Source organism: Alternaria arbusti, assembly GCF_024043155.1.
Source record: "Alternaria arbusti strain BMP 1465 chromosome Unknown scaffold_35, whole genome shotgun sequence".
Classification (NCBI taxonomy): domain Eukaryota; kingdom Fungi; phylum Ascomycota; class Dothideomycetes; order Pleosporales; family Pleosporaceae; genus Alternaria; species Alternaria arbusti.
Window position 1 is genome coordinate 9,643 of NW_026249975.1, and position 66,220 is coordinate 75,862.

At 53.4% G+C, this 66,220-nt stretch overlaps 24 protein-coding genes across 24 annotated transcripts; 11 read left to right on the forward strand and 13 right to left on the reverse strand.

Moving 5' to 3' along the window:
* Positions 1-709: 709 nt before the first annotated feature.
* J4E86_011453 (uncharacterized protein) lies at positions 710-2,647 on the forward strand (the record flags this gene model as incomplete). The annotated part of the gene is made up of 1 exon (XM_051451944.1): positions 710-2,647. The coding sequence occupies one exon, from the start codon at positions 710-712 to the stop codon at positions 2,645-2,647; it is 1,938 nt and encodes a 645-aa protein (XP_051296841.1).
* Positions 2,648-3,658: 1,011 nt separating this feature from the next.
* J4E86_011454 (uncharacterized protein) lies at positions 3,659-4,334 on the forward strand (the record flags this gene model as incomplete). Its single annotated transcript, XM_051451945.1, has 2 exons — positions 3,659-3,881; positions 3,943-4,334. The coding sequence occupies 2 exons, from the start codon at positions 3,659-3,661 to the stop codon at positions 4,332-4,334; spliced, it is 615 nt and encodes a 204-aa protein (XP_051296842.1).
* Positions 4,335-6,748: 2,414 nt separating this feature from the next.
* Positions 6,749-7,738, forward strand: J4E86_011455 (uncharacterized protein; the record flags this gene model as incomplete). Its single annotated transcript, XM_051451946.1, has 1 exon — positions 6,749-7,738. One exon carries the CDS (start codon positions 6,749-6,751, stop codon positions 7,736-7,738), a length of 990 nt encoding a protein of 329 aa, XP_051296843.1.
* A 158-nt stretch (positions 7,739-7,896) lies between these two features.
* On the reverse strand, positions 7,897-10,443 carry J4E86_011456 (uncharacterized protein; the record flags this gene model as incomplete). Its single annotated transcript, XM_051451947.1, has 3 exons — positions 7,897-8,145; positions 8,205-10,159; positions 10,209-10,443. The coding sequence occupies 3 exons, from the start codon at positions 10,441-10,443 to the stop codon at positions 7,897-7,899; spliced, it is 2,439 nt and encodes an 812-aa protein (XP_051296844.1).
* A 661-nt stretch (positions 10,444-11,104) lies between these two features.
* J4E86_011457 (uncharacterized protein) lies at positions 11,105-11,773 on the reverse strand (the record flags this gene model as incomplete). Its single annotated transcript, XM_051451948.1, has 1 exon — positions 11,105-11,773. The coding sequence occupies one exon, from the start codon at positions 11,771-11,773 to the stop codon at positions 11,105-11,107; it is 669 nt and encodes a 222-aa protein (XP_051296845.1).
* Positions 11,774-12,246: 473 nt separating this feature from the next.
* Positions 12,247-13,566, reverse strand: J4E86_011458 (uncharacterized protein; the record flags this gene model as incomplete). Its single annotated transcript, XM_051451949.1, has 1 exon — positions 12,247-13,566. One exon carries the CDS (start codon positions 13,564-13,566, stop codon positions 12,247-12,249), a length of 1,320 nt encoding a protein of 439 aa, XP_051296846.1.
* A 570-nt stretch (positions 13,567-14,136) lies between these two features.
* Positions 14,137-15,558, forward strand: J4E86_011459 (uncharacterized protein; the record flags this gene model as incomplete). Its single annotated transcript, XM_051451950.1, has 5 exons — positions 14,137-14,429; positions 14,495-14,580; positions 14,631-14,795; positions 14,844-14,914; positions 14,968-15,558. The coding sequence occupies 5 exons, from the start codon at positions 14,137-14,139 to the stop codon at positions 15,556-15,558; spliced, it is 1,206 nt and encodes a 401-aa protein (XP_051296847.1).
* A 654-nt stretch (positions 15,559-16,212) lies between these two features.
* J4E86_011460 (uncharacterized protein) lies at positions 16,213-17,630 on the reverse strand (the record flags this gene model as incomplete). The annotated part of the gene is made up of 3 exons (XM_051451951.1): positions 16,213-16,668; positions 16,759-17,356; positions 17,401-17,630. 3 exons carry the CDS (start codon positions 17,628-17,630, stop codon positions 16,213-16,215), a joined length of 1,284 nt encoding a protein of 427 aa, XP_051296848.1.
* A 1,734-nt stretch (positions 17,631-19,364) lies between these two features.
* Positions 19,365-22,098, forward strand: J4E86_011461 (uncharacterized protein; the record flags this gene model as incomplete). The annotated part of the gene is made up of 8 exons (XM_051451952.1): positions 19,365-19,490; positions 19,539-19,961; positions 20,012-20,247; positions 20,294-20,477; positions 20,530-20,802; positions 20,852-21,039; positions 21,091-21,616; positions 21,676-22,098. 8 exons carry the CDS (start codon positions 19,365-19,367, stop codon positions 22,096-22,098), a joined length of 2,379 nt encoding a protein of 792 aa, XP_051296849.1.
* A 461-nt stretch (positions 22,099-22,559) lies between these two features.
* On the forward strand, positions 22,560-23,014 carry J4E86_011462 (uncharacterized protein; the record flags this gene model as incomplete). Its single annotated transcript, XM_051451953.1, has 2 exons — positions 22,560-22,733; positions 22,790-23,014. The coding sequence occupies 2 exons, from the start codon at positions 22,560-22,562 to the stop codon at positions 23,012-23,014; spliced, it is 399 nt and encodes a 132-aa protein (XP_051296850.1).
* A 10-nt stretch (positions 23,015-23,024) lies between these two features.
* On the forward strand, positions 23,025-24,405 carry J4E86_011463 (uncharacterized protein; the record flags this gene model as incomplete). The annotated part of the gene is made up of 2 exons (XM_051451954.1): positions 23,025-23,046; positions 23,120-24,405. 2 exons carry the CDS (start codon positions 23,025-23,027, stop codon positions 24,403-24,405), a joined length of 1,308 nt encoding a protein of 435 aa, XP_051296851.1.
* A 1,146-nt stretch (positions 24,406-25,551) lies between these two features.
* Positions 25,552-26,046, forward strand: J4E86_011464 (uncharacterized protein; the record flags this gene model as incomplete). Its single annotated transcript, XM_051451955.1, has 2 exons — positions 25,552-25,661; positions 25,743-26,046. The coding sequence occupies 2 exons, from the start codon at positions 25,552-25,554 to the stop codon at positions 26,044-26,046; spliced, it is 414 nt and encodes a 137-aa protein (XP_051296852.1).
* A 1,272-nt stretch (positions 26,047-27,318) lies between these two features.
* J4E86_011465 (uncharacterized protein) lies at positions 27,319-27,821 on the reverse strand (the record flags this gene model as incomplete). Its single annotated transcript, XM_051451956.1, has 2 exons — positions 27,319-27,427; positions 27,490-27,821. The coding sequence occupies 2 exons, from the start codon at positions 27,819-27,821 to the stop codon at positions 27,319-27,321; spliced, it is 441 nt and encodes a 146-aa protein (XP_051296853.1).
* Positions 27,822-28,377: 556 nt separating this feature from the next.
* Positions 28,378-29,973, reverse strand: J4E86_011466 (uncharacterized protein; the record flags this gene model as incomplete). The annotated part of the gene is made up of 3 exons (XM_051451957.1): positions 28,378-28,704; positions 28,753-29,870; positions 29,919-29,973. The coding sequence occupies 3 exons, from the start codon at positions 29,971-29,973 to the stop codon at positions 28,378-28,380; spliced, it is 1,500 nt and encodes a 499-aa protein (XP_051296854.1).
* A 393-nt stretch (positions 29,974-30,366) lies between these two features.
* Positions 30,367-30,658, reverse strand: J4E86_011467 (uncharacterized protein; the record flags this gene model as incomplete). The annotated part of the gene is made up of 2 exons (XM_051451958.1): positions 30,367-30,384; positions 30,458-30,658. The coding sequence occupies 2 exons, from the start codon at positions 30,656-30,658 to the stop codon at positions 30,367-30,369; spliced, it is 219 nt and encodes a 72-aa protein (XP_051296855.1).
* Positions 30,659-32,328: 1,670 nt separating this feature from the next.
* Positions 32,329-33,750, forward strand: J4E86_011468 (uncharacterized protein; the record flags this gene model as incomplete). The annotated part of the gene is made up of 1 exon (XM_051451959.1): positions 32,329-33,750. One exon carries the CDS (start codon positions 32,329-32,331, stop codon positions 33,748-33,750), a length of 1,422 nt encoding a protein of 473 aa, XP_051296856.1.
* A 6,017-nt stretch (positions 33,751-39,767) lies between these two features.
* J4E86_011469 (uncharacterized protein) lies at positions 39,768-41,481 on the reverse strand (the record flags this gene model as incomplete). The annotated part of the gene is made up of 2 exons (XM_051451960.1): positions 39,768-40,715; positions 41,023-41,481. 2 exons carry the CDS (start codon positions 41,479-41,481, stop codon positions 39,768-39,770), a joined length of 1,407 nt encoding a protein of 468 aa, XP_051296857.1.
* Positions 41,482-42,205: 724 nt separating this feature from the next.
* On the reverse strand, positions 42,206-42,703 carry J4E86_011470 (uncharacterized protein; the record flags this gene model as incomplete). Its single annotated transcript, XM_051451961.1, has 1 exon — positions 42,206-42,703. One exon carries the CDS (start codon positions 42,701-42,703, stop codon positions 42,206-42,208), a length of 498 nt encoding a protein of 165 aa, XP_051296858.1.
* Positions 42,704-44,205: 1,502 nt separating this feature from the next.
* On the forward strand, positions 44,206-45,876 carry J4E86_011471 (uncharacterized protein; the record flags this gene model as incomplete). The annotated part of the gene is made up of 1 exon (XM_051451962.1): positions 44,206-45,876. The coding sequence occupies one exon, from the start codon at positions 44,206-44,208 to the stop codon at positions 45,874-45,876; it is 1,671 nt and encodes a 556-aa protein (XP_051296859.1).
* A 3,711-nt stretch (positions 45,877-49,587) lies between these two features.
* J4E86_011472 (uncharacterized protein) lies at positions 49,588-53,367 on the reverse strand (the record flags this gene model as incomplete). The annotated part of the gene is made up of 3 exons (XM_051451963.1): positions 49,588-49,685; positions 49,945-51,785; positions 51,836-53,367. The coding sequence occupies 3 exons, from the start codon at positions 53,365-53,367 to the stop codon at positions 49,588-49,590; spliced, it is 3,471 nt and encodes a 1,156-aa protein (XP_051296860.1).
* A 635-nt stretch (positions 53,368-54,002) lies between these two features.
* On the reverse strand, positions 54,003-55,466 carry J4E86_011473 (uncharacterized protein; the record flags this gene model as incomplete). Its single annotated transcript, XM_051451964.1, has 4 exons — positions 54,003-54,250; positions 54,346-55,229; positions 55,281-55,317; positions 55,370-55,466. 4 exons carry the CDS (start codon positions 55,464-55,466, stop codon positions 54,003-54,005), a joined length of 1,266 nt encoding a protein of 421 aa, XP_051296861.1.
* Positions 55,467-56,166: 700 nt separating this feature from the next.
* J4E86_011474 (uncharacterized protein) lies at positions 56,167-57,327 on the reverse strand (the record flags this gene model as incomplete). The annotated part of the gene is made up of 1 exon (XM_051451965.1): positions 56,167-57,327. One exon carries the CDS (start codon positions 57,325-57,327, stop codon positions 56,167-56,169), a length of 1,161 nt encoding a protein of 386 aa, XP_051296862.1.
* Positions 57,328-62,994: 5,667 nt separating this feature from the next.
* J4E86_011475 (uncharacterized protein) lies at positions 62,995-64,285 on the reverse strand (the record flags this gene model as incomplete). The annotated part of the gene is made up of 4 exons (XM_051451966.1): positions 62,995-63,118; positions 63,169-64,003; positions 64,053-64,088; positions 64,138-64,285. 4 exons carry the CDS (start codon positions 64,283-64,285, stop codon positions 62,995-62,997), a joined length of 1,143 nt encoding a protein of 380 aa, XP_051296863.1.
* A 596-nt stretch (positions 64,286-64,881) lies between these two features.
* On the forward strand, positions 64,882-65,580 carry J4E86_011476 (uncharacterized protein; the record flags this gene model as incomplete). Its single annotated transcript, XM_051451967.1, has 1 exon — positions 64,882-65,580. One exon carries the CDS (start codon positions 64,882-64,884, stop codon positions 65,578-65,580), a length of 699 nt encoding a protein of 232 aa, XP_051296864.1.
* Between the last annotated feature and the right edge of the window lie 640 nt (positions 65,581-66,220).

The following is a 66,220-nucleotide window of genomic DNA, read 5'->3' on the forward strand; positions in this document are numbered from 1 at the left end:
TCGGCTATCGCGCCGCTTGCAGTTGTATTCGAGCCGCTGACTGAATTTAAAGCTAGGGCTGTCTTCGAGGACGAATTTGCTGTGCGCGTTGGAGGCGTGAGGATTGCGCTGCACGATGCGCGTGGAGAATGCGAGGTTGTGCTGGAGGATGACGTTGTGGAGCTCTCGCAACTGCACGCGGACCGGAGGGTCCGGCCGCGGCAGACTGGACCACAGCAGGCGAGCGGGCCAGCCACTAGCGACGCCCTTTTCTATACGCCAGTTCGCCGCGGCACCGGGCTTTGCGATGTCCGGCAGCTCGCAGTCGGTCCGCTTCTGATGTTGATTCGCGTGTCTCGAAGAACACCACTTCACGGACTGTGCTTGCGCCACGGCCTGAGTCACAAGCTAGGAGTAATCGCGTCAGAGGTGCCTTGAAGCCACCATGAGAACCGGCGGCGTGGCTGTGCGCCCCCGAAGGTCGCGCGGTTGAAAGGGCGCACTTTCCTTGTGCGCAGCGCTTGACAATACTACCGACAAACGACACCAACGATTGGATTGGTCTGTGGAAGGCGTTCTATGCGCGTCGCGTCCAGACACAATGAATGAGAGGCTGGCGTGACTCATCGTCACTCATTCCTCGCCGCTATCATGGCCCTTGTAGGTAAAGATACAAGAGGCGGTCGGTGATCGCACATTGAGTCGCACGACAACCTTTCGACTCCGAACAATGCCACTCCAATTCTGGAGGTCGCCCGGCCAGGGCTCCAAGGACACCGACCCACTACTCGAAGCAGCATTTCCTCCGCGAATGGAGGAAGATTGCCTGAAGATCGATGACGAGGATAGCGATGATAATAGCGATGGGGACGAGGACGAGGACGAGGACGTGAAAGAGACTCGTGCCGAGCGGTTGCGCCAAAGTGGAGGCTGGCTTGGCTACCTGAAAGACTTTACCATCTTTCTGCCTTACGTCATACCCAAACGAGACGTCAAAGTTCAGATCTGTCTGCTTATCTGCCTCGTTACGGTTGCGATGCAGCGCGTCCTGCAAGTCGCCATTCCATACGTCCTTGGCGTGATTGCAGACAAAGTCACGCACGGATCGATACCTATCCGAGAACTCCTCATCTTCCTTCTCTTGGACCACCTTAACAGCGAGTCGGGATTGATCTGCATTCAAGAGCTGTCCAAGATACCCATCAAGCAGTTCTCGTACAAGCAATTGACCAACGCTGCTTTCAGCCACGTCATGTCGCAGTCGATCGACTTTCACTCTACGCAAGACTCAGCCGAGGTCATGAAGGCCGTTGAGCAGGGCGAAGCGCTGGGCAACGTACTCGAGACGGTGGTCATCGAAATTTTGCCAACCTTGATCGACGTCATCGTTGCTTGTACCATCTTCTACCAGAAGTTCACTCCGGCGGTGGGCATGGTCCTGCTTGGCGCATCAATCGCCTTCCTGGCTGCCGAAGCCTTGTCTTCACGGTTCACAACCGGCCTCCGGAGAAGAGTGACGAAGGCTGAGCGGATCCAGATACGGAAGATGCACCAAGCGATTCAAGGTTGGCAAACTGTGGCGTACTTCAACCAGTTCAAGAGGGAGGCCAGTTTACTCTCAAGTGCTGTAGGCGACCACATGAGGGCAAGGACACGTTTCGAAGTACGAGAAGCGCTGATCAAGGCTGTTGTTGAGCTGCTAGTACCGACTACCTTCTTCGCCCTGGCTTACCTCATCCTCCAGCGCATTGCTGCGGGCACGGCATCCCCAGGAGACTTCGTCTTCTTTCTCACATACTGGGACTCTATCATCTACCCGCTGAAATTCTTGACCGATCATGTCCGGTGGCTGGTGCGTGACTTTGTGGACGCGGAACGAGTTCTTCACCTTCTGCAAACCCAGCCAACAGTCACCGACGCACCCGAAGCCTACCCGCTCGCGGTACAGGATGGCGAAGTCCGATTCGAAGACGTGTCCTTCAAGTACGACTCCAGCCGCTACGCACTTCGGGATGTATCGTTCACGGCGTCGCCGGGTCAGACCATCGCTCTCGTAGGCCAAACCGGGGCCGGCAAATCGTCGATTCTAAAACTCCTTCTCCGCCTACACGACGTCACATCCGGTAGCATTACCATCGCCAAGCAGAACATTCGACACGTCACATTGAGTTCACTTCGCGACGCCGTAAGCGTGGTTCCGCAGGCACCCACGTTCTTCAACACCTCAATCATGGAGAACGTGCGATACGCACGCGACACCGCGACCGACGAAGAGGTCTACGAAGTGTGTCGTGCAGCCGCAATTCACGACACAATCATGCGCTATCCCAAGGCCTACAACACGCACGTCGGCGAGCGCGGTGTCAAGCTGTCGGGTGGCGAGGCGCAAAGACTTGCGATTGCGAGGGCGCTCCTCAAGGACGCACCGATCGTTCTGCTAGATGAGGCGACGAGCGCGGTAGACACAGTCACAGAGAGACATATCAAGACAGCACTCGAGAAGCTCAAAGAGGGGAGGATCGTGATTGTCATTGCGCATCGATTGAGTACGATCGTAGACGCAAGCTCCATCTTGGTGCTGCATGAGGGGAGTATCGTAGAGAGGGGAACGCACGAAGAGTTGTGCAAGAAGAAAGGGCGGTATTACGAGCTGTGGGAACGGTCATAAAACCCCTCATATCGCGCCGTACCAATAAGATAACAGAGAAGGGATTCGTGAAGGTTTCGTAGGGTGTTGCCGAAGTTCGGAAGCATCGGAAGCATCGGAATGTCGCATACGGCATAGCACCACAATGTAGAAAAGCCTCAAAGTGAGCTTCAGATAATTGCGATGGTCGCGATCGGGCGATGTACCTAAGAACAAGGCGCAGTAGAAAGAGCATCCGTCATAAGCCCGTAGTATTCATCGATCTCACCTTCATCAAGACCCGGAGCTGCTCGGCAGACGCGACGCGACGCGACTTAGAGCGCCGAGCATGTTTAACAAGCTAATGCCGGTACAATTCATAACATTCACCATCAACGTACTCGCCGTGTACATACATCACATCGCGCATGTCGGTTCACCGCATCGCTCACCGGAATTCTGCTTCTCGAAGGTTTCGTTGAGTTCTAGTGCAGCGCAGGCGAAAGTATCGAGCGCAAGGCGGTGTCGGAGCGCCCCTCCAATTCCCAACTTCATCGCGACCACATGCGATGGCCAACATGCGCAACAATCGCATGACCGAGAAGATCACAATTTCGATGCTGCGGATCTGCCCCGCAATGTCTGATTTTGGGATCCCAATACCAAGGTCTAGGTCGTAAGCCGGTGCTGATGTCATCAGACCAGTACACCAAGACCGCGCTCGTGGGTGCACCGCCCATTCGATCGCAATACTCTACAGGTCGGGGTGAAGTGTCGGTACAAATCTCCCGCTTCATCAGAACCTTCTGCGATGTTGGATGGTGTGATGGTAAAGTTCAGGTGGTAATCCGGTGCTTACTAGCGGCCAGCACGGTGTAGCCGGCATCAACCGCTGGCATGGCATCGTGAAGATGGCACGACAACCATATAAGCCCTCATGTCGCCCAAATTGATATCGGTACAACTCACGGTTCCTTCGCTTCCATCACTACAGACCTGCAACGAACACTCAAAGCCTCAATTCACTCACTCAAACAACCAACTCAATTCACCATGCGTTTCGCTCTCTCTACCATCGCCGCTGTTGGCACCCTCAGCAGCCTTGTCGCAGCCGACAACATCTACACCTACACCAAGCCCGGATGCTCCGGATGTGCCTTCTTCTTCAAGGACATCGACCACAACATCTGCGCCGTGTCCATCACAGCCAACGCAACTGACATCGCCGATGCGATCGCCAAGGGCGTGACCACGGTCCAGTCCGGCAAGCTCGAAGGTACGTCTACACATGCTTGACCCCATGCGAAAGCCACATCGTACTAACACACTCTTCGTAGTCCAAGAGTGCGGCGAGAAGCGATTCATTGCCTGGGACGAGGGCCCCGAGTCCAACGACGATGGCCTGCTCCAGTGCGGTAACATCGACCAGAAGCTTCGTATCACCGAGACCTCGACTTGCATCACTGGTGGCAACTTCCACGGTTTTAGCTGGACCGAGCCTGGTTCGGACGGCAGCGACTCCAACTCCAAGAGGCAGACTGATGACGCTGATGATGTATGGAAGTGCACTGGTTCCACTGAGCCCTATGGCGTGTACCTTGGCGGAAAGCACTACCAGGTCAAGGACATTGATCAGGCGGACAAGGACGCGTTGATGGACATGGCCTGGAACGACAACACTGATGTTCCTTCTGACTTTGAGAAGTACGCCTTTACTCCTGGCATGTAAATGTGGAATGGGGGAAGCGAGAAGGATCGGGGAAGCAAAGCGCTTCCTCGTTCACTTTCCTTCTTTTGGACGAACAGTCTGGCAAGTCGGGCCATGGAGGCGGAAGGATAATTCCTGGGTGTTATTAGTAGTTGCAGGCCGTCCCTAATACATCATATACCTCACCACCACGTGCTACTCTGTGAGCTCTTCACGACTCTCTATGTCACGTCTCACCCACATCATAACCTTGGCAGGCAGTTGGTCGCGGCCGATAGTTATCATAATCAGACGCAAAGCTGTCCAGAGTCGACCAGTTGACGCTACACCTATCTAACCGCAGCTCGCGCGCATCATTCGTAGAGAGCTATTCTTACATAGAACAGGACAGCAAGCAAAATATAGGCTTTGCGATAAACGTAACCCTTCAAACCTATGTCGCAAGGGGTTTATGAACGTGCACAACTGTAGATGCTCCATTCCAAGTTCGTCGAGACTGGGTAGTTAGCCGCTTGTACTTCGAGTGACGCCACGACCGCGATGGACTTCCAAGAGCGAGCGTTGATCTCGCGAGGCGCGACCGCCATTCAATGGACCAAATCGTCTCGGTCCTGCTAATCGAGCTGGTGTGCGGCGAGGCCTGAGTTGGACCGAATGAGCAAAAAGGAAAGTGATCTTGCAGATACGCGCAAGGCTGGCTCTGCGGCCAGTGGCGCAATCCCTACTTGAACGCTACCAAAGCGTATAGAAGCACCCATCTTCAGACGCCCACTAGCCGACTACGAGATAGTCGGTGGTGTGTATTGCGGGCAGATGCATAGTGCACGTCAACGCCGTGCAGAACATGTCGGAGTTGCGACGGCATGCTTCCTGTCGTGTAGGATTGCGCTTGCTTTTTACCGGTGTATCTGCGAAGATAGCGGCCCGCAGCTACATGCATCCGCTATGCACAGCTAGCTCCGATATTTTGCAGGCGCTGTTGTTCGTGGCGGTGTGGGTTGTTCTCTGCGCGAGAGCGGGAAGGATTGCCCCACCTCTGCACTTGGCAAGACCGAACCGCAGTTCTCTGTCGGGCCACGAACTCCTTCTTACCACTTCATCACTCAAGGATGGACGCTATACTTCTGATGCGCCTCTAGGACTGCCTCTTCTTGTTGCCAGACATCGACATCAGTGCCTCGAGGAACAAGAGGTGGTCCCCGTGCTCCGATTGCATCGTGCATGACAGCTTCGTATATGCGAGCTTTTGGCATCGGGCCGTTGCGCAGTCCGCATATTAAGCTGCAGCCACTTCGTCGACCCATTGTCCCAATTCCGTAAGCCACGTCCGGGCCAAGCGGCGTCTTTGACGTCCTCAACAGCGTCAAGATTTCTGTTATGACGAGTATCAACTCATACGAACGAATTAGCATTGGCGTTATTTGAACGGTATGCGTCATGTCAGGCGCCTGCACAGCACGTATGATAGTTGCGCATGTGAGTTTCAAGTCATTGCTAGAAACCAGTAGATCAGTTCCACAGTGCCCAGTAAGCGACTGGAGAGGACGGGGATTCTGTCGTTACTCATCGAATAACGCGGACGACACGATGTTTTCCTGGCCGCTCGGCTTTCAAGATCAATTCTCGAAATCACCAGCCATCACTGTTTCGCATGGTTGCACAGTTCCGAACAAGGATGAGGAGTGACTATAGATCCACGAAGATGGTGTGAGTCACTACCTACCTGCTCGAGGCTTGATGAAGTTGCGGTCAGCGTTTCAAGCGACACGAAGGTCGAGGGCACAGACACGACCAATCACACTTCAACGCAAAAAGCTTCAGTGCACATCGTTATAGCACGCTGTGGCGTGGCGTGCGATGGCGTGGTGTAGGGGAGTACTCGCGGACGGTTGCCGATGTCGCGATAGCAACATCTTCCATTCTGCGCATCAGTACGAAGCCGACTCAGCAATTCATCATGGGCATAGTAGCAACACTACGGCAATGACTACACCACCACGGCTTACTAGGTCTCGAACTAAGACTTCTTTCGCTGGGCGCACATCGAAGCTGGCTGCCCGCTCCTGTCTTCGAGCAATCAGGACCGCTGCAGCAACTAATGAGCCCGACATGCGGAGTCGCATCAGAGGTTCCTGATTGAGCTGACCGCTTTAGAAAGTCAGAAAAAGTATCGTGAGCTAGCTTTGAAGCGGCAAAAGGGATTGAGAATCGCTGTCGCGTCTGTCAAAGCGAGTGACTAATGGGCATGCGCACTATGCCGAAGGTGAGTGTGCGACGAGCCCTCTAGGTGCCTTCCGGGTATATATAGTACTGCAAGTTAATTCTAAAGTCCTCTTCCACTCGACTCTATCTTCAATCAACTCCTCAGAGACCCCATCCAAAAGGAATACTGTCTTCTTCTCAACTTCATCACTATCCCACGCCAGCCATTGAACATGACGTCCACTACTGGCATTCCACCCCCAGAGGTCCGTGTTCGTATCCTAAACATGAAATCAAGAAGGGCTCTCTACAGCGCCACTCGAGACACAAACGCCTTGAATCACGTCGACAGCACGACGATCTACAGCGATCAGTACTGGTACATCCAGCCTGGGAAGGGCAAACACCAAGGCCGTTATCTGGTCGTGAACGCAGCCAACGGCCGAGCTCTCTACGCCAACAACCGAAACGGCGCAAACGGCGGCAACGGTGAGGTCGGCACAATGGATAACCCAGGTTCCTTCGACGATCACCATTTCGACCTTGCTCAGACACAAGGTACCGGCGTGCGAAACAATCAGTTCCGTCTCCACACCCCTACAGGGCATGCCAATTTCTTCTCTCGCACCGAATACAAGCCCGAATTGGGTTGTCTGTCGGACAAGGAGAAAATTTACGACGACCACTGGTTCACCTTCGAACTGGAGCCGTTGGAATTCGTCAGGATCGAGTACGATGAAGAGCACCCAGAAATCATCACAACGGGTATCAGGCACTTCCCTCCGCAAAAGGCATTGAATCATCTGGAGATTGAGACGACGCAGGAGATGACGATTAGCCAGGAGACGGAACAGCAGTCAACGTTTACTTCCGAGATCGGGGTTTCCGTAACGGCTTCGGCCGAGTTCAGTTGCGGTGTGCCTTTATTTGCGGAGGGCAAGGTGAGCATTAGTACTACGTTGAGTACAAGTTTGGCGTGGGGGACTACGAATATCACGAGGCAGAAGTGGGAAGCAAAGGTGGTGCTCAAGTGTCCGCCCAAGTCTGCTACGCTCTGCACTGCTTCCGTGCTGGAGACAAGGCTCCGTATGCCTTTTGTGTCGTATTGGAAGACAGAGAAAGGTGGGAAGGAGGTCCAACTCAAGGGGGTTTATGAGGGGCAGAGCTGTGCTAGTTTGAGCACCGTGTCTTCGCATCTTCCGTACACGCCCGAGAAGAAGTGATATCCCACTATATGTTGATGGTAGACTAGGAATACTGGAGGAGTTAGTCATCAACAACACACTCATTTCGACATAGCGTTATGCATTTGCTCTCATATCCCACCCACGCACGTGCCCATGCCCATCTCCCCATGCCCATCTCCCCATCCCAGACCCATCTACAACTCATCCCTAACCTGCTCCTCCCCTGCACTCAAATCCGGCATAGCCATAATCTTAACGACCAAACTAGTCCAGCCCGTGAAGTGCTGCGTGCGCTGCCCTTTGCCAGTCTCAGGATTATATTGTTCCCAGGCAAAGCCAGTCTCCTTCCAGCTCTCGTACACAGTATTGACTAGATTCTTGCGGAGTTCGGTGTAGATCTTAGTCGCACGAGTGCGGTGGGGGCCGGGTGTGGATGCGACGTTCTGAAGAGGGAAAGTTAGCATACTTGGAATGCGTGAGAGGGGAGTGACATGGGACTTACGAGAAGTTGCGAGACAGCGAGGTAGTTGATAGGCATCCAGACAGGACCGCGCCAGTAATCTTCCGCGGTGTGGTAGAACTCGTCGCTCTTGCTCAAACTCCTGATGCCGTAAGGGCTCCAGAGCTCTTCTTCGTCCTCGATCAGGTCGAGTATAGCGCCTAGTCTATCGCTGTCCTTGTCTACCAAGCCCGTCAGGAAGGGGAACAGGGAGATGTAGCCTTTGTGGCAAACTAGCGAGTGCTCTTCGTAGTCGTCGATGGTGGCGTCGCAGTAGGTCTTGTCTTTCTTTGACCAGTGGAGATCGTCGATGTTGCGGACAATCGCTTCGTCGTAGCGTGCGAATTCTGCGGCGTCGTCTTGCTCGTCGAGGTAGATTGCGATGCGCTTGATTGCGCGAGTCATCATGCCCATCCAACTGATCAGGTCGACGTGCAGCTCACCAGGGTGTGGTGGCTGAGCGCGAGGGTAGTCGTCGAGACCCGAAGTGAGGATATGTGAAGGCGTGCGTCCGCGCCACCTGTAGCCTTCTTTGGTGGAGAAGGCCTCTCGGTCGTAGCTCTTGATATCGCCAGCCTGGGTCTTGCGGTACCAGAAGTAGTTGCGTTTGAGTAGTGGGTAGAGCGAACGGAGGTATTCCAGGGCGGCTTCGCGGTTCGAGAGTTGCATCGAGTAGGACTTTTCTTGCTGCAGTTTCTCGCTACTAGTGTCAGTCTTCATAGCATCAAGCTTGTCGAGGAACGACGTGATGACCATGAAGAGTGTGGGCGGGTTGGCGTAGTGAGGGTATTGAATCTGGAACTCCTCCGGCACCTTGCTGCGAGCTTCAGGACCGAGAATTTGTTCGCGCCCGATCCAGCCATCGTCGTCCATCAGCTTGAACCAGCTCTTAATAATGTCAAGTGTGAGGTCTGCATCCCAGTCGATGACAGGCAGCAGATGGAAGCCCTCGTCCCAAAGGAAACCACGAGGGAAGAAAGGTCGCGACGGAATGGCAGTGAACAACTCAGACGGTCCTTCTAGCTGCGCTGGGTTCCTAGCTCGCGCTTCAGCCGCCTCCTCCCAGAACCCTTCGCTATCCTCTTCGTAGGCGGGGTCGTAAGATCGGTCGACGCGAGAGTCACCGAAGAAGTAGCCGATGCCACCGATAAGGTTCGAGAAGAGCGACTTGCCAAACTCCTCATAGCGCTCCTTGACAAAAGGTGTCTGGGGCTTGAAGATATCCGTGAAGCGAGTCGAGAAGCTAGAGGTAACCGAATCGATCTGCTCGGTGAGATGCTCGGATGTGATCTTCTCGGGCGCCGATGCAGATGAGAAGATGATGTCGAACTCGAAGGGACCCTCAAAGACCTTCTGAACCAAATGCATGTTGCCCTTGCCCGGCAGATGCTGGATAGTGTAGACCTGCGCAGGGGGTGGTGGGTTGTCCTCGCCGTACTTGGGGACCAGGACGTCGATCTGGCCCTTCATGTGCGCAAACATCATGGCTTTGACCTGCCAGAGCGCATCCTCAGGCACCTGTCCGCTGTGTGCCAGTGTCCGGTCCAGAGGCTTCTCGTCGTAGCTTGGGTGTCCAGTGATGGGATGTTCGCCGGTGCCCTTGGTGACAGTGAGCTCGAACTCGCCCAATTCCTTCGTCTGCCCTTTCAGAACTACATCGCCCTCGATGCCAGGCTCTTCGGGGTCGACATCTTCAATGCCCAAGTTGCCAAATCCAGCGAGCGTGTTGTACCAGACGACAGTCGTGCGTAGGTTTGGGCCAGCGTCTTCTCGTGGCGTGCCTTTGATCCTCGCGCCCCAGCTGCCGCCATGCTCTCCGCCAGGGAATTTGATGAACTCGGTGGTGATGTCAATCTTATTCGCAGGGTCGTGGATCGTTTGTCGGCCGCCGCTGCGCACATCGTATTCGTCCCAGCCGTAGCCATCGAGCTCGTGTTGCTCGCACGTGTGTCGGAAGTCTACACAGTCAGCAATGAGTTCGATTCAAGCATGGCATTGCAGACGTACTGTGCTGCACGCTTTGGTAGTCTTCAACGCGCGTCCACATCAGACCGCCCATCAAGCTTTTAGGTATGCGCGGCCGGACGCCAAAGTAGAGGTTTGGGCGGTAGGGTCCCCATAGCAAGCTCGCATTGGTGGCCTTCTCGATTTCGGCGACCTGCGCACTTACGAAGGGCAACTGAAGTGCGAAAAGGCACGTGAGCCCCCTCCACAGGGTGCCATGCCGAGATTCGCGCGTCATGGTGTTGAGTGAAGCTGAAGCTGGAGCTGGAGCTTTGCGGGGGTTTGGGACACATTTCGCGGAGCACCCGCAACTTCCTCGGCCGTTGATTGGCCGAGGTGGAGGCGCCTTCCGGATTTGCTCGTCTGCAATCGTGAAATAGCGGAAGAGACGAATTGCAGTATCAGTACGCATATGCATCTATGTTCAGATGTGTCACCACGATGCTGGAGGAGGCCAATGAAACAGTGTTATCGTAGTTGTCTCAATTTATCGAGCCTGAGTCCTCCAAGGACCCTGAACTGGTATATCTTGTATCTGCAGCCAGGTTCGACGCATCCTAACTTGTTCTGCCCAGGTTAGACTAAGGAAGCCCGTAGAGTGCAGGAGAGAAGAGAAGGCACCATACCATGAGCCGCGTGATTATGAATGTAGAGCCTTCCATGACGTCCCAGAGCTCACCCAGTCCCCCAAATCCGCTCAAGTGCGTCCTGCTCCGCGAGATAGTGCCTTAGGTGAACGGCAGAAGATATCGTGACCCCAAGAGATACCGCCAAGTAGTGTATAAACCCTCTGCAAATGAGCCATTCCTCCTCGATCTCTCCATATCCGACCCCAACCCCCAGTCTCCGAACATCCTTGCCAACGTTGTGATCCTAAATCTCACTCTCTATCCGCCTCCTCAACTCCTACTAGGACTCAACGGCCTATTAAATCCACCCTGCCGATTCATATACTGCCTAGCCTGCAACTGCTTATCCTTCCTCACCCCAAAGTTCTTATCGTTCCCGGGCACCTTTGTGTTCTTCGTGCTCTTGAACCCGCCGAACCCCATGATCTTCAGCATCTCCCACTCGTCGTCGTCCATGTCCTCTGGCTTCTGGCGCTCATCTTTCATCTCGACGTCGGGACCTGTGTCCTCGTCTTCCTTCTTGATGGGGTCGACAGTGGAGGCGCGGGGACCGGTGGGAGGCGCTCGTGCGATGCGAGCAGGAGGCGCGTTATCGCTGCGAGGTCCTTTGGGCGGTTGCGGCGAGCGGTCGCGGAAGTTGGGGCGCTCGTCTCGTCCACCTCCACCTCCTCTCCTGTCGTCGCGGCCCCGTCCGCGGTCGTGACCTCGTCCTCGTCCTCTTCCTCCCCTGAATCCACCGTCGCGCTCGTCTTTGCGGAAGGGCGATCTCGAACGGTACCGGTTGTCGCGTCGGCCGCCGCGTTCTTGCGGACTGCGCGAGCGGTTGCCGCGGCGCTCGGTGGGTGTGCCGCCTCGGTCGCGATTTTCACGGGGTGCGCGCCGGGTGTCGCGCTCGAAGGGGTCGCTGTAGGTTGCGCGTGGTCGCTCGTTGTCTGCCATGGTGTAGAGGGGGGTGTGGGGGGTGTGGGTGTGGTTGGCGCAAGGGAATTGTTTGGTGAGTTGGGGAAGTTTGGGCGCCAAGGCTGAGGGTTCAGCCCTACCATGGTGCAGGTGCTATGCGCAAGGCTCAATCACGATACGTGGAAGTCGAAGAGCTAGGTTAGTAGGCAGAGTATCACTTCACTGATGTCAAGCAAAGCGCAGTATCGATTGATTTTATCATGTTATTCGTTATCTATGGCTGCCGCATCTTGAGAAGACGCAACACCATCCGTCTGTAAGACCGTCTCCCAATGGAAGGCAAGAGCTTTCTCGCAGTGTGCTCTCATCTCATTGCCTGCGCATCGCGCATCTCGCTCTCCCATCAATGATTGCCGTAACGCCGTCGCCCTACCAGACAGGGTATCTCAAAAGCTCAACTCAAACCTGCGACCAGCGCCGATATCCTCAACCCAACGACCAAGGAAACGCACTCAGATCTCATCCTCCTCCTCGTCAAAGTCATCCTCAGAGCCCATGTCATACAGGATGCGACCACCCTCACCAGCACCCCCACCCTTCTGCGCATCAAAGTAAGGCAGCACAACCTCCTCACGAGCCTGCTTCTGCTTCTCCGTGAGAGCAAGGTTGAAAGTCGAGTTGGGGTTCTCAGCGGCATCTTGGATGAGGCCGGACACGTTACCGGCGTATGCGGGCTGCATATCGAGGAGGATGACGTATTCCTGCTTGAGAGTGCCGTTGGGGATGCCGGGCATGGGGTCGTGGTAGTCTTCTGGGTGAGGCGTGCGGAGGAAGTACGTCTCGCCCTCTGGCTTGCCGGACTTGCGTCGAAACTCTGCCTCCATGACGATGCCGCGGTTGTCGTTGGCGTCGAGGTCTTGGATGATGCCTTCGGCGGCTTCCAGCATGCCCCAGGTGGGCTCGGGCAGGCTGCGCTCAGCGGCGGCTTTGGCGGCGAGGCAGTGCGCGAAGGACTTGCAGGTTATGATGGACGTGGCCATGTACTTGATCAGCTCCAGGGGTTGTGGGGCGTATGGTGACTCTGTGGGGTTGTCGAGCAGGTCTTGGTGGTAGATGCCGACGAGAGTGGAAGCGTACTTGTGGACGACGAGCTGGAACAGCGCGGTCATGTCGACGCCGTAAGTGTAGAGGAGCTCGTGGAGGTTGTCGATGACGACGATACTCTCCTTGGCATCATCCATGGCCTTGCGCAAAGCCTTCAAGATCTCGTCGCTCGTCATGCCGAAGCCCTGAACGGTGCGGATCGGTGCCATGGCCTGGCCAGACTCGAATGTGACAAAGACGACGTTGACGTTGCGAGAGAGGGCGCGGCGGGTGATCTCGCTGATAAAGATGTCGGCACGCTGGTTGAGGTCATCAAGGACGAGCGTGAAGGGCGATCCATTGGTGCGGACGTTGAGCACCCTGCCCATGAGGTGAATGGAATGGCGTTGGTGCTGCATGAGCGTGAAAGGCTTGTTGAAGGCGCGCGGAACAGGGAGTTCACGTCTACGCTTGCGACGGCCAGTGAAGTTGCGGTTGTCTTTCTTGATCCACTGCGCAGAGTCCCTAGCTCGGATCTTGACCGGTCTCGGAGCAGGCTCGTTGATGTCGAAGTCGTCTGGGAGCCAGCGAGCTTCTTCGATCTGTAGCTCTTCCTGGGCGTTCGCCAACCACTTTGCCAGATCAAACTGGACAGTGCCGTCTGAAGGCAGAGTGTAGGTGGTTTGATTGCTGTAGTCCGGAAACTGGTCAGTCCAGTGGTTGGTGAACTGGTCTAGTAGCAGACTCATGGTGTAGGTGGTGTGGCTTTTGAATGTATGGAAAGATGTGCTTTTGGGGAATTGATTGAAGAATTGTGGAAATGGGGTGTAGTAGTTGAGTGTAGGTTGGAGAGAAAGATTTGAGACTGAAGGAGCTGGAGATTCTGCTTCATCTGTGCGGCAGGGGGCTGGGAGTAACGAGAAGAGTTTTAATCGAGGAGGCTGGTTCATGGCCAGCCGATGACGACTGAGTTGACATACCTGAAGTGAAGGTGAAAGGGCGTCTTTTGTGGGTGTGCAGGAGGTAGATTGAGGCTGGATGTCAGAACGACAACAGCGAAGAGATCTCCAGTATCTCTAGGTATATCCTTCTAAGACTCAGATTGCTCTGACTGTAAAATGCGCAATATCCCCAAGTCTTGGCAAAGTCGTGATGGTGTTTCTGGTCGTTCAGTCATTTTCGACCACGCTAAGCCTCACCACTAGCGGCGTTGCGCCCTCCACGCCCCACATACCCGGTCTCCACCGCGCATCCCCATCGCCGCAGCATGAAGACGCGCCAGTCAACATGAGGTGCACACCATCCCTTCTAACCTCGACATGACAAGCAATGCGCCATTACCTGCGTCGTCGAAGCCGCCACGGCCAAAGTCCCCTCATTTCCCGCCCCACAATGCTCCGCGCGTTTGGTTCATCACAAGAGGCGCATCGCCTATTGCCATCGCGTTAGCTCGGCAAGTGCTTGAGCATGGTGATTATGTTGTCGCGGGTGTTATGCCGCTGGAGTTTGAGAAAAGAGAAGGCCAGAGTGAGGATTTTCGGACGTTTTTGGAGGATGTGAAACAGACGGACCGATGGCGCGAGCATTTGAGGGTTGTTGGGTTGGATAGTAGGTGAGTATTTGATACCGGTATTTATCGTGGGGTGTTGCGCATTGCTGACTGGTTTTGTTTTGTAGGGTGGTCGGCCAATGTCAAGCAGCTGTTGCTGAAGCTGTGGAGGCGTTTGGGCGCATCGACGTGTTGTTGTGCGCTGCTAGTGAAGGTTGTGACCTTGCCCTGCTTGACAGTATGAAACTGACAGTTCATGTACAGCTGTGATCGGCTCAGTAGAGGAACTTGCGCAGACCAGCCGCACCAGAAGCCTGGTCGATGAGATCTTCGAGATCAACTTCTTCGCGAATGTCAACATCATCAAAGCCGTACTTCCGATCATGCGCGAACGAAAGAATGGCCACATCATCGTGATAACTGGTATCAGTGAGTCAACATCACTTTATGAAGACGTCCTTATCTGACCCTTCCCAGCTGGCCACCTTGGAACCCCAGGCTTAGGCATGTACTGCTCCTCCCAATGGGCCGTCGAAGGCTACTGCGATGTACTCAAGCACCACCCGCAACCCTCACTACCCCATCATCTAACACCCACCAGTCCCTCGCCTACGAAATCGCCCCCTTCAACGTAAAAATGTCCCTAGTCCAAGCCAACATGGAAGTCAACGTCCTCACCAACCGCATAACCTCCGTGCCCCCCATGTCCGAATACCTGCAAGGCGAGAACCCCGCGCCCCTAGCCCGCGAAATCTTCTCTGGCCTCCTCGACAAACTAGAAAGAATCGACAACCCGTCTGCCCATCCCCCCTTCGACGAAAACACAAATACAACAAAATCCCCCGGAGACGAAAGCGTAATGTCAGACACCAACCCCGACGCCGAACCCACCATGGGCGATTTGTTGAGTTCAGATACGGTGACGAGTTTGTATGCGCCGTTGCCGGTGGGGGTGAAGAGTAATTTGATTGCGGAGACTGTGCATGCGCTTACGGCGATTGGGGGGCATGATAATCCTCCTGCGAGGCATATTGTGGGGACGGAGGGGGTGACGGCTGTGAAGGAGAAACTGAAGACTACGAGTGAGGAGTTGGAGGACTTTATTGAGGTTAGTGGGGCGGTGGATATTGCGCAGAGGGATGGGGAGGCGATGGTGGGGTTGGGGTTGGGGGTGGATCATGGGATGATGTGAGGGGGGTTGTGATGGGGATGCTACATGAAACAGGTCATGGTCGATTGATGCTCCCTCGGTCATCAGTAACTGTTGTGGCATCGCTGGATCGATAGCTGAGCCAGAATCTGAAGTGGTGTCATTCGACTCTACTGATGCTGTTTCATCCGGCATTTGTGATGGAGAGGCTGCGTCGAAAGAGCACATGGGCTCGTCGCTCGTCTCATTGTTCCTCGAAACGACTGAACCTGTTGTCGTTCCGTACACTGCTGAGCGCTGGCGGGGTTTAGAGCGATGGCAGGGCAGCCCGAGATGGAGAGCCTATAGAGCCGCGGCGGCAGCTGCCGAGGTCGCTGCGCCCTGATGACATCATCGACCGTGGACCCAGGGGCTCACACATCGGGCACGCTCTTTCTCGCCTTCACTCTGCGCAACGTCTGTGGTAACGTCCTCCACCCCATATAGCCATGCTCACCCTGCTTCTTTTCTACTCCGTCTATCAATCTGTGCCTTGCGTCCATGTACCACACCCGCCAAACTGCCGGTTAGGTCAGTACACGTCTTCAGCGGCCCCGGATCCGGGTTGCACTTACTCAACAGGACCGCGAGGGTCAAAGGAACCGCGATGACTGCGACAAAGGATCAGCGCGCGTCTTACGAGCAGGTCGTGGCAGTTCACATACCCCACATCAGCCAAAAGTCCTGCGAGACGGTAATATGATGCGGCCACTCATCCTGCAGCTTCATGAACTGGCTACCGAAGATGGAAGCTACCGTGCCTAGCGGCATGAACCATAGCGTCATGACGGCGATTGTCTTCATACTCTGGTTCTCCGACTGCATCAACTTGCTATCGCCCTGCGTGACGATGTTGAACGACAAGCCGATGATGTTCGAGATCCGCGCATTGAGACTTGTCAGCCGTCGCTGCGTCGATTCGAATAGAGTCTGTCGATATTTGAGTGCTTCTTTGGTTTGTCTCTGTAAGGTATTTGGATCAGTGCCCATCAGCGCTGTATGATGGGTATACAGATCGTTTAGTGTGGCTAATGCTGCTTCACAGTTCTCGTGGAGATATATGGCATGCTTGGCCAGGTTGTGAAGCCCAGTGAAGAGGTCCTTCGGCAGTTCCTCTGTCGCTTTTCCAACCCTACTGGCTATCCCTAAGGTTTGCTGACAGTACATTAGCATGACACTTGGTCGAAAAAGGAGCGCACGCACCGTCTCCAAAGGCCCGAACGTATCCGACACAGCCCAGGCTGTCCAGTCCAGGAGCTTGTACATCTCCTCGAACACGAGCTCGAGAAGCATATGCGGATCTTCCAGCAATGCCTCGCACGATGTCGTCTTCGTCAGTGCCCGAATTCGGTCCCGTAGGGTACTGGGTGCGCCGAAACATATCAGCTCTACCGCGGCTTTGGTCGGGGTAGGAGCCAACGTCTTATCGCTGTCGGAACTCGATGTTCGTACAGGCGGAGGCGGGTCGTCTGATTGTTTCCGGATCTTCAACACGATGCCTGTCTTGATCCAGGAAAAGTTCGCCTGGCTTTGAGCTCGCGCCGCCTGTCGACTCTTAGCTTCTTTGCCCTCAGCCTCCACGAAACCTGGGCCCGGGGCGATCTTGTTATCGATCACTGCTAACGTTTTACACAAGAGGTGGAACCAGATCCACGTCGTGCCATCGGCGTCTTCGCGCGCTGCAAAAGATTGAGAAACGTCTCGCAGGCTCTCGTCTACAAACGCGCTCGGAATACCGCATGAATCGAAAAGCTCTACCAGCGCATCTGCTCCCGGTGTTGGTGTGTCGCGAGGCGCAATTCTATGATGATCAGCATCTCGAGTGCCTCTGACGGAAGTACTCACATCACGCGAACCATCCCTTTACTCTCTGACTCGAGATCTGGTACAGATTTCAGGCCAAGTTGCTCAATTCCTTTATCAGCGTCATGAAGCCATTCGCACAGGTCTAGTGTTATGCCAGCGGTCTCTGGCTGCTTCGCCGCAGCTGCCACAGCTCTCATCCGGAACTCGTCAAAGGGTTGGCGATCAGCATTCAGTTGCCGACACAAAGTTGTCTTCTTGCTTGGTATCATTGCAGTCAAATGCGACAGTAAAAGTGCGAATACTATGACTTGCAGAGAGCTCTCAGTACTCCAGCACTTGCCTACGTTGCATGAGCACTTTACTGGTAGCGACAACACCCGGGCGTCTGTCCGATTGCACTGCTCGTTTATCAGCCCCAGTCAATCATGCGGGCAAATCCAGCGCCACTGGTTTCGACGAAACCGTAACCGCGCACCCTGTCAAGCGAGAATCTGCCTAGCATCGCTCTCGTGGTGTGATGTACGAAAGCATGCGGCCACGGGCCAGCGGTTCTGCACTTGGCGTTTTTCAGCTTTGGTCCGAAGCGGTAAACGCAATTTCAAGAGCTGAAGGGAGTGTCCGAGCGAGCCTATCGGCAGAGGCCGTCAGCGCTACGCTATTGGTGGCGCAAGGCTGAGTCTGCCAAGATGGCAGCTGGTAAACAGCCGAGACCCTCGAAATGGTACTGTACGCGAGAATGCGAAAAGCGGTACCTTTCAAGTTCAATTTGACAGTAAGACCCGTTGGTACTCGAGTGCACCAAGGACGATGCATCACACAGATTCCTGCGCCCGGCGAATGTCGCAGCTGCACCTCTCAGGCGCAGGCATGTCTTCGAATAACACAAACTCGTTTCGCGAACGTCTTTCGTGATGCGTAGGCTGTGTATGCTCCTACAGATCTCAACTTCAACTCAAAACTTCAAGTTCTTCACCGTTTGCATGGCGCTCGTTTAAGAGGCGGCAAGCCCCGCATACCGTACATTCGCATGAACAATGCTTCAAGCCACACCAGATGACTAGGATAGGCGATATGCAAAGTCCCCGAGGTCGCCCACCGCGCCAACAAAGCCAAGAAATGGACAACATCCAGTCCGATGACTGACACCCACATGGAGTGTCACCACCGTGTGGTACTGAAGGCCGCATCGATAAGGCCTCGACCCTTTCTAGACATGTCTCCTGCATACAGGGTCCACCCAAACGCCACAATATCGTGAAGTGGAAGTTAGAGGGTCCAAATGCGAGAGAATGGCCAATCCAAGAAAGGGTGATTTTGAGCTGAAGTCCAGGATACAGTCAAAAGCAACGACTCCAAAAATGCGCGCGTCCAGGCAGGCGCTATATCCTCGTGCCACCTGACCACATTCTTTTAACGGACCTGAACCTGATAAGACTAGACACGATCGCCGGCCTCAAGGTCTCTAAAGGGCAGGCTCAAGACTACCGCCGCTCAGTTTCATAAACCGACGTTGAATGGTACAAAGACTCTCCGGCCTCCACGTCGATCACCCGCTAACCATCTCAAGGCTTACCCTCCAAATCTCTCTGGAAGACACGGAGGTGGCTTCGATCCCGGCAGTGACACTTTTGTGCAAGTACCGCCGCATCAGCAATTTTATCCGGTGCGTCTTTGCTTCTGTCCTGTTGATTTGGGATACCCACCTGACCTCATTCATCAGACGCAACCGCACCACGGAGGTGGTTACGACCCAAACAACACTTCTCTGAAGCCTGCGGTTGTTGTGCAACACCAACCAGTCCCACACCCACAGCCCACGGTCGCGCCTCAAGTACGTTCCCGCTTCTCCGTTCTCCATGCCTTTCTCATAGATGCACAGGCACCAGTTGAATATTATCATCAGCCACATCAACAGTATCAACAACCGCCGCTCCAGCATTCCAACCAGCAGTCAAGCTTCATAAATCGACTGTGTGCTTGCTTTGCCTAGCATTACTCACGCCATGGCGAAGATGATAGGCAATGACGCTCAGGCGTCTGTCCGCGAAGTCGCACCATATGGACATCCCCCTGCCTCCCAAGACGACCATGAAGCCAATCAGAGGCGTCTAGGACAGTCAGTGATAGAGGTATGAGGCTCGGAATTTGGAGTACTGTCACCTGCTGACGCAATCAAGCGGAACGGGTTAATCGCTCCCAAGGGATACGCACATATCTTCTCCCCATGGACTACAATGAAGTGGGAGCGCCCCAACTTCTACCGCAAGCCCGGTCTTGCGTACCAAAAGCTTGGTCAGCACCGACATCGAGACATCTTTGACCGCGAATGGACTGGCGACTACGATGACCGCTACATCTCATCTTGGGACGGAAAGGTCTCCAAGCTTGTCGTACAAGCTGTCGATGATATCTACGAGAATAATACAGGCTCTACCCACAGGCGCACCTTCGTCCGCAACGTCGCACCTATCTACATGCGATTGGCGAACTGGCCGTTCAATCACATCGACTTCGCGCGCAATCACGGCAACATCCCTAACGAAGATCTTCCTATGCTTTGTCTCAAGTGGTTCGTCGCATCCTGCTTCATCACAATCTTTGTGAGTCCATTCCATCCGCATTTTGATCACCCAGCTGACGGCGCGTTTAGATCTCCAGTCCAAGCCCTGCTGAGATCGCGTCCCGCAACGGTGGAAGCTACGATGGCCTGCCATACCAGTACTTCGGATATCCCAAGGTCGCCAAGAACGCGATCGAGATGCACAGGCCTCAAGGCCATGCTTCGAGTCAAGCTAACCCTATTGCCGAACGTGTGTTGCGTCCTCGATATCTCTGCTTTTTAAGAGAGGCAGGAAAGCCAGCCATCATCACCATGGTCGACGATTGGTAGGTCAACAATGGCGTACCTCTATTTCATCTCTGACATCTGCAGGCTGGCTCAACACGATGCCCATAACCTCTCGTACGTCTTCATCGCGTATACAGCTGAGCAGTTCAACACTCCCGAAGACTTCGGAGTTCTACATCAAATGGCTGACGTGGCGGCGCGCAATGCCGGCGTTATTGCGTATTGGGTGGGGTGCTCTTGCATGCCCGACAACCAGCTCGAGGAAGATGTAAGCACATAGCCCATTCGTATGGTTGTACCCTCGCTAACACAGCTTGGAGGTCTATCGCATATGTGACGTCATTCGAGGCGCGCAATCTCTTGCAATCGCCGTGTGCCCTCCAGCAAACAACCGTTATGAGATCAACACACCTGATCTCATGCTTCAACAATGGGGCTACCGGGTATGGACCTTTCCTGAAGTCCTCCTGGCACCGGCTGGCAAAGACATCTGCGTCTATGTGCGCGACAGTGATCTGTCACAGCCACTTCAAGTGCCAAAGAACCAGTTTGCTGCCCGCGTCTGGCAAAATGATGCACACATCGCGCGACAGGTAAGATGGCCTCCAACACCGACATCCACATGACCGCTAATCCCCGCAGCTCATCGACCATTACGAGGGGAACTTGATCCTCAGCCAGCTCGAGCTGGTCACGCTTGCTCTGGAATGCTTGCATAACCGCGACACCACTGAGCATCTTCCCGGAGATCACAGCTACGCATTGATGGGTTTGCTCCGTGTCAGGCCACAAATTGATCGCACGGACTCTGCTTTCCAAGCGTTCGCTCGGTATGTCGTGACTCGACTGCAGTCACTCGTCGCATTGCTAACATCTCACAGACTCTCTCTTGCGAACGGCAGCGATCAGCTTCTCGAACGCCTGATCTGCATGTTGCCCAAACATCCAGACCAGCCTTGGCATTCCATGGACGATGCATACAACGCCAAGCTCTGGGACATACTGCCACAAGATGTCGGCATCGCCGGCGTTGGAGAAGACGACAGCATCATCCTTGATGGTTGTCGGGCTGCGAACGTTCGGTGGAAGTCTTTTACACCTGTCGCCCACACCCGGCGTGATTCCTGGAAGCGCTTCCTCGCGAAGGGAATGCTTCGCCTCAGCGGTATCATCTTCATCGCTGCATGCGTACTCGTCGCTATTCCCGGAATCACAAACACTATCGGCATCGTCCTGCTACTATACTCCTTGGTGGTCATGGGCTTATCACCATGGCTGCTACGCCTTCTCTTCCTTGGCAAGTTCTGGGAACAGCAATGCTGGTTCTTTGGCTTCGAAGGTTACATGGACCTTGACACGATCGAGAGCCAGATCTTTGGTGGCAGGCTTGGGCGCATGAAGTGGACCGTATGTATGCTCTCGTCCTGTTAATGACGTCGTGCTAATCTTGTCGTCGCAATTCATAGGCAGCAGCTAGCCCGTTGTCGAGGCATCATCGCAACATTCACGGCGAGTGCGTCCCCGTTGACCCGACTTCCGACCCTGCTGTCGCAGCTCTCGTACAACGAGCGAAGACTGCTGGACCAGGCGAGCAACGCGTCTTTACTCTCGTCGACACCGGCAACATGACTGCAACGCTCTTTCTCGCCGAGCGTCCACCCGTGTGCTTCCTCATGGCTGGCTCTGAAGGCGGTATGAAGCGCATCATCGGCTGTTCTTACGACTGGACCACCGCGACGATGTACAGAGAGACTGTGTTGCGGATCGGGACTCAATTTGAGGATAAGATGCAGCGTGTCGGTCGCGTGAAGATTGGTTTCAAGCGCAAGCAGCATCCTTTTGGGCCGTTCGATCAGGTTGGTGAGGCGGTAGGGAAGGAGATGCAGTGAGATCAGTCTTTCCTATCGTGTTTGTCTTCCGTGTGAGCCTGGTAGCCGCCTGTATTTTGTCATGACTGGAGTAATCGAGGGCGAATACCGTGCTTTGCGGTCTTAAGGTTGTTTGCTTCACTCCGCGTAATTGAGGAATTCTATTGTCGTTTTCATGACCTTTCATCATTCGAAGCTTGTGGGGGATCTAATGCTATGTCGACCTTTCCAGCATTAGAGGTCGTTCACCTGAGGTACAATCTTGATCCATGCGGCGAAGCACGGGAGTGTAGTCGCCTGGACTCTTCCACGACACCAATGCAGTTAGTTTGACCCACACTTTCTCTACTAACGAGTACTTACTCCTTACTAATCCAAGTGTCAAATGGACTTTAGAGGACTTGTTAGTGTTAGACTGAGCCATTAGACGTACATCGAGATCCGTGGACAACCATCCGATCAGACCCTAAGTCCTCGCGACCATGCAGTGGCCATCCATTCTTCTGTTGACAGCCTCCATAGCTATTACACCATTTGCAGCACCTCTCGATGGCCCCACCTCAGATCTCTATGAGAACACAACGGTGGCAGCCGACGCGGAAGTCAACGTGGCTTCCACCAAGTACGTTTGGTCTGGTCTCGGCGACTCATGGGCGGTAAGTACATGAATACGCTATCGCCTCGTCGAAGACATTCGCTGAACCCTGGATAGAGCGGCGTCTCATACGGTTTCTTCGGAACCACCGACTACGACGGAAACATGGACCACTGCCTCCGAATAAATCATGCGTACGCCGCACAGATGAGCCACGATAACTCCTGGATCCCCGAAGGCCGCGAGCAAGAGTTCCACTTCCAGTCCTGCTCAGGCACTCGCTGGCGACAGATCGACGCCCAAGCCGCATCTGGGCCATATCCAGCTGAACGACGTCCCTGACAACGTCAACATGATCGTGTTGCAGGCCGGCGGTAACAATGCGAAGCAACAATGCGAACTTCGCTCGCGTCGCATATGCGTGCATATTCGCGCCGCAAGGAGCAGATTACGGTCCCGAATACCCCGATCCAAACGGTCAATGTGCTAAGGAACTCGAGGCTACGAAGCAGTACATTCTCGGTACAGGCCGCGACCAGCTTTTCCAAGACGCGCGGTGGATCGTCAATCAAGTCTTCGATCATCCCAAGATCAAGAAGAACCCCAAGTTCCGGCTCTTTGTAGTTGGCTACTTCCAGTTCTTCTTCGACGAGGGCGGCGAGGGCGATTGGTGTAGTAATGTGAGCTTTGGTCTGCGGTCTAGTGATCGTCCGAGGCTTAGTCTTGCTTTGCGGAAGCGCATCAATGCGCTTATTCGCTATCTGAACAAGACCATCGAGGACGGGGTGAAGGGCAGCTTTCATCCGGAGCGGGCGACCTTTGTCGATACAGACCAGCATCTGGAGGGTCACCGTTTCTGCCAGCCTGGTCACACGCTGTATGACCAATACTTCGGCGACAATGTCTATTTGTGGAACATGTCCCCGAGCGGTATCTTCAGTTGGCAGGACGAAATGGTGGGAGGTATAGACGATGGCGATGGTAACGCAGAGGAGGGACGCCAGCCAACCCAAGCTGAGTTCGAGCGCTGGCTCGAGACCGGTAGATTTACGGACGACCCTCGCGAGATCGAATTCAACCTGACTGCCGCGCTTCAGTCGGACAACGATGTAGCCGTCGCAGAAGATCCAGACAACCTGCAATGGCTCGATATGATCGGCCCGTATCAGCAGAACTACCCCGGTTTGACACTTCGACCTTTCCACCCCACCAAGAGCGGCTACCGTGCGATGGCCAAGGCGATCATGGCGAAAGTGAAAGAGAAGCTTGAGATCGATTACCCACCCAAACCTACGCCGGCTCCGACCCCATCAAAGCCGAAGGCGACGCATTCGATCCAGATCTTGCTGGCCAGCTACGGTGCTAGCAGGTGGTGGAAGGTCCACCAGGGCCCGCAAGGTGTGCCAGTCAGACTTTGTGTCGACGATGGCCGCTTCAAGAACGCTGTCGATGACGAAGACAAGTTCAAAAAGGACATGTATCAGAACGACGCCAATATCGACGACCCACCTTATGTGAAGGCGGGCAAGACGTGGCCTCTCAAGATCGATGGTAAGGAGGACTGTTACTTCGAGTCTAGCGCCGACGGACCTGGCTTCCTCAAGTGCGGTGAGGACCTGAAGCTGGATTTCGCGGCCGATCCGCAAAAGGGTGATACAACTGTGGCTTGCGGAGCGGTGCAGGGTCGGTTCGATAATGTGAGGCTGCACCGAGCGTGGTATGTTGAGTACTAAGCTGCGCACTTAGTCGGGTGATTGGGCGTTGTTGTGCCACATTCGCTGGACGGCCTCAAAACGCACGAGATCGAGCATGCGCGTTGCAGGCTGCGTTGGTATGTAAGACAGCACTTGACGACACGCTGAGAGAATTTGGAGTTTTGGTTATCTGCCTTTGGTGGGTGTCATATGTTCCCTTGACCAGAGTGAGAGATTGATGTATACCTGGGTAAACAATGGATATATATATAATGTGGTGACGGAAGTTCGTGATGGATGTAATTGAAGAAGCCGCATGCAGATCTAACACGTCGCCAGGCGACGGACGATGCTGGCGATATGCTATGCCGTACATGGCGGGAGCGATTTCAGGATTGATTCTTCGCAGGCTCCAGTTTAGAGGCTGTACGATGTCGCCGGCAGCGCTTTTGGTGACACTGACACTGGGGATGCGATGAGCGACCTCCAGAAGACGCGAGGCATCGCGTGGCAAGTGCGGATCATGATTAGTCAGCAGTGCCATTATTGTCGCGGCATCTTTCCGCACCCCCAGCCGTCTTCCAAACATCTCCATCAACGCGCCCGTCTCAGCATCAATTCGCTTGTCGCTACTTGAATTTCGTGATTGCGCCGTAGATTGCGAAAACTCAACGAGCTACATACGCCCAGGGACTACCCCTTGGTACTACCGCGCGGCCGTATCGCTGCATCCACCGAATTCGCTGGTCGGAGCGCTCATACACAGCAGTGAAGGAACGACAGACCTTTGCATCCAACATTCTATGGCCTGTGTATTCCATCAAATTATTCTTGGGAAAAAGCATGAAGCCCGCTCTGCTTTGGACAGCGGTGCGTGTTAAAGTATTGGAAAGCGTGTCAACCCCGGGTGGCCATGGCTACGCTTGAAGTGCCATAACAGATAACTTGATAGGCACTCATCGCGAATGTTCAACGAAGCTACGAGATCTTTCTTTGCAAGAGCATCAACGCAGCATTCGAGCGCCTTATCTCACAGCAAACACCCGCACACGTTATATCTCATGTTTTGTCCTAGGCTTGATCAACTGATCACAACACCCTCGCGCACTTCAAACAGTCGCGTCGCCTGCATCTATAGATCTCAATTATTACACCAACACGCCTCCGGAATCCACTCCACGTACCATGTCCAACCCCAATGCGTCTCTCGTCTTAGTTCCGAGCCGAACCATTCCTTATGAGCCGTCTTTCATCGTCAAGTTTCTCTCGTGTTTCGCTGTCGTCGCTTTCGTAAAGTGCGTATGGACAGCCCTGCTCCGGTGTCTCCAGAGGATCAGACAAGCCCGTCCTACTAGAGTTCGTCAGCGTGATCGCAGCGCAGTCATGCTCGTCCAAGAAGCTGAGAGGTCTTACAACGAGGCGCACATCGACGATGCGGAGAGATTTGAAGATGCCGAGGACAGCAACGACGAAGATGATGAAGAAGATGAATATGAAGAGCACGGCGAGCAGCCGGAAGAAGTGGAGGTCGAGGAGGGAGCCGCTTACGAAATTCGTTCAACGCAGATCAACATTCACATACACCGGGGTGGAAGCATGTACATCAACATGATGCAGGGTGGAACGTTGCATGTTAATGTTTTCGGGGAGGTGGAAGGCTTGGAGTGGGAATGGCGATAGTGGGGGTAGAATGGGACAGGTGAAGGGGATAGTAAGATAGAAGTGGACGGGAATGATAGTAGAGATGAATGTACTATGATCTGTAACCGCTGGACTACTCTCACGAGTGCCCGCTCTTTACTTAGTTCTAGAAATTACACGGGTGACATGTACATGTGAACAAAGGTCTTGGGCGCTTTAGCCGTTCAAACAACCGCCGTGCAATCAAGCTTCTACCAATGTACTAGGCGATTGTGTTAACTTCGGGAGACTATAACTACGCATCGAGTGCTTTCACTCTGAGGCATAGTACTAAACCACTTGATAGCCTCACAGCGCGAAACAGTAATGAAGTTACAGGCCTTTTCTATATTCGTGCAACAAAGAAACATCTAACACATGTATCTCGCAGCAAACACCTGCGAAGGCTGTATGTTATGGCCAGCCATGCCTCATATGCAACTGCCTATTCTTCATCTAGAACCTCAAGCACATCTCCAAGCCAAATGTCTCGACGCTACAATTTCCGACCGATGTCCACCCAGAACGTGCACCGCCAAACACTCGCTACCCGGACAGAAGCGGAGCTCGAAATGCGATTATTGGGTTGTGTCTGAGTCTGCTGGCTTATATTCGACACTCTCACTTTGGCGTCCTGGGCGCTCAACCCTTTTCTAGACGCAAATCAGAACTCCCCAGGATTGATGGCTCTCATTGCGACGAGCTTGTTCATCCCGATCCTCATCACCATCATTGTGGTGGCAAGAGACCCACCAGGCTATGTGGCGGCTTTGAAAGCTCCGCAAGCTGTCGACGACGACGATGAATATCAACTGGATAGCGACGACGAGGAGAATGATGATCTTGAGTATGATACAGGAGACGACCAAGACACAGACGACAAAGACGCAGAGGAGCAAGATGCACTCAGGATAGGAAGGGGTCGAAGGACCATGGACGCGAAGCGGTGCGTGGTGATGTGTTGAATCTCGCGAGGGGACTGGAGTGGGCATGACACCGATCGAGCATGAACTGAGACCGGGTGGAAGAATGAACGTCAAACGGTGGTGAGGAGCCCAATTTGAGGAAACCTTGTCTGGTTTTGTGTGGTTGTTGGTTTTGTAATGCAAGACCATCCGCTCTTTCGTCGACCATTAGAAGTACATGAATTGCACACGCAAATACACGATATGCTTAGCTGATCTCGCCATTCTGCTAGTCGCCGTGCGCTTGAGCTGCCTTCTTCCATGTCAGCTCGCTTGTCGTTACCCGCACCGCGACTTCCCCACCGTCCTATGCGACAGCAGTCACCTCCGTGGGAACAATACTGAAGTTCCCAGTCGGGCCCAATCCAGTATGCTGAACAGTCTCGTTACCCGTATACGTGTACCTCACTTCACCCCTACCCCATGTCAGCTCCCACTATTCTCAAACCCCCTACCTCCTCCCATATGATATACTCACAGCGTAAACGTGTACTGCACACTAACAGTCGCGCCGACATCACTCCCGCGGTTGAACTCTTGCGTCTGCACATCGCCTGGTACATCAATACCAATCACGCCGCAGGACTTGTAACCACCCTGGAGACTGGTGCCGGAGCAGAACTCTGCATCGAAAGCTGGCTGGCCGGAGGGACCAGCGGGTGCGGAGACGTTGAAGGAGTAGCGGCATGCTGACGCAGAGCAGACACTGCTGAAATCAGTGACGTCCCAGGTCCAGTCTGCGCTTCGAGGAAGGGTTGCTGCGGATGCGCTGGTGGCGAGGAGGATGAGGGCGGTGATCTTGGAGAGCATCTTGAGTATGTGGTATGGCTTAGCCGGATGGGTGTATGAGAAGCTTGTTGGCGTTGTTGATGTTGATTTCTTCTTCAAAGAGACGACAAGGAGGCTTTATAGCTCTGCTCACCGTATATGGGACCATCGTTGCGACACTATAGTTTATGTCGGTCCCGTGATGAAGCACCCGATGCTACGTTGCATAGCCACGGTGCTTCGAGGTATCTGAGGCAACGAATTCGGGTCGAGATCGGTTTCCGTGGTTCATGACGCCACTCGTATGCGCAAGGCTCCGCTGCAAGGGCACGCAAGTCATCGCTGTACCACAGCTACGGCGTTGCGGCATCAATTCTAACGATTGCCGCTTTGGGAGGGTTGATGGTTGTTCCACAGTGCTTACTGATGGTGACAAGCGTGGCAGCGGGTGCCAAGAAAGGAAACATGCAAGGATAGCTCAACTCCAAATTCCCAGTGACGCGTCCGTGGTTCGTATTCAGTCGCCGGAGAGTGCATCAGCATAGCCGACGGTGATGAGTTTGTTCTCGTATCCAGTATTGGCACCTCGCACCGCACCTCATGCAGGCACAGTCAACGTCTCGCCCATGGTACCCCTCTTCTTGCTCACTGGCGATCCCGTATAAACATGGCTATCGGTAACAGATCTCATCATGCCAGGACGTCGTTGTGTACTAGGCAAGTCGAATGGACTGGCATGGCCATGTGTGGATCCAGGTATAACAAATCTAGGTCTACTACCAGGTGTGGCAACTGGGTCCGCGGGTATCTCAAGAGGCGGAGGTTCCGCAAGCGGGTCGGAGAGAAAGAGCGCCAGGAGCTTTTCGACGATGTCTCGCATTCGGTCAGGCGTGGCATGTAGCGGCTTCTCGGACATGTGCTTTCTCTGCAGTATCGTCAGCGAGCGTCTCGGATGTAGGTTCACGCGTCTTACCAGTGCCAGTTGTGCACCCTTGAAGGTTTGGTGGTATATCAGCTTGTACTCGTCGTCTTTCGCCGCCTCTTCAGCGGCTGCTTCTTCACTGCGCTGCTGACTCTCTTCGGCACCAGCCACAGAGGCGCGGCGAGACCTGTTCTGTTTCCGCTGCTGCAAGCCATGCATGCGCATCGCTGCCATGACCACCTTGACCAGTGCGTCCTTGTTTCGCGACTCTGTTGTTGGCTCTTCAGGCTGTATGGGTACCGTAGCGACCTGTGACAGGTTCGATCGCCTGGCATGCGCGTCGGGTTGACCCTTTCGGCTGAGAGGCCTTGTATCGGAGGTTATGCTCGGTGATCGCGAGAGTGGGCGCGAGGAAGGGCGGGCTAGATGGTCGGAAGCAGACGTTGGTCTGGAGTCGGAGAAAGACGAGGCTTTCAGATCGATAGAGAGCGACGACTTTCGGTGGCTGTATGCCTGCTGAGACTCGCTCACGCGGGCTGCTGCTGCCGACACTGCTCTTCCACCTCTCCCTCGTGCCTTCTTGTTTGCAATGGTAGCTTCTTCGAATATATCTCGGGTGCGTCTGGGTGACGTCGGAGGCACATGGAAATCGTGCTGCGGCGGCAGAAATTGAGGCTCGGCATCTGTGGGCAAGTCGATGCTAGTAGCATGCAGAAGATCGGACGAAAGCGGCAGTGCGTGAATTCGAAGCTCGGGGAGTAACTCGGCGTGCGCATTGTCGACGTATGAGGACGAGGATGGTAGTGTGGGTAGCCCAGCTGTGGTAGGAGCGGCGATGGTGCCATAGAAGAGGATCTCAGTCACTCTAGGTTTTCGAGCTTCTCCCCCAGCCAATTGGACTTGTACAAGAAAACCGATTGGCGACTGTGATCGCGCAAGGTCCCACCATTCCTTCGCGGCAGTGTTGGGCGCGTCCGCCAACGTAGGCTTACTCAGCAGGACTGCCTCAAACCAAGCCTGAGTAGCTTCCTCTGTCGTCCATACGTCTAGACTGGGGCCGGCGGCAAGGTATAGTGGTATCTTGGCGGTATCGACCGTGGTGAGGAAGCGCAGAGCCGTCGCGGGGAGGGCTGGAGAAGACGTGACATTTTGCGACGCGAGGCCGACGTCTGTGGGGGGTTAACTACTGTATATTTCCAATGATAGATGATACGTACCTTTGATAACATTGCCGTCGGGTAGCAGAATATTTCCGCTCCAGATATCCGTCATTACGGATGTTCATGCAAGTGTTCGGGTCAAGTAACGCGGGATGCAAGGCAATGACGCGCCCCTCGCGTTAGCCACGCGCGAGGGCACGTGCAAGATGCCAAAACCCACTTTCATCATGACAACTCTTCTCCATCGCAGGTCGCATTCATTGTATATTTACAAAGGTCATAGAATGCTCTCACGTTTCCACATGCCATATCGACAGCATCCCATATCCCGACCGCGCCCCATATTTCAACATCATGCGGCGAGATGCCACCACAGTCACTTCCACCGCTCCATCCACTCACCCCACCACGCCCGTCATAGCACACCCCAGCACCACCATAACAATCGCATACCCCCAATGATTCCACTCTCCCATGCCCGCCTCCTTCCCAACCACCCACCCATCTACGCCCCCGCAAGCACCTGCAGCCACAAGCACCAACCCCGCGCTGCGTCTCGTTCCATACCATGTCGTCGCAAAGATGGCAACGGCTACGAACACGTCTTTGGCGCCGTAGAGAACCATGACGCGCTCCATCATGACCCATTCAGAGGATGTGGTGGGGCTGTTGGTGAAGCCGTAAAGGGAGTAGCCTGTGCCGGGAAAGAACATGTAGGTCAGTCCGAAGGCGAGAAATATTGCGCTGAAGAAGGTGGAGAGGTAGCGGAGGGATGGGTGGTGGGAGAGTGGTGTCATGTTGGGTAGCTTAGTGGATTCGGAGGGTGTGTCGAGGCGGCTCACACGGGAAGAAAGGTAAGAGTGAGTACTGTTCGCGTGCGATCAGAGGGACTGCGACTCTTGATTCCACGTTCTAGTACAGTACATGCTGCTTTCTATATTCGCATCTTGTCTAAAGCGCCGAAACTAAACAACGCGGTTCTCGGGTTCCGAGCGGACCGCATCCCGTAAGCCACAAAACTTGTGCTGTGCAGCCTTCCAACGGCGCCCTTCGATCATGTCTTGTGACATGTTGGAAACTAGTGGAAGGGCGCTGTTCGTTCGCGCATCGCTATCTTGCATGTCTTTCACTCAGCGTTATCTCATTCTCATGGCATCCCTCTAACATTCCTCTCCCATTCCACTCCACCCTCTTCTTCCCTTTCCCCTTCCACCTCCTTCCTCTTCCGCTTCCCAACCTCCCATACCTCTTCCTTCATATGTTCCGACAAACAATCCATCAACTTCATCATCCAATCAGGCTCATCTTCGTGCTCTTCGAAGAGTGCCCACCAATTCTTGATCACGCCCTCCCTGAGCAGACTCTCTAGTTCATCATTTCGTTAGCAAAAGCCGGCTACTTGCTTATTCTAGCTACTCGCTATACACCTACGTTATACTAAAAAGATATTCTAAGTAGCTATAATTATTTGCAAGCGTATATAAATTAATACACTAAATAATCTTACAACAATTAATTTTGTTAGTAGCTGTACAGCCTTATTTCCTCGATTATCTAATGTTTAGCGGGTAGCTCGGAACGCGAACTAGCCCGTCACGCGAACGCCCACTGAAGCCGAAGTAACCGGAACCGTCGGATCATCGATCGCTACTGTAAATAAGCTGTATAGCGATGTTTGCGATGTTGCTAGAGTTAGCAAGGCTACTCGCAAGCCAGTTTCTAGAGTATGCTATCATAACTACCACGTCAGTCTGTATTTCGTGTTTCTCGAGGTGCATGTCCGCGGGATCGACCGTCTCCTCTAGGCGCGGAGGTATCGTCAAAACGCGGACGGAACATGTTGGTGTATCCAATCACGACAACATGCTAAGATGTCTACCTCAGAAGGTATCTCAGCAAGTCGCTCCCACTCCAGCAAACACTAATTGCCAGGATTGACAAGGCCCGGACCGTAACGTCACCATGCTAGTGCGCCCACTTGCACATTGGCCCACCTTCGTTACGTCCGTATCATGGAGCGATTTCCCCACAAGTACTGCTTGGCACACTGACGTTCAAGCCAAAACACTAGTCCCATGTCCTTTTTTTACGTCCGTAATTCGAAGCTTCCGACCAACCGGACCAGTTTCTTCACAACAGCAGGCTCGGCAGCGATATACCGGAACCTTACGCGGACAAGCCAAATTACTCTGGATAACTTTCGATATCAACAGCGAGATAATAGTGCCGAAGAAGTAGTCTGTTGAGCTCTCTTCCATAGTGGCTCGCAGATTGTACGCGTCAATCATGAATCAAGTACAAGCATCATAGCTAGACAGGGTGTCTACTCAGGTATATAGATCCGCTTTCTCCTCTCTCTGCTTGCTACACCAGACTTCCATCTCATCATCTCAAACATACAAATACGCTTCCAAGAGATTCTTCAGATACTATTTGATTCTATTCCAACATCCAAACCTCAGAAAAGATGCCCGGAATCAATGTGACCGAGACGATATTTCCCGACTACCTCATCATTGGTGCAGGCTGCGTGGGCATGAGCTTCGCCGACTACCTGGTCACTGAAACAAAGGCTACACTAGCCATTGTCGACAGTTATGCCCGTCCGGGAGGCCATTGGACACTCGCGTACCCATTCGTCACTCTCCATCAGCCCTCCGAAAGTTATGGCGTTAGCTCTCGAAAGCTCGGTGATGGTAAAATCGATAAAGCTGGCCTGAACAAGGGCTATTTCGAGTTGGCAACGGGTGACGAAATTGTTGGGTATTACAGCAGAGTCATGCATGATACTTTCATCCCATCCGGTCGGGTTTCGTATTACCCACTGCACAAATATATCAGCGACGGAGAGTTCCAATCAATCACCACAGGAAAATGTTTCCGAATCGGACCAAACACGCGCATTGTGGACACGTCGTATTCCAAGGTCACGGTTCCTTCCATGCGTCCACCTCACTACGAAATCTCGGACAAAGTCAACATTACTACGCCCAACGGCTTGACGACAATGAAACGACCTTACGGCGCCTACACCTTAGTCGGAGCCGGCAAGACCGCATTCGACTCCTGCATTTGGATGCTAAATCAGGGCATTGACCCAAAGAATATTCACTGGATCATGCCGCGCGACGCCTGGTTACTGGAACGCGGTTACCTCCAGCCACCAGAGGCTACTCCTAACCCTGAAGAGCAGCTAGCAAAGAAGGGTGAAATCTTCATGGAGTCTACAACGACCCAGGAAATCTTTGAGCGCATGGAGGCAGCTGGGTACGCGGTGCGTATGGATAAGAACGTGCGGCCTACAATGATGAAGATTGCGATTCTCTCAAAGGCGGAGATGGAACTGGCCAGGACCGTAAAGAACATTATACGCCTAGGACATGTTACACGCATTGATGAAGACAAGGTCACTTTGGAGAAGGGCACGTACAAGCCTGTGCCTGACACTCTCTATATCGACTGCAGCGCGTCCGGTTTCCCATACCGGCCCGTTGTTCCCATTTTCAAAGGCAGCACTATTACGGTTCAGAACGTCAAGTTCGGCCAGCCGGCATTCAGCGCCGCTTTACTTGCACTCATTGACACTACGTACGACAGTGATGAAAAGAAGAATTCGCTCTGCGAGCCCGTCCCATTCTGTGGCAAGCCGGAGGATTTTACAGCTACCTTTTTGACTGGCATTAAGAACAGGCTGAAGTGGTTCGAGGAGCCTAAGATTATGGCCTGGACGGAGAAGACTCGTCTCGATTTCCCTATCTTAGGTCCGCCGCCGAGGGATCCTAAAGCTGCTGCTGCTCATAACGCTAGTGTTCCGCAACAGCTTGAGGCTCTTAGCGGTAAGCTAGAGAAAATCGTTAGAAACGACACTGTAGTTGCACCCTACCTCTAAGCGACTGCCTAGATTTCTACTGCGATTTAAAATTAGCGCAGGTTCTACTCTCTATGTATTGCGTTAGCGCAGGTTTTTTCTATTCTTACCTCTCTTTTCTTCTTTACTATAATCTACCTTTTACTCCATTCTTACCTTTTCTACCTTCTCTACTACCTCTCTACCATCTTACTGCGCGCCATAACGCTCTCTACACTGTTTTTTATAATGTTAAAACTTATTATCTACTTTTATAAATACAGTTACTTTGTTGTTGATCCTCTCTCACATGGTTCTGCATGTCTTTTCTTGCGAAAAGTACCAATCAACCTTTTTCAGGCTGACGAATTGATACCTTACGAAGGATCTCGCCAATACTACAACTCTGTTTCCTACCTGGACCCTAATGTCACCGACTACTTTCGCCCTTTTGAAGCTCTCGGAGTCGGACATTGTACTGGTGGGATCGGTGGTCAGCCAAGCGGAACATTTGACGCCATGCGCGCCTGGGTTGAAGAGGGTATTGTGCCTGATTCATTGGTTGGAACGAATGCCAAGAACCAAACAAATCTAACTTGCCCGTACCCGCAGAGGCCTGTTTTCAAGGGCAACGGCACACAGTTTAGTTCAGAGGATTTTCAGTGTCAATATCTAGGCAGAACAGAGTTTTAAATGCTATTGAACATAGTAGTATTATGAAAATTGAGTGTTATAAGCGACAAAAAAGGAGTCCTCCTTGAACCAAGGAATCGGGGCTAAACACGCACCGACAGCCACGTCAGGAAGAGGTAACCAGTGCGAGGCACACTAGGGTCACGTGACGTGCCATCACGCCAAGACAGAGCCATCAGTGATGGCAGAGCCGATATGTGATGGCAAGTCGAACATCTGATGGCAGGAACAGACTGCAATAAGTATGTAAGATGGATGGATTTCATTACCATACTTATTGTGGTTAACTTAAATACTTTATCTCTTACACAGATTGTTAGCTAGTTAATCTATTGTATATAGAATTAGTATTGTTTACCTATTAGTTAATATTAATAACTCTTTTCTACCTAAACCTTCTATACGATACCTCACGGAATACCGCTTCAGTCTCCCTCGCCTTAGTACGGACTGAGCCTAGAGAAGCATAGCCGAGTCGTTAAGCTTGTTGTAGTATCCGTCAACTTTGCGCCACGCCGCGCGCAAGTTAATAGCAAGATAATCTTCGAGAGCCTCCGCGTGAGCGTTAAAGTCGACGAGACTATATGGGTGAGCACGCGTTTCGAGTGAGCTAAGGACATATTCCATCACAGATATGACCTCATATACTGCACCAAACTTGCCAGTTTTGCCACGCCCTTCAAGACGCTAAGTTGCAAACCTTTTCGGCTCTAAATAGACCTGGTACTCGACGATTATAGCCCAATCAGCAGCTGTCAGCCCATTTAATCTCATCCAGTCAGGCGCTTCGGGCGGCTTGTTGTAGTGATGCTCGGCGTATAGATTGTACGCGGCTTGAAGCTTTGTAGCGCGTTCAAAAGCCGAATAGTATGAGTTCCAACGCGTAACCACTGGCTTCACCAGCACAAGCATCTGAAGCCTCTCATCACTTGACAGCTTGGCGTTGGCCTCCCCTTGTTTCTGGCAGAAAAGATCGTACTGTTGCGGTGTTTTGATGTAGTTGATTATATCAATCAGTACATCCAATGGATCATGCTGACGCTATTGCTGCATGTAGTCTTCCTCAGTACTATAGTGCTCTTGAGCGTTTTGATAGGCGTCTTTATCAGCCCCACGTATAACTTTCTGGCCGATGAGGTTGAGGGTGTGACAGGTACAACGAAGGCGTCGGTGTGTTGGCTCGAAGGCGTAGTCGCTAGCGATTGCGGTGATCGCGGTATCGTTGTTGGCGGCGTTGTCAAGCACAAAGTAGCTCAACTTATTGTGAGTTATATCGTATGCTTTGAGCGTTTGAACGATGGCTTAAGCGGTATCTTCGCCTATATGAGCGCTTGCGAGCTGAGGTAGGTCGAAGGGTAAGTCATGAATTGCTCCATCCACGTCAGTAAAGTGAACGATGACACCAAAGAAGCCACGTTTGCCGCCCTTTGTTGTCCAGCCGTCAAAGCTTACATGTATCTTACTGATAGCTGACGGCAGCATGTTGATAACTTGAGGCTCTAGGTGCTTGTAGAGCATCATGACGAATGTGGCAACGCTTGTTTTACTCACCCATAACGCTGCCTCACCCTCTGGATTGAGACAATTTACAAGCTCTCGAAAACGCGGCGTCTCGATTTCGCGCAGTGGGTGATTATTTTCGACAAGCCAAAGTACAACAAGTTGCCGAAATCATTGTACGTTGAAGCGATACCGAGTACAACCTTCATTGCTTTCGAAGCATGTTCACTAAGAGGGCGTAGCAGTAGCTCGCTAAGATGATGGATTTGATGATTATGGCATATAGCAGCATGGCAGAATGTGGTATGTAGTGCGTGGTACTGATGAGTCTGTGGCGATCGTGCTGATATAGTTGTACTTGAGTTGTTCGAGCTTGCTGTTTGCTTTGACCAAGTAGACGAGGTGCAAAGAAATCACAAGTGGCTTCACTCCTTTCGAAAGTAGTCCTGGTGATTTATTTGCTGCGAATTACGGAAAACGTAACGATGACAAAGAGCTACGTTGAACTAGCAGCGAACTGATAGAGTGCAGACAGTCAATAATTTTTGAACTATCGATCATGTCGGACACAGCAGCTAGTATCGCATATGTTATTATCTTTCCGTGAGAGGCGTTCGTTTTCTCCATACACTGCCGACTTCGCGCTAGTTAAGGTAGCACTCTACTTTTCTGCATTCCTCATACAACGTCTGAATGAGCAGAATTGGTGCACAGAATGATATAGTTCCTCTAAAAGAGCATAGTTTCTTTACCTTATCTATCTCCTCGCCTTTACAATGTCCTTGCTTGCCCGGTCAGCCCGTATCGCCTTATCCCCGCATCTCCCCGTCATTCAATTCGCCATCTACTTCTTCTCGTCCTTCTCTGCCTTCTCCCCATTCTCGTCCTTCCTATCCTCCTCGCCACCCGTCAAAGCCGCTTCCTTCATCTCCCCAAACATGCCATCTATCTTCATTCCAATATCCCACGGAACATCGTGACAGTGAGCCTAGCAATGGGCGCGGCAATTACCACGAAACCATCTCAGCCCGCTTTTATCCGTCTCACATTTGCTTATTTCAGCTCTCAAAGCGGTGACTCCTTCCATTGGCCGGTTCTCTAACTTGCTTTCCAGTACGGCATTCTGTTGTGTCGCGTTATGAAGATCGTTTTTGCTTGTATGGAGGGCGAGGCTGCATGCCTGGAACTTTTGACTGGTGGTATAGAGTTGGTAGGTTGCGAACAGGGAAAGTATGGATGTGCATATGAATGTGAACCTAGCGAATTCCGGAGAGAGTATGATGACTAAGGGGTAGATAATGATTGAGAAGATGGTGAAGGGGATGGAAAGGTATGCGAGAACAAGTAGTCCGGTGAGAGCGTATGATGACGTGATGCAGCGTAATCTGCGTTGTGCGATATGGATCTCCGTGAGCAACAGGTGTTGATATATCTATAACCGGTGAGCTTGAGTTTGCCGTGTACTTCCATCAAGCCAAAGAGATCAAAGAGCGCAACTTATCACTCAAAGCGCAAAGTAGCTCCCCAAAAAACAAAGTTCATGAGTGAAATATGTTTCGTTGTTCATGTCAAGGATCAAACCGCAAAACAGAAGATGGACTCAATGCCAGAACATGCTGTTCTAATTTCAACTTTGCCTGGAACCATCACGCGGACAAAGGTCTAGCAAACCCATCGCTCTCCCATCGCGTCCATAAAACTCGTTTAACGCGCACGCGTTCTCCCCCATCGACTATCACCACCGACAACCACTTACAAGCTACCCAGCCACCGCAGTGAACTGGTCCAGTAACCTTTCTCTTATCCATTGCCACGCAGTCGATCAAGAAAGCAATGCAATCCACACCTCTCTACCGCATCATCCTCCGATGCATCGCCCTCCTCTGTCAGACCTTCTTCCTCCTCAAGTTCATTTATTTCTACTTCAAGAACGCAGAGTTTAATTTGAATTCGTTCCTTGTCTTCGCTATATTCGCTCTCACCATCTACGCCCTAGTTAGTGACATGTTGGAGGTTGAGGAACTGCATGGTCAGCTTCTTGATCTTTTGGACACATTCAGAGAAGTGACGGCGGAGTGAGATGAGGGATGAGATCAGGGGTAGTGTGCGGGGATTACGGGAAGAGGTACACGTGCGCGGAGACGAGACACATGGTCGTGGTGGAGTTAAGACAAACTTGACCTTTTGTAGTAAGAAAGATTCTTTTCTTCCACCATTAAACCTCCCTATTTCCTGTAAACCAACACCCTTAAGATAGCTCTTCCAATCTTTCCTCCTATTCTCTCTGCCTATTCGTCTCTCTACACCCCTTCCTGCACATTTGCAACCCCTCTCCCTTCCAGCCATCCAGTTCACCCCCAAACATGCTTATGCTACATCCACTTTCCCAATATGCCCTCCATATCAAGCCTCTCCTGCATCTCCGTCACCATCACCATATTGCTACCGACGACATACAGGAGAAAGATGATACCAACATTAGCCGCAACGACTTTGACAGCGAACCTGCGCTTCCTAGCAGTGTTGAGGTACTTGTAGAAGATCTTGCGGAAGATCAAGGCGAGGAGGATGGTTGCAATGAGTGAGGGCAGTTGTTGGAGAATGTGGTAGTGATAAGATGGCATTTCGTACCCGTCTTGGTTGATGTTGAGAGGAGTGTTTTCGGGGATGTGTGTTGATCTTCAAAGCTGCGTTGATTGGATGTGCAGGATGAAGACATCTGGTCGGGGGCTTGCTTTTGTAGTTGTCATCTTGTCAGTATCGCTTGCTCACGGTGAGGTAAAACATTGTTTGAGATTGTCTCGACATGTCGCAAGACCGGACGGCCATGTCTGGGTGGAAAAGCGGGAAGAAGTAAGACACGCTGAGCACCGATGTATACGGTGAGATGGCTTGTTTCCATAGCATTATTCCGCAGTACAGATCGATAGCGTCGTGTCATCGCCGCACCTTGCCGTCTTCCCTGTCATTCCATCCCCATCTCTCCCTCACTCAACCCATCAACACCGTCACCATCCCAACACCGTCACCATTCCAAAACCAACACCAACCACCCCGTACCAGCCCTTACTGACTCTTGCACCCGCGCCCGTCGTCGTTGAAGCCGGAACCTCAGTCGCATCAGTTGCTTCGGACGCATCAGTCGACGCCGTCAGCTCCGCGCTGGTAGTCGATGTTGTCAATTCCACACCACTCGACTCCGCATTCGAACCAGCACTCTGCGCAGCACTCTCGAACAACGTGCTAGTTGGCGTAGTAGCACCACTCGCGGCACCGATCTGCGTCTCAGACACCGTGACCTGCGTTGACGTCGACGTCGTGGTAGCAAAACCCGTGCTGACCACCAGCGTTAATGTTGAATTGATAGCGTAAGCAACAGAGCAAAGCGCCTGATTATTCTCGTCTGTCATGCAGATTTCGTCGCCGGTACAGCAGAGTTGGGCAGCGTAACCGCATGCTGTGCCACCGTCGGGGCATCCTTGGGCTGATGCAACGCTGAGATAAGTGAGGAGGAGAGGGATTGGGATGGTGGAGCGCATGGTCGGTTGGTGCTGGAAGAGGGGATTTGGATGAGAGGTTGGTGATGGGTGAAGAGCTGGAGAGCTGGAAAGACATGCGGGAAGGGCCGTTTTGTTGTCGTGTTAATCTCGCGTCTCAGCCACAGTACGCGGTTCGCGTCAGCCACGGCTGGGTGGACGCCTTATCGTGGGACTGCATGCGAGAATAGCAGGGTGAAGGTAAACTGGATGATAGAGGAAGCGCTAGAGGTAGAAACGGCATTAAGCCTGATAATATTATGATTAAAGTCTATTCGCCAGTACCACCACAACTACCTCTAATGCACCACCACCACCACCACCACCATCTCACGCCAACGCCTCCTCCTTCCTCTGCGCCTTCCTCTCCTCAATCCCCTCCCTCCACTCCCTTCCCTTCACAGCAGTCAACCACGTCGCGCCCGCTCCAGCAACAAGGAACCCCGCGCTGATCGTCGAGAACCAGCCCACCCCAATAGCCCTCACCGCAGGAAGACAAACCGCCGACCCACCCGCAGCAAACATATACCGCATAAAATAATTCCCAGCCACAACCTCCGCACTCCTCCCCTGCATAACATCAAGACAATACGTATTCAGACTCGGAAAACAAAACAGTTGAGCCACACCTTGAAGAAACATCATTACAACAGGCAGCGCGATGCCGCCAACCCTTTTCTCGACGCTCCACCCGTAGATCAGCATGCAGGCGGGAATGACGACCCCGAGGAAGAAGACGCAGGAGCGGAGGCGGTCTTCGGAGACGCGGTGGCCGCGGAGGCGGATGTATTTTTTGACAATGTGGTCAGCGTAGCGGCCGCCGAAGAAGGTGCCCAGGAGGTAGCCGCAGCCGGGGGCGATGTAGAAGAGGCCGGATTGGAGGGGGCTCTGGAGATCGAACCGTGGGTTTAGTACGTAGCGAATCGGCGTTAACAGACTATACATGTTCCACACGAGACTACTACTCGCCAGCGCCGTTAAGAGGATATTAGGGTACCGGTACAGCTTCACCACACGGAAAGGGTTGAGCCACTGCCACATTTTGTGGGCGCGTTGTGCAGTGGGGAGGCCGACGAGTTCGTCGGCGCGCTTCTTGTGGATGGTTTCGGGTTGCAGAAAGAAGCAGAAGAGGGTTGCGGCGCCGGCGAGGGCGGTTTGCAGCCAGAAGATGTCGCGCCAGGAACGGAATGTTACGATTATGCCGCCGATGAAGGGGCCGAGGGCGGGGCCGATGAGGGTGCCGCTGAGGAACCAGCCTAGGGCTGTTGCGCGCTCGGTCTGTGGGGGGTGTTAGTTATATGCAGGATGGTCGTTGAGGGCATGTGGAGATGGGGGTGTGTGAGAGCTGTGATGGGCTCTCATGGCATACACCGCTCTCAAACTTGATCCGAAAGCAATTACCAACATTGAAAAAGGGTATACATACCGGTTTATACACATCCCCAATAACCGCACTCCCAATCACCAAAAACGCCGTCCCCTGAAACGCAGTCAAAATCCTAAACACAAAAAAACTCGCCAAATTCGGCGCCAACGCCGTCCCAATCGAAAACGCAGTAAACAACCCAGCGCTCACAACACTAACCCACTTCCTGCCATAGATATTCCCATACGGACCATAAAAGCACGGCGACAAGCCCATGAAAAGCATATACAAAGCATTGGACACATTAATAATACTGCCATCCGTATCAAACGTCTGCGCTACTTCAGGAACAGCAGACAACACCGTCGTACTCGATATCGGGGCTAGGAAACTGCAAAAAGAGACTACGGCTACGATGACCATTTTGCGGCGCTCGGTGAATTTGTTGTAGATGACGTCGTTATCGCCGGTGGCGATGTATTGGACGTTGGCCATGTCGTGGTGGCTGACGGAGGAGACTGTGCGTTGGAGTTGCAGACGGTCTTGGTCGGTTTCATTGCTGCGTGGGTGGGGGATGATGGAGGCGTATTCGGTGGTCTTTTCAGGTTCGGCAAAGGGAGAGTTGGTGGGTGCGTGTTGGCCAGCGGGTGCTGAGGAGGATGTGGAAGAGGGTGCCATTTTGTGTACTCATAGAAGGCGAGATTGTAGAATATCAGTCAATGTGGGTTGAAGAGTCTGGAAGGGACTCGTGCTGCTGGTTAGAGTGTTTGCAGCGACATTCGAGTTGTTGGACAATGGAGAGGAGAGAAAGCAAGTGACGAGAGACGTTAGATATGTTCACGATTAGAGTACATGTTGGGCTATCTTGGTGCATTAGCGCTCCTGCAACGGCTTCATATCCGCGGGTGGAGACTGTCGCTGCCCAAGGAGCGTCTTTTCCGTGAAGATTTTCGCCTACATCGTGTCGAGAGGTTATATCCGGTGAGTGGAGTAGCCGACATGGGTGTCGGGCTAAGAATGTCCGGTCGGAAACTTTGCCGCCGTCCATGGAAATGCTCCGAAGTATGCTGCATGCGCGTACCAAGTATCTTCTCGAAGATGTCGATGCACGACTAGAGTAGTTGTAAGATAGTGCACGCCTTATGAGTGCTAGCCAATACTGACCTCGGCACATGACTCCTTGGCACACCAGACTTTCACATGCATGATGCAGACGACCACGTCGAGTGAGCTCAGGCGAAGAGCCCGCAAATATATACGTGTATTCGTAAGCCATGCGACAGGCCAAATTTGTACGGTGAAAGATTCTAGATAACCCAAACGTGGATCTTGCGGTGAGATCTCGTGTCCTGAACGCCGATGATGCAGTTGCGCTTTTCAAGCAAAGTAACCCTCTCCCAGCTCATATGCTGAGCTTGTCTAGACTCAGGCGGTCGGCACTTCTGTGTCGCTTGACCATGCCCAGCTTGTAGAACTTCTCCTCGCCCGTCGCTGTTCGTCCGCCAATGTACCACTTCTCGGCGCCCATGGCTTCGTGGAAGCCTTCGGATGAGCTGTCGGAGCCCCGTCTGCCTCGACGCGACGCGCCTGGTATTGGGAAGGCTTGGGCTTTGGGTGATGTGGAGCGGTTGTAGGGGGCGGTGTGTTGTCGGGTGGGTTGGAAGTGGCTAGTCGCCTGGACGGACACGGTTGTCGCACTAGGCGATGGGGAGCGCGTCTTTGTGGTGATGGTCCGTGACGACGCGGCTGTTGTGTCGACGGTGTTGTTTTGTTGTGAGGTGGTGTTTTGGGAGTACGAGGCCACAGACGCTGCTTGCGAGGCCGTGGTCTTCTGGAGGCTGGGCTGTTGCGCGCGGAAGGCGGCGAGGAAGCCACCGAAGAAGGGGCGGTTGGTGGTCATGGTGGTGGTGGAGGGTGTCTGATCTGGTGAGGGTCGCTGGTGGCTCTGGGGCATAAGATGGCGTCTATAAACGTCGAATACTAGCGGCGGTGTAGAGGTGTGTGTTGTGTTGGCGGCTCCGCAACGGCGTTTCGTGCAGCGACCGAATAACAACAGCACAGGCGGCGCTCCGACTGCGCCGTCAAGCTCGGGCACTGCGACGTTTTCTATTCCATGCGCTGATCCAAGGGGGAGCCGCGGAACAGGGGCGGGTCGTGAGTGATGGTTGGTGATGGTTGGCGATTATCGGCGCAAATGTGCGTGTGACGTAGGCGAGCTGCAGCTGGGGTGGGCGTCTACGCGTCTATATGTGAGGGTATGCGGTGCCGTTGATGTCAGCGGGGTAGGCGGCGACTGTGTTTATAGGAGACTGGGGGAGATGGCGGGGGGGAGGAGGTTTGGCAGGTTTGGCGCATCGGACCGTTGCTGGAGAGGAACATGTCGGAACCCGCGACGCACCTGACAAGATCAAAGTGCGCCTCCCGAGCCTTGACCGAGGCCATCCCCAGTATCTACCCTACTAACAACCACCATTCCAAGAAAGCGGAGCCATCGCTTCACCCACGATGCGCTGTTTGGCCTGTTACTCTGGGTCTCGCTTCGCCATGGCGTGCAGCTCTGACAGATCCACGGCCGCTGAATGGCCGCCCACATCGCAACGGCCACCTACGCCGCCAACCACGCACATCTCCAGAACTCGTTCGCATGCCGTTATCCCGCTTGGCCTTATCGAGGCAAATCATCGTGCACCATCAAGTAACGCCCAGTAGTGGTCCGCCATGCTCGATATGCGATCGCGATGCCCTGCTGTGTCGCCGGCTATTACCTGCCGCATTCTCTTAGAGGTATGATAGCCCGGAACACCCACGAGGAACATGCGCTTTGCAACACCGCGCATCTCATACGACGCACGACGGTTGAGCTAACCCTCGTCATGTCTATCCATACCCCCCAAAACGCGGGGTAGTCCGAGAAATAGCCCGTCTTCCCCAGATCTGGATATCACATAAAGAGTGACACGGCATTCTTCATGGCGCCGGTGCTCACACCTTCGTTGACATGTGCGAACGCATATGATCGGCATAGCACTATCACGTGCTGTAGAGCCGCTTGTGACGTAGCCATGTGTAGACTCTCTCGGATCACAACCGGCAGATAGGTCGAGCATAGCGGCACATCGCTGCACGACAGATATTCATCAGCCTCTCAGAACCATCTCGCTGTACACGAGCGTCATGGCAATCCAACTGCCATGTGCTCCTAAGGCAACCAATCACCTGGGCAGCCCCGTCAGCCTTGTGCACGGGCCTCATCTCCCCTCTATCAGGCAACCCTTTGCGTGGCGCAACTGTCACCAACACCCTCCTCCTACTGACTTCTTGCGACTGCTTTCTTTGAATCTTGTGTAGTTATTCCAAGCCTTCAGTCATCGTGCGACATCTCCCCACTACATCGCTATTGTTATGGCGACCTTCTCCCTCCTCCCCACCGAGCTTGTGGAGTACATCGTATCCTATCTCGCTCAACACGACATTTACGCTGTTTGTCGAATCAACAAGAGCCTTTCAAATCTAGCCATACCATTCCTGTACCGCCATGTTGATCTCTTTATACCACCTGGCAACAAACTCCCCAGGATCGATCGTTTCTGCCTAAACATCATCAGCGACAGCCGCAAAGCCAACAATGTCGAGTCAGTCCGCCTGGGACTATCTCCAAGCGAAGATGTCAAACAAGGTCAGCGGTGGCTGGCACCGGACAAGACTTTTGACGACAAGCAGATGTTTCGGAAAGCCATGGTCGCGTTGAGTGATGAAACGTTGGTGGCTGCCGGGGACTATCTGAGAGACGCCATCTACATGCGCGAGTACTCTGCCTATGCAGCGCTTGCCCTTCTCGTCCTTCCCAAACTCCGTCGACTCGACGTAGCAGACTACAAGCAGGCCACCTTCGACCACCTCCACAATGTTCTCCGCAATCTCGACCCCGGAACTCTTTGGAACCGGCGCTATCCATCGCAAGTTCTTCTTGATCGCCTCTCATCCATCAAAGAGGTATCTCTCATGGTTGACCGCAAGACTGGGGTTTGGTATCCAGGAGACAACAATCGCAATCCAATCGGCCACTTTCTGAATATCCCGGGCATTGAGAAACTGGAACTTTTCAATCTCGGCGGGCAGTCGCATGCACATGGTGTGGCTATATCACACTCACTGATAGCCTTTCCGACAGCTACTAACATCACTACGTTGGTCTTCCGACACTCGGGTGCCTTTAACCGGGGCCTGAAGTCGTTGTTCCAATGCACGCCAAAGCTACGTTCTCTTACGTACGACTCCTACTTCAACGCCCAGGCACAGACTACCCAGCGAGGAGATCTGCTCATGGTCGACGCTTGGAACGAGCACCTCAGGCCCCTGCAATCCACCCTGGAAGTCCTGGTCCTCTGTGCAGAATACTCCGACCCAGACGCCTTCTTCTTCGCCCAACCCCGTATCGGCGATAGACTATGCGGCTTCCTTGATCTCACCGACTTCACCGAACTACACACCCTTGAGGTTCCCTTTCCCTTCCTCACTGGCGACGTCGACTTCTCCATCAACAAGGACATCTACCCTCTCTTCCCGCCAAACCTCCGCCACCTCACGCTACGCCCCGATCTCTCGCATGCCCAACTCCCCTTTCCCTTCGACTCATCCATTCTACCCAACGGTCTTACATTTGAAGAGTCAAAACAGGAAGCGCAGTATCTCATGAACGCCCGCATGGACGTATCCTACATGTTCCAAGCCTCCCTCTCCCTCCTCGACTTCTGGCCAACTCTGGAATCCATGTCTGTCTGGCAGCCCGCGGATCCGTCACTCGAGTGGTTCGACGGTCAAATCGAAGACTTTGCGACGACTTGTCGGAATAAGAATATCACGGGGAGGCTGCTGAAGCCGATGTTGCTGAGATGGAAGAAGGCGGAGCATTGGGATTTGATGAAGGAGACGACGCTTTATGATCGCAGTGATCCGGATTTGGGTGTTGTGGATAGGTTTTGGAGGGAGGAGTGGGAGGGGAGGCCGTTGGGGATGGGGAGTCAGTATCATTTGAATGCGCTGGCGAAGGGGAAGGTAAAGCTGCGGAGGTAGGAGTCTGCTGGGTTCTCCGAGACATGCGCTTGATGCGCCTTTCTCGCAATTTCTGCCGCCATGCAAAAACAACTTTCTTGGGCATTCTAATACAGTCTAAAACAAGCGCCCACACCACTTCAATTCCTCTCACGCAAACTTTCGCCACATAAACCCTCTCACCCCAACGTACCCAAACCCACTACCCATCTCCCAACCGCCACCACCACCACCATTACCAAGCCAAACAACCATGGCAACCAACTATTATTACCCCTCCCAATTTACCACACCCCCATATCTCTCCTTGCTCATCCTCGCCATCTACATCCTAGCCTTTCTTCGGCATTTCAGGGTGTTCATCAGCCACTGCTGGCATGGACGTGTGGATACTACATCGGTCGTAAACTTCCTGCTGTACGGTGCTTGGACGTATGTTGTTGCGAAGGGGATTTGGGATGTTGCGTGGTTGCGGAGGGATTTGGAGATGTGCTTGAGGCCGCCGCTGAGGAAGCCGATGGAGATGGCTTGGATGAGGGATGAGGAGTAGGTGGGGGAAGGGGCATGTAGGATGAGAATGAGGATGAGGAAGTGGGAAGGCAGGGTTGATGTGTGGGTTGGCTTGGGTGCGTTGATGACGAGGGGACTTTGTGCATGGAAAGGTAGGAGAGGGTCGGATTAGACTGTAGAGAGAGAATGTATCTAAGAGCATGATAAATGTGCTCATGATAGCACGATGTGGTATGTGACTCTAAGCTCATCATGGTATATCGAATGCATGCTTGTACGCCAGTCTCCAGGATGCTTGCTCTGATCCCCATCACTAGTCGGTCACAGCGAGCGCCATTGCAACATCAGCACTTCTTTCCAATTCAGCTTAATACATTTGAAAGCATTCCAAAGCTAGCTACCTGCGAACTAGCGTCATGTTCTCATCCAAGAACAACATCCATCCCCATGCACGCGATTCTTTCCCCGCTCAAGAGGAGCAAGAGGCTTGAATAGCATAGCGGAAGTTAATAGGCAGGGCAATCACAAGTCAGAGCGGCATCCCGCCTTTCAACAAAATCTTCTCTGAACTCAGGTTTACATCGTGCCATTACCATGCAACACCTATATACACATATCCTTCACTCCGCCACCAATCTCCCCAGTCCACAGCTCCTCTAGCAAGATGTCTTGCCCCCACTGACACTGCACGCAGCACCACCCTTGCATACCTATTCATCCATCATCAGCATACCACTCACACTAGTACGTTAACGTAATGGAGGCGCGTAAACTTACGTTCTTGCACGCATACCATGTTTTGCCATCGGCGCAGCATCCTGTCTTGGATGGGCAGTATCCCCACTGGTTGTTAGGGTCGCTGCCTTCGGCTAGTTGGGCGTGGTTGGTGGTGAAGTGTTCGTCATGGTCGAAACATTGCTGTGGGTTGGGGGCGTTAGTTGGGGAGATGGAGATGCTTTTCGTGAGCGAAGAGGATGCGGGTTCGACGGGGGGATGATTAGGTACTTACCCATGCGGAGACGGAGGCTGTAGCCGTGAAGAGGAGAATGAGGGCGGAGATCTGCATGATGATCTTGAGGTGTGTGAGAGGATTGGATGTTGAGGTTTTGGAGATGTTCAGGCGGCAGGTGGCGCTGGAAATTGAGAAGACGCGCTCTTCTTATCAACGCCGAACGAGTCAATATTAGCCACGTCTGCCTCCTACTGATCGCCTTTAGCCCTCATGTAAATGAAAAGATCAGGTAGCGAGTCCAGATCATCACCAGACGAACGCGAACACGAAAAGATGCTCAGGTCCGTGTTGTGTCTGCGGAATTGAACGTCGGGCCGGACCCCTGTTTTGAACCAAACCTCCGCATGTTTGACGACAGCGAGGAAACGAAACAAGCTCATCATTTCTCCACACTTGGCATCGCTGCGAAAGCTTTTCTTTCTGACTCTTGATGGTGTTGACTCTGTTTTCGCGTACATCGTTGATGCGATGCCAATATCTTCCCATACACATCCTTTGCGTCTCTGCGCCGGTACTTCACCGCTGTTCTGCACGCTTTGCGCTCCGCTCCATCAACCATCTTTCCTTCCGCGCAATATAAGACCCCGGAGCTTCACCCAATGGCAATCGAATGACATCTCGACAAATCGCTGCAAGCGGGATAGTCTAGGCTGCACACAGTAGGTACGGCGTAATGCGCGGTTCAGCTCGTCGCGTGGTTCGGCGTTATGCGTGGTGCCGGCGCAATGCACGGAGCACTAATTTCACGACGTGTGTATCTGCATGAGGTGGGATTCCACCAGTTGGAGTGTCACCTGGAACTGCGATCGCAGAGAATTCGTGGTCGAGTTGGTCGCGAGGTGAATGTAGCACCGCAAACGTGGGAGAAACTGGGCGGGGCGATAGGTACGCTGCAGTCTATGTTGGTGTGAAATTGAAAAGTTGACACAACATTGACGGAATGGATGCTTCTAGGTGCTAACCCTCCAGTAGTACCTTTCGCATTTCCAGCTCATACTATGCCAGCTGTTCAATAACACCGCCTTCCAGAACTTCGACACCACTCGTTTCGACATGAGCGTCCTGATATTTCAACAAGATGTCTCTCGCCTGTTTCAAACACCTAGAATTCCTGCCAAAGACAACACGCTCTCTCCTGACAGCTTCAAGAGCATATTTCAGAGCAGTGTAACCATGTATGTCTTCGTCACCAGGGTGGATGCCGACAACGTCAACAAGGAAGTCGGACGACTCTTCAGTAAGGCTGCCCTTCAAAGCCCCATAGTGTAGTACTGTCCTTCCATAATCGTCCTTTCTTGCCAGTACGACACCGTGCACATGCATGATTTGCAGCATACATAATCCAAGTCCCCAACTTATAGCGCACAGGTGCCCAAGGGTCTGCCCATCTGGGCTGACAAATGAAGCGTTACCTTTAATCTTCAGGAGTGTTTTGAAGATCTGTACGCAAACCGTAGGGGAACTTTCGATGTATGTTGCCAGTGGGGACATGCCACAATTATCAAACTCGGAGCCGTTCGCTCCCTGGTCGAGTAGCCGCTCTAACGTCCTTAATTGTACGTCCGGTGCTGCTGTTCTCGTAGATAACATGTGGTGAAGCACGTTTTGCCCGTTTATATCTTTCGACAATATCAATGTGACTGCCCTAGCCTGTTCGTCTCCAAGAATGACCATTAAAATTTCGTGGGTCCTGATTTGCATTGAGATCCCCGGGCTTCTGATTTGAGCAGCGCAGTGGAGCGCGTTGAGGCCCTCCTCGTCGGTCCACGATACGCTCGCACCCACGCTGAGCAAAATTTTGACCGATTCGTAATCGCCGGCGTGGATGGAAAGATGCAATGGGATCTGCTGGCTTAGATTGACAACCGATGGGTTTGCTCCTTTTGATATCAGTCTTTTCACCAGGATCGCGGTTCCCGGATCGCCATAGCGAACACAGTGTAGATGGCTTCCACCTTCATCGTCAATCGCTGTGGCCGAAATCCTATGATCTGCTAGTAGTGCATCTAGTACTTCCTCAGGCGCAGAAACTATCCAAGGAGTAGCTTCCTCCCAAGCATCTTCGCATCTTGTTCCAATCATCGTTTTACGCAGTGCAAGATTTAGAGGCGTTTCACCGTGCTCAGAAAGAGCATTAGGGTCGGCGCCGTGCTCAAGCAGGAACCTTGTCATCTTAGCATTCCCTTTCAAAGCAGCGAAATGTAGAGGAGTTAGTCCAATTGCGACAGATGCCGAAACGACGAACGTAGTATCCGGTTGATCAAAGCAAGTTTGGCCGACTCTGCTGGACCGTGCCTGCCGACGAACTCTGGAGTCAACCCGCACTCCTTCATTCAAGAGGTACAGTGCAATAGCCTCCTGCTCCCACTCTACACAACAATGGAGGGGAGTCATGTTTTCGTCATCGACAGTGTCTAATGGAGCGCCACATCGCTGCAACAACGTTACCATCGACAGTTCGCACTGCTGTTGGTTAATAACCTGATGCAGGCCAGCATTTGCACCTCTACTAATCAAGAAAGTGGCCGTTGTCTCTTGCGCGCATCTGGCCGCTACATAAAGCGCACTCCTTCCTGTTCCACCCTCAGCATCAATATCGGCGCCCGCATCAAGCAGCAACTTGACCACTGCGGTGTGGCCGCCGGCTGAAGCTATTTGTAGTGCATTCAGGCTCTGATGACCACCAATTAATGCCAGGCGATCGCAATACGTCCCAGCTTCGTCGCGAAATTCGTTGGCACTAGGAGCGTCCACATCTGCGCCCGCCTCTATCAGCAGCCTTACCATTGCCTCATTGCCTGAGTGTGAAGCTATTTGTAGTGCACTGCCGTGCTCACTGTCTCGCGCGTTGGCGTCGGCGCCAGCATCAATCAGTAGCTTGACTACTCTTAGCTTCTCCACTTCTCCCTCCCATTTACTTAACGCCAGTGTGAGTGCACTGCTGTGTTGATTGTCTCGCCAGTTGACGTCGGCGCCAGCATCAATCAGTAGCTTGACTACTGCTTCGAACTCACGTAATGACCGTAGTGAGCTGCGGTGTTCACTGTCTCGCTCGTTGGCGTCGGCGATATCATCAATCCATAGCTTTTTCCTTTCCTCTGTGTTCCACCGACGTAACGCTAGTATGAGTGCACTGCCGTCTTTACTGTTTCGCGTGTTGACGTCGGCGCCAGCATCAATCAGTAGCTTGACTACTGCCTCGTTGGTTCGAGGAAATAGTGCCCACATGAGTGCATCGAGGCCTTTTTCATCCCGGGCGTTGATGTCTGCATTCGCATCTAAGAGCTTCTTGACCAGTACCTCGTCGTTTCTCCACGAAGCAATTTGTATTGGATATCCATCATCCCCTAGCGTGTTGACGTCGGCGCCTGCATCGATTAATACGTTGACCATCTCCACGTCGGCCCATTCGAAAGCCTGATTCAGTACACTTTCGTGACCAAGGTTGACGTCGGCTTTCGCGTTGATTAGCAGTTCAACCACTGCCATGTGTCCTTGCGACACGGCTGTAAATAGCGCGCTACCGTATGGTCCAGGTTGCGCGTTAACATCGACGTCTTGATCCAAAAGCAGTTTCGTGACCGTTTCCAAGCCCAGGAACGATGCGTAGTGAAGAGATGTTGTCATCTCTTTTGAATCATCTTGGTCTTCGTATGGCTCCTCTAAAATGAGATCACCCTCATATGGATCGTAAATTCGAATCGAGTTGGCAAGTACGTGCTTGTCCGTTAGTAACAGACTTATGACTAGTCGACTCATTTCTTCATCTCGGTCGGGCGTCTTGTGGAAGTGATCGATCCAGAACTTTGCACAATACCCAGCAAGTGGTGAACGGTTATAGAGCTCTTTACTAAGTGGTCCTTGGAAACGATTCAGGTATCCCAAACAGCCAATCGTCATTGCTTTGTGACATCCCGACTCCGTCATACTGTACTGCTTTGCCGGCCCTAGCTTGATTCTTTCTGAGACAAGGTACTCCTGGACCGAGTAGTGTGCAAGGGTGACTATCCCGGATAGCACCTCAGGCTCCGAATAGTAATCCTGATCCATATCCAGGATCCAATCCCGATACGAATCCGACTCCTCCATTTTGACAGTGACTAGACTGGAGCAGATTTCTAACGCTTCTAGAGGATCCACTAGTACTTCATCACAATCGAACGCGGGCTCGCGCGCAACATCGATGGCGGCAACTTCGGCAACTTCTTCAAGAGAGAGCGGCCTGGCAGAAAACGTGAGCCATTGTAAAATCCGAATTGTGTACATGCGGTCCTCTTCCTTGATGGCTGTGAGAATGCGGTCGTATGTCTGGTCTAGCGTTTGCGGCAAGGTAGCGAGCGACTTTCGTAACATAGATAGATTGCGACACTCTGCTATTACGTCAAGCTGACATGTAGCCCATCGGAACCTACAACATGGTCAGACTAAGCGCTATCCAAGCTGAGAAAATACACGTACATTCCTTGTGCCCCTCGCATCAGTGCTGTTTCGACCTCTTGCCTGACTTCAGCGTTCTTGTTCCATTTTGCCAGCCGCTTATCGTCACTCAGCTTTTGTTGAACGAATCGTAATATGTCTGCATCCACTACGCCTCTTTGAAGACAGATCATGTTATCTTTCAAAACGAAAGTGTTCAAGGACATCTCGATATCCCGCTCTTTCCGGCTGGTCATGAGCAGATGCGACATGTCAAGTTGCCATCCAGCCAGTGTTTCAAGTAGCTCCATCAGTTCTACCCGTTTTGCAGACTCATCGAGCGCATCAATAACGACGTACACATGCGAAAACTGTCGCATCGCCTCTGGTGTCACTTTCAGAAGTGCTTGCAGCGATGGCTGTTCTTTTCCATCTTTGCAGGAGGAGAATAACGCGTCGACGACCACAGGTATCGTTACCGAACGTTGCAGGAGCTGGCGGAGTAATGAGCGGAGCATAAGCTCTGGAACCTGCTTCTGTGCGTCGTTGAAGTCAAAGTAAAAGTACACCGTCATTTTACGTTTGTCATCACCGCAGTGGTGCTGCAAATGCTCGACAACAGTAGAGCTCAGGATGGTCTTTCCACAACCTGGTATCCCATGAAGCCATAGTCGCGAGGCTGGGTCTTCCTTCCATTCCTCGAACGTTTCGTTCTGTAGCAGCCATAGCCCAGTTCCCGCCTGCCGCTGCTTGTGCGCTTTGAGGTAGTTCATAGATGGGTCGGGTGCGGAAAGCCAGCTGCGTATTTGGCTAATCTTCTCCTCTCGTCCTTGCATCTCTTTCCTTAATCGCTTCAAGGCGTTCTCTTTCCCTTCACCATATATCAGTGGTAGAGGGCAGTCAACTATGCCTAATAGACAATAGGCACCGTCCTCTTCACGCGTCGTTTGACGCTTTTGTGCCCAAGAGAAACGTTCAGTGACATCGAAATTTGACAAGTCGCTCCCTGACAGAGCCTCGATCGGTATCTGAGTAACCTCGTGTATAGTCTGGTTTAGCGAATCTTTGTCACCCAGCCGCGCTCCGTCTGCAGAGAAGAACTCGACGGAGCGCGGAGCTAGAAGCTCTTGAAGCGTCCAACCTCGGGTAAACCACCTGCTCACCCTAAACGCAGCTTCCCATTCTGAGGACGGTCTGCTCTCTTCTGCGGAAGACTTGCCCTTGACATCTGGAAGGTAGACATAGCACTTGTCTGCTTTCTGATACCAGCGGAACATCGAGTTGATCGCCTCAGAGAGCTCCGTGTGATTTGCCCTGTCGATGCAGCAAGTGTCCACCCAGAAGTGTTCTAGGCCGTCAAGCTTCGCTTGTCGTGCACAGAAGCGGATCTTCTCCCAAGCGCCTTTCTTCTTTGTTGCGATGTCCTGCAGACCAAACGTCTTTACATCGTTAAAAACCACCTCTTCATCACCCCAGGTGTGGGAGAGGATAGCATAGGGAGGAATCTTGTCAGTACGAATGATGTCTTCCGTAAACCTGAAATTGCCATCGCTTATGATGTAGAGTAGCCGCATCGGATTCTGGATGCACGTATGAGCGCGCGCAAGATGTGGAGGTGGTGACGGTAAGGTATTGAGAGTGGTAACAAAGCGTCTGCTGAAAAAGAGGCAGAAAGAATGGGCGGCAAAAGCTGAGTGTCGGGGGCAGGCAGCAGGCGGCATCCTACCACCCACCGATAGCAGAAGGCGCAGCCCACCCAGCCTGCATCGTGGCGTCCACTGAGGGAAGGCGGGGCAAACCTGACAAGGCTGAACCACGGAAGGACACCATGATAGAAGCTGTCAAAGCTGAGGACGCGATGTGATGTTGCGGAGGGAACGATGCACATTGGTTGTAGTTCACGACAGGTTGGGAGCAGAACAGTCCACGGGTGAATCTGCGCGGCGCGTCTACGCGCTGGCGCTAGTCTTCAACACGTGACATGACTTGGCAGACAATGATCTGAATGTAATAAGATGGAAATCGGATAATGTCAATAAAAAAAACGACTATACTCTAGCCCTTACGCTCTCCAAACACCCAAACGCCCAAACCGCCTAACAAGAAAGGCTTATGATATACGTACAGTACGATACCAGTCCCAAATAGCAGGAACCACGCTGCCACTCATGCTACAACTAGCAGATGCGAGGCACCTAAAACCTCCCCACTACGCACCACCAGCCCGTCCCGTGGTCGTAGCACTACTAGGCTGATCATTATTCCAAGTCAAATACGTATGATCCCCCAACTTGCGCGGCTTGATCAGATGCGTAGCCAAGAAAACCGCTCCGAGCAAGATGCAAATGCCGCCGACAACGAGGTATGCGATGCCGAGGAAGGGGTTCTTGCCGCCCATGACGGTGCGCGTGGAGATGAGGATGGATTTTGTGCCGCTGTATTTGTCGACGGGGTAGCCTGGGGGGTGGGTTAGTGGGAGGGGTGGGGAGGGGGAGGAAGGGGGAGGACGGGGGAGGAGGGGTGGAAAGGGAAGAGCGATGGAGAGAACATACGGTCATAGATCTTAAGACGATAGGTACCAGCAGTCAGCACATCCTTGTCGTTACGCTGGTACAATTTACTGAACGTAGGCAGACCCGCGGTCCTCATCCACACCTGGAATTGCTCCCAGGTATGCAAGTTCGGCAGCTTATCGCCGTAACGGCCGTTCTCGTATTGTTCCTGCCAATTCGGTGGTGGGATAACATCCTCAGGCTTGTACTTTGTCTCGCCGTACAGATCACCCTCGTGGCTCCACGAAGTACCTTCTACAGTCATGGTGTAGTTCTGGCCACCGGCATTCGTTCCACCCGCGGGGTTGGCAAGCGTCAACTGGCTGAATGTGTCGTTGAACATGGAGTTCGCGATGAGACCGCAGGGGTAGTACGGCTTGCCCGTCTCGGAGTCTACGTCCAGCGGCGAGCAGTCGCCCGAGCTGAGGTCGCTGGCACTGCGGGCATCACCCTTGAGTTGTTGGATATCGACGGACTTGACGTAGCGGCGGTGGTTCTGGTAGAAGTTCGTGAGGCGGTAGTAGAACAGGATTGGCGGCTTGATGTCTTCCGGGATGTTGAAGCTGAGGATGCACACGTTGGTCTCTTGCTCGACGCCGGATTCGAATCTGTAGGTCTCGCGGCCCCAACCCCACATCGCCTGGGGGTCTTCCTTGGATCTAAAGGTCGCGGACACTCTGCCGCCGGGAATCGATTCGAGCGGGTTTTCGGCGTTGGGGTCGAAGTTTACGGGGACTTCGGGCGCGGTGCTGTTGCAGTTTGTGTAGTCGATTGAGATCTCCTGGACCTGCGCGCTAGCATAGAGAAGCAGCCCGCCGATGGGGGCAAAGATAACTCCGACGATGAAGAAGAGAGGCAGAACGGTCTTCGGCGTTAAGATGGGCCTGATGCGTGGTTAGTCGTGGATTGCCATCTGCCGCCATGAGTCCACCTACTGCCATGCCTTCAAGCGCTGCTGCCTGAACGCAGTATCTAGTATCCCATCAGCAATGCCCTCCTTCGCGCATGTCGATATCAGGCTTACTCGGCGGCCTCCTGCTCTTGGTCTTCTTCGGCTCGTCGCGGCTGGGGTCCTGGCTGCTGATGGAGTCGGTGTGCTCGACCTGTTGTGTGCGCGACATGATGGGCGGTTCCGCGCGACTCGGCGAGTCGATTGGTGGAGTGAAAGGTAGTCGTCGCGGGCGGGAGGAGTGGTGGGAGCGCGCGGGTTTGAGGTCGGCCAAGCCGTTGTCCCAAATTAGTGACAGAGCAGCCGCGCCACGCCTGCACGCCTGTGGAGCTTACGCATCCCCGCCCGAGACCCTGAGCCTTTCACGGACGTATCACGGACTCGTCATTGCAGCAGCATCGCAATACGCCATCAATTGATCAACGGACAGTACAGTGGTCACGTAAAGGCATTGCGTGAAACAGTCAATGTTATGTGAGATAGTGCATTCTGGTCTAGTACTAAATATGATAGAAAGCCTGCATTTGCGGCGACAATGTCCACACGGGACTACAACATTCGTTGGTGGGAGCTGAGGGGTATCGCATGCCGTTAGATAAAGAAAAGGAAAGTCGAGAAGCCCAAAAACGCCATGAGGGAGGACAGTATCCACTCCCGAACACCTGTTCATGCCAACAGTAATATCCATAAAACCCATCGAAACGCCGTTCATAATATCATGCGGAGGAGGACATCCATCACTCCATGTAAATCATACCAGTCTTATCCAAAGAAAGCGAGCCCAGTCAGGTGGGCCGCGAGATGCAAAGTGCAACTTGATGCATCGTAACCAAGAAGAGTAAAAAGAATGAGAGAGGCTATGCGATGCGGGCTCAGAGGTACTGGCGGAAGTAGTCGGGGTTGAACCAGCCTACACGGTCATATGACTGCCACAGTTTGCTAGCCTTGTTGACGTCAATCTTGCACGCCTGCTGGGCATCTGTCTTGCGGAACTCTTTGCCAATCTTGAGAGCCTCGATGCGGGCCTGGAAGATGCGTCGCTTGCTGGTGAGGTAGGTGGCGCAGTTGAGGCGGAGTGTGCCAGCGAGGTTCAACTCAGCCTCGTGCAGCAGCTCGCGATCGGGATCGTCGGCGAGCGAGAGCGCTTGCCCTTTCCACTCAGCCTTGAGCGCCTTGGTATTGCCCTTGGGCAGTGTGTCCAGGGGCGGGGCGTAGTCGGGAATGGCAGTGTAGTCAGAGTCGTCGCGGTTGGTGACTGGCCGTGCCGGCTTGGGAGAGGCTGACTTGGTGGTGGAAGAGGTGTCGAATGAGTCGTGGATCTGAGTAAGAGGCGTGCGCTTAGCCTTGGGTGCAGCACGAGGGGCGCGAGCAGGCAGCCGTGGAACAGCGACCTTGGGCTGGCGGAGTTTTGAAGATGGCGCAGGGGCGAGCTTCTTCAAGGCTGGTCGCTTCTGCACACGGCCGCTACGGACCTCGTCGATTTGCTTGTCGAAGGCGCGTTCTTGAGCCCACCAAGCCTTGGGGTTGTTGCAGGCCTCTCTGAATACAATGGATCGGACTTTGGCAACCAATTCGTAGTCAGCGCGGCTCGGCTTGCTCTGTAGTTGTGCATAGTCGTGGGACTTCATGTGCGCGGTGATGACATCTTGCGAGGCTGACTCGGGTGACTCGTCGGGGAACAGCGGCATGTGAGCAATTGGTGCCGCTGCATCAGCCGAGACGAACAGCTGGGGATCGCGTGTGCACTGCTCCTCCGAGCTCTCCATGTTCTCCTTCTGTGCCTGTGTGTCGTATGGGGAGATTGGCGGGGAGGCGTAGGCGATGCGGTGGGCGGCTGCTGCCTGGATCGCCATGAAGTCGGTCTTCACAGCAGACTGCGAGGGTGCTGAATTGAAGGAGGAGAAGGGTGATTGAGAGTAGGCAGGCGGAATTGACGTGCCAAACGACTCTGATCGCTTCATTTCAGGGGGCGAGAGGAGGGAGGAAACGGTGAGCCGATTGCTCGGGGGCGTCTTATAGTGCAAGTTTGCCATTGCGGTGTGGTGCGAAAGTTTGTCCTTTGGTTAAAGCGCAACGTCGGGGCGGTAGCGATATATGAATGTGTCCAGGCAGCCACTGGAGCGTGGTGCGTTGGTAATGCGATCAATGGTAGAGTATGAGTGGAAGGAGGGAGCCTTGGTTGAGCGAACGGCTTCGCCACAGTTATGCTGTCAGGTGTGCCCGGGCGCAAACGTGACCGTGGAAGCCGGCAGAATGGTCCGACCGACTGCTTATACCAGTTATGCGAGCGGGCAATTAGTCAGGCAGTCGTGACAATTGAAAAAGCAGTGCGGAGTTAGGACGATTGAATTGCGTGGTAGGTTAGTCGTCCCGAAACAGACGGGGTGAGCGAGCTGGTTATAAGAAGCACCACCCAGGCGCGTCGGGGGTTTCAGTAGGCTACAGGATGGACAAGGCCAGTGTGACTGTCCTTTGAGACACTGCGGCCCATGTGCTAGCGAACCAGACAAAGAGGGTGTGCGGTTGGCGCGTGCCAGCAGGCTCTCATCCTCCCAGGCCAGGCATCATCCATAAGAGGAGCGCCCGTTGCGCGCGGCCGGCAGCTGACGAATGCGGGCGGCCAAGAAGTGAATAGAAGGAAGACGAAGGGGGCTCCAATGAGAGCGGCCAATTGCGCAGCGACGCGTGAGGCGGAGCTGGGAGCGCGCAATGCTCTCTGACTGTCTGAGAGATTGAGTCACTGCACAGGCGATTACCTGTCGCTCCGTCCCAGCAAACCGGGCTAGTCCATCGGGGCCGAATGAACCGTCCCCATCGTCACATCATCACTGCGCTCCAGGGCTACATACACGTTGCCTGCCCTCATTGCGCCCTGGATGCAGCGACTGAGGCCTGGTAGTATGTCATTGGTACCCGATTCCAGTCAATTCCCAGTCCTCCCAGCCAGCGTGTCACCGCAGCGCCCAATGGCGACGGTAGCGTTCCTAATCCCCATTCCCTCTACAGATCGCTTCCGGTGGACAGTGTCCGAGTCACCGCTTCCGTCATCGTTCCTCGTACTACGCTATTATGCAGTCTGACCGCCGTCGATAATGCAGAGATGACTATCCCACATGCTCCACATTCCAGCAATTGACCCATCATCGACGCACCAATCGACTATGCTTGACCCTGCGCTTGACCTGCGCTTGACCTGCCAGAGCCCAATTCACTTCAACTGCCTTTCGCGGCCAGTGGCGGCCGAATTGAGTGCTCATCTGCATGGATCTAACCCCCCCTCCGTCAGCGGCGGCTACCGAAGACAGGCTGCTCACCGAGTTCTGTGGAATGGCGGTTCCCGTTCATGGTCTTGTGACATGGACACCATCAAGCGGCTGTAGTCGACGCCACTGGCGTGGAGCTGCAAAGGACCAGCGCCGACTAGAAGGTTCACTCAGGGCAGCTCATGTCTCGCAGCGGGTAACATGCGATGTGTGCGTCGTTAGCCCACTGCGGTACGTTCCCGCCGTGTTATCGATTACCACTCGTCCTTGCATGTGAAAGCGAGCCCCGTGCTCAGCTGGTCAAATAACTAGGTCATCTACACCATGACGCCTGTCCACCTGAACACCTCCCACGCTCTCCGCACCCCGTCGCTCACGGGGCAATGAGGCTTCACACCATCTTCCGTTTGGTCGAGGTCATCCTTCGGAAACCCGGGGTGTCTTATCGTCGTTATCGTGCTGTGGGGGAGGGGTATGCCAGAAACCCCTCAACCCTCATCTCTCGACGGCGCTGTTACCGCCAGGCTTGCCATCTGACCTCAGCCGCCTGATACCATCTCTTGCCTTGAATGCCAGCCATGTCAATCTCCCAGGATATCGCTTCCGCTGTACCCCTCACCATTTGCGCCGACGAGCGCGGCCCAGACCGATGCCGAGTAGGTTCCGCGGACAAAGCAATGTGATCCTGACTCAATAGACTTTGAACTTCTCGATCATGGCGCGCTTTGCACAACTCAATCAATAGTCTTGAATCGCGACACCAGACACCACAGACTGTCGCAGTCCGTCTAGAAGCCTGGCCGCGCCTTCTGCGGGTAGATCTGCGCATCAAGGTGCCAGCCCGAATCTGGTCAGCCGATAGGACAATGCGAGCAGATGACTTGCTGCCCCGTCTTGCGAGTTCCCACTACGCCAGCACCATGGGGGACCCTGCATCTGTAATGCTGGTAACCTGCCACCCATTCAACGACAACAATGGCGAGCTGCAGGACCTTGTTTCATGGCTTTGCCAAAAGTGAAGGCTGCGCCGTCCTTTGATTACCACGTTGCGAAATGGCGTCATGGGTGCTTGCTGCCAGGTCCGCCCTGCATCAAAACAAATGCGAGGCTGCCGGAAATAGACTGTCTCGCCGACTGTCAGCTGCAGGCACATTGGACTTAGAGTTGAATTGACCAACAATCTCGCAGTTGGCGTAAGCAGGGCTGAGGGCAGGTAGAGCAGTAATGATGCAAACTGTATTTGCTTCACCGCTTCGACACGTATCGATGAGATCGAGATGTCGCATTCAAGTTCTAGGAATAGTCAGATTAAGTTACAGGGCATGGCATTGACGGTTTCACGTGCCTTCGTGGACATCGCCCCGCGCTTTCCCGCGCTCCCGTCGCGACTGCCTCAGCCTTGACTCAATCCACCAATCCATCGCATTCCCCACATACGTCATCTCCAATTCGACACAACGCCATGCACTCATACCATTGCGCGTTACCATGGCGTCGCCTGTATCGCCATTGCCTTCTAGCCGCCACTTCGTAACGCAAATACTCGATTCGCTGGCCGCTCCGCCGTCAATTGACCAAGCTGCTGTGAACACAAATGCCAATGCCAATCCGCTCAACAATGTATCCGACGCGACGAGGAAACAATTGCTTTCGCTGCAAGTACTCTTTCCGAATGAGTTTGTGCCAGCATTGGACCTGCTCGATCGACGGCTCGTGACGCGGTTTCGGGTATGCGATGGAGAGGAACTTGCTGCGAGGACAGCAGGTGCGGCGCAAAGACATGCAACAATAGCACAGGACGTACATATGGAAGACACCGAGGAAACATCGCCATCACATCCCGAAGGCGCGCAGACCGAGAAACCAGAAACCCATGCCCCCGCTGGAAACACGAATGAGTCTACAGCTCCGAACGAACCATCAAACCGTACCACCACCACCACCGCCTCCGTACAAGAACCCCACAACCTAAACACAATATACTACGTCCGCTCCGCCCAACACCGCCCCTCCCGCTTCTCCACATCCTACGACACTCTAGCAACGTACCAAGTCCGCCTTCTGGGCTGGAATTGCTCCTGTCCTGCGTTTGCATTCGCTGCTTTTCCTGCTGGTCAAGCTACGCCTCTGGTGCCTCTCAACACCTCAGTACATCAGGTCCAACCAAATCAACTATACGACTCAGCAGGAGAGGCAGGGGACAAAACGAAGGAGGAGGGTGTAAAGTGGATCTTCGGGGGCATAAGTCTAGGAGACGATATGCCGCCTGTGTGTAAACACCTACTCGCATGCGTGTTGGCGGAGAGGTGTAAGGGATTGTTCGGTGGGTTTGTGGAGGAAAGGGATGTTAGTGTTGAGGAGGCGGCGGGGTGGGCTGCTGGGTGGGGGGATTGAAGTAATTTCAATAGCAGTTCGTGTTTACTGGGCTGAAGTCCAGGGTTCATGGAGTTATTTCGATACTGAGAAGGGTTCATGTGGGGAGATGCTGTGACGATACCCAATGCCGCTGCAGCACGGCTCATGCAGAAGAAATCAAGGAGAGACAATAGCATGGCACCACACTGGTCTCAGACGACTTGATGTCATGTTCTTTCATCATATCACATCTATCAGCCATTATGCCATAACATGTCTTTTCACATGCCCAGGTCGCTTAGCCCAAAGCCATTTCCGACCCTACGTTCTTCTCATCGGCTCCGAGATAGTATAATACACAGGTCTTTGCCCTGCATCCCTCTCAAACGCTCCTCAGCTCCGCGCTTATTTCTTCTTCGTCTCCTCCTTACCCTTCTCTTTACCCTTCTCCCCCTCCTTGACTTCACCGTTCTTCTCTCCCTCCTTCTTCTCCTTGTCGCCCTCTTTACCCTCATCTTTCTTCGCCTCCTTGTCTTCCGCTTGCTGCTTGTTTTGTATCTTATTCTCGATCAAGTCGTGGAAGGCGGTGATTGCGCGGATCAAACTGGACAGGTAGATAGCCATGAGCTGGTCGTTTGTCTTGACGCTCATAGCACGTGCCAGTTCGCCATTGTCAACTGCGCCTGCCTGGCCCGCGGAGGCTCCAACACCGTTTGTTGCGCCACCGACGGGTGCGGCCTTGGGTGTGGAGAGGTTGGGCAGCAAGTTGAAGACGTCTTGCAGGTTGCCGAGGATGGCGTGGTTGACGGGCAGGTCTTCGTCGAGGACCTTTTGCAGGTATTGGCCTATGTCTCGTAACCGCAGGTGCAGGCCTTGGAGCGATTGCAGTTGTGAGGTTATGCGTGTGGAGAGGGTGCCGACGGCGACGTCGCGGATATCGCGGAGGAGGTGCTCGACTCCGATTTCCTCGGCCTCTTCGGCTTCGATTATTGAGGGGGTGTGGACGAAGGTCTTGGAGGTCGTTGTGCCGTCCTGGGTATGTTAGCATTGAAGCTGTATGGTAAGAGACTGGCAACTGCGGTGGTGTCGCCGCCACCGAGCCTGCCGTGCACTTACATCCTTGATCTCCTCCACCGCAAAGTAGGCGTCTGTGGGTACGCCCACCTCCTTCGGCTGTACATCAATAATGACAAGTAGCGGGTTCGGTGTGTATCGCTTGAACAGCTCGTTGACCTCCAAATCCGATGCCCTCAACTTAGGCCCTGTGTGATACCAGCCGATGAGCTTCTCGCGCGCGTTGACCTTCTTGAACATGTCGTTCATCGACTCGACGTAGTTGTGGTCTAGGAACCATACTGACGGGTCCTTCTCGTCTTCCTCGAATGGTACTGCAGGTCTGTCAGCTGGCGGAACGTCGCTTGTCCTGTTCACCGTCCAGGCGGCAAACGAGACAATGGAGGGGCTACACACCCGCGAAGCTGTTGGATACCCGCACGTTCTTGCCATCGTTCTGTCCGAGGAGCACACCGACTACTCTCCTCTTGGTTCCTTTTGCTTGGCGGCCGTAGTGGTCGGCTGCGGAGAGGAGGACGAGCGGCGCGACGGAGACGTTGCGGGTCACGAGTGACAGCGTCTCAGCTGTGGTGGCGGGCATCTTGGGGATGTGGACTCAGTATCGCCGGGGATGATGTTGGGAGGTTGGCAGCGATACGGGTGGGGATTGTGGGGGAGGGCGGTGATGGTGGTTGTTGTTGATGCGGCTCTGCGGTGTCCATCGAAGCTTTCGGAACTGGACATGGTGAGGGTGGGTCAGAGCTCGCGCGCTAGTACTTCCAGCAGTGCGTCAGTGAGCGACATGGGAATTGCGATAGTTCAGCACGACTAAACACGGTAGATAAATACGTCAATTAGAATCAACGGACTATAACAATGGCAAATGTCTGGTATCTGAAGAAAGGATAATGTACAAAAAGGCGAAGGCGAAGACGCGAAACCACCCAAGATCAGTCCAGCGATCAGATCATGCAAAAGCGAAGGTCAAACATTATCGCATTATTCCAGGAGTGCGTGACGAAGAAACAATCATAGCGTAGCGGTGGGGAAGTAGTACTGGTCCCAAAGGAACTCGTAGTCTTCGATGACACCGCCGACCATGTCGAGAAGAGGCTTGCCCTTCAGCGATCCGGTGATACTGTGAATCCAGGCCCTGTTCAATGTTAGTTATGGCTGAATGAACGTCAATGTGACAAGACTTACTTGGTAATGTTCTCGTAGAAAGCGCCGCGCATGGCCCACCATCCCAGGGACCAGCCCCGCTTGCGCAGCTCCTCCTTCTCCAGCCCGGTTAAGCCGCGAAGGCCTCCAGCGAGTCGCTCTTGGAAGTCCTTCTTGGCCAGTTGTCTTGCACCATACTCCATACTGACACCAATCAACCACGGCCTCCAGCTCTTCCTGTCGCCACTGAAATGTTGCATAGCCAGCGCGTAGACTACCGGTCGGAGAATATACAGTGCTTCGGCCAGCTCGCCCTTTCCGCTGACGCGGTGGAGCAGCGCCTTCGGGGGCTTGATATCGTCCGCGGTCAGGACCTTGGAGAGGAGGTAGCTTGAGATATCCGAAGAGTCCGGTAGGCTCGGCATGGACAGGCCGGTTCTAGGCATTGCCCAGTTCTCTGCCTCGACTGAGCGCTCACTCGGCGGCGTGTCCATACCATCGGCCGATGCCGACGACTCTTCTAGCGAGCTTGGATCAATTTCTCGTTGTGGAAGCGGCGGCGACAGGAGTGGTCTCGAGTTGGTCAATCGAAGCAGCAGCAACCGACATACTGCCTTGACAATCTCCAGCAACACCACGACGCGCCATCGCACCTTCTCGCCCTTCCGCTTCGCTGCCATCTCCCATAGCAGTTCTGTGTATTGGATCATCTGGAGGACTAGCGCGATGCGCTTGTATGTGGGCGAGTTCTGCGTCCAGAACTTGGTGTATCGATGATGCGGGGTGAGGGGCTGCCGCCGCGTTCCGGGCATTTGTGCCATGGCTTTTGAGAGGAGAGAGTCATGATATAGGGAGAGTACTTGGACGCCGCTGTGTACTGGGTTATGTTAGTCGGGACGAATGCGCGATAGCCGGACGCGACCTACTTGACTCGGATGCGACTTCAGATTCCCGGAAGCGGCCTGTTCGTGATTAGCGAGATGCGCAAATATGAATTTCAACCCTGCGTACCAGGAATGATATATGTCAGTGACCGCAGTGCGGATTCAATCTGGGTGACGGCGCTGCTGTTCTTGGTGATGAAGTCGGAGTACATGCCCAGCCACTGCGACGGCATGGACAGCACCTCGCCCGTTTTCTGCGTCGCCTGCCTGTACATGTCTGCAGTCGCCCCAGCTGACGCGCCGAGATGATGCGATTGCGCGACGTGGATGTGGTCGTGTCCGAGTGCACGTGTGTGTAGATAGGAGCGAAGGGCGAGGGTGAGATCATGGCTCCATTATCGCGTGCGCTACCGACCGGCCAAGTACCGAGGCTGCTGCGGCTCAGCTACCCCGGATGTTCGTCTCCACCTGCAGACATGAGTGAACTCCTATTTGTTCCTTTTCGTTCAAAGCCAGTTTCAGAAAGATCGTTGCATCTCATATGGAGTGTCATGTTCACTAATGTCATTTAGAGTGTCTGAGAGGGCATGGTAGGGGCGACGGCTGGTCTCAGGGACGAAAGTCGCCAATCATGTGACTCCGCGTGGGCAGAAAAACGCGTTACACGTCTCTCAGCCCTTTCGAAGTACACAGACGTCGTTTCTTCAAGCATCACAGAGCCCTGTTGCGTTACGTCGTGTCCAGATCGAATTTTTTGACTTGCTCGTCACTTCCTAATCTACGTGTGCGAACACTGGAGAGGATTTCTATCAGAGAGCAATATCAGTGCTTAAACCACATCGATCCTACTACCCACCCCATAACTCATACCATGGCGCCTCGACCCACAAACCCCATCCCAGTGCCTCAAGTCCCAATACACGAAGAGTACAAACCCCTCTTCACTTCCATCAACGCCTTCGTCCACAACTACATGTCAAAATATGACAACTCGCACGACTACAACCACATTCTCCGCGTCGTCTCAAACGCAAACCGCATTCTTCAAGCCGAGCTCGTTCGCGACCCCTCCGTCAGCTACGACACCACAGCCCTCTTCCTAGCCGCCCTTCTACACGACGTAGGCGACCATAAATACGTCAGACCAGGCCAAAACGCCGAGAGGCAAATTTTGGATATCTTGGAGGACCATGGTTCAAACTACGAACTGGCTGTGGTGGTAGACAATATCGTTAATCATGTATCCTATTCACACGAGATACGCGAGCCTATAATTACCGCGGGTGTCTTAGCAGCGTATCCTGAACTGGCAATCGTACAGGATGCAGATCGTCTTGATGCTGTCGGTGCGGTGGGTATCGGGCGGTGTTTCTCCTATGGAGCGGCTAAGATGCCTGATCAGCCTATGGATAGGGCGATTGAGCATTTTGAGGAGAAGCTGTTTAAGTTGGAGGGCATGATGAAGACAGAGACGGGGAAGCAAATGGCGAGGAAGAGGACTGAAGTGTTGAGGGATTTTGCGAGGCAGTGGGAGGAGGAGACAGAGTTGAGTTTTGACGTATTGCAATAGATGTTGTTGGCCTGACTGGGAATCATTTTCAACGAACGGCCGGAGTTGAAACCTTCGCCGATATTATTACACCTTGGTAGTAACACGTTATACTATATGATGAAGGGCCAAACTACACTCGTAAGGCACAGTAAAGGCGATAAACGCTATCACCAGACAAATACCGATGATGTGCATATGAAGACAGCCATGTAACGTATCCGCAACTCCTACACCTCGGTCGACTCATTCCAAGAAGCTCAGTCAAGACCTCGTCAACACCCACGGGTACCGCGGCCCTTGGCAAGACGGGTACGGAGCCGACTGCCATCGATCCTAACCTAAGATCAACAACGTTGTTCCCCAACACGTTCAGCCCTGGAGATCTCGGTTATCGGTAGCGTAACCGACCGTGACGACGAAGGAAAAGAAACATCAGATTCAATTCTGCCGTTCATGACGTAAGTGCACATGCGAAACGGTGAGCTGGCATCCCGTGAACTCGGCGGATACTCCGACAGAGTTTCATGCTGCATCTGCTTGACTCATCTGGATGCAATATCTCTCTACCAACTGATGGAGAAAAGACTCGACTGGAACGGCCTTCTTGACCGATGAGCATATGCGGGCCGAATAACGTAGCGTTCGCTCCATAAATTAT